General features: G+C 31.2%; 4 protein-coding genes and 1 long non-coding RNA gene across 11 annotated transcripts in view; 1 reads left to right on the top strand and 4 right to left on the bottom strand.

Annotated features, from left to right (window-relative positions):
* Nucleotides 1-10926: 10926 nt before the first annotated feature.
* Nucleotides 10927-15393, bottom strand: LOC114174130 (Dihydropterin pyrophosphokinase / Dihydropteroate synthase). 3 transcript variants are annotated; one of them, XM_028058895.2, is made up of 3 exons: nt 15103-15393; nt 12924-12990; nt 10927-12584 (listed from the first exon to the last, which is right to left on the bottom strand). In XM_028058895.2, exons 2-3 carry the CDS (start codon nt 12988-12990, stop codon nt 11107-11109), a joined length of 1545 nt encoding a protein of 514 aa, XP_027914696.1. In that variant the 5' UTR covers nt 15103-15393; the 3' UTR covers nt 10927-11106. The 3 variants fall into 3 exon arrangements, with proteins under 3 accessions (XP_027914696.1, XP_085526055.1, XP_027914697.1); XM_085669929.1 differs by lacking the exon at nt 15103-15393 and adding an exon at nt 13299-13749; XM_028058896.2 differs by lacking the exon at nt 12924-12990.
* A 9847-nt stretch (nt 15394-25240) lies between these two features.
* On the bottom strand, nt 25241-25940 carry LOC114174363 (uncharacterized). The gene is made up of 2 exons (XR_003602682.2): nt 25776-25940; nt 25241-25483 (listed from the first exon to the last, which is right to left on the bottom strand). It is a non-coding gene; the product is annotated as an uncharacterized LOC114174363 (long non-coding RNA).
* Nucleotides 25941-29098: 3158 nt separating this feature from the next.
* On the top strand, nt 29099-32697 carry FLN2 (fructokinase-like protein). Its single transcript, XM_028052821.2, has 5 exons — nt 29099-29253; nt 29520-29860; nt 29962-30614; nt 31191-31662; nt 32288-32697. The coding sequence occupies exons 1-5, from the start codon at nt 29213-29215 to the stop codon at nt 32515-32517; spliced, it is 1737 nt and encodes a 578-aa protein (XP_027908622.1). The 5' UTR covers nt 29099-29212; the 3' UTR covers nt 32518-32697.
* A 1639-nt stretch (nt 32698-34336) lies between these two features.
* On the bottom strand, nt 34337-41286 carry PGL1 (6-phosphogluconolactonase 1). Of its 3 annotated transcripts, none has more exons than XM_028057246.2 (4): nt 41168-41286; nt 40316-40510; nt 40101-40236; nt 34337-35219 (listed from the first exon to the last, which is right to left on the bottom strand). In XM_028057246.2, the coding sequence occupies exons 2-4, from the start codon at nt 40486-40488 to the stop codon at nt 34728-34730; spliced, it is 801 nt and encodes a 266-aa protein (XP_027913047.1). In that variant the 5' UTR covers nt 40489-40510; nt 41168-41286; the 3' UTR covers nt 34337-34727. The 3 variants fall into 3 exon arrangements, with proteins under 3 accessions (XP_027913047.1, XP_027913046.1, XP_027913048.1); XM_028057245.2 differs by lacking the exon at nt 41168-41286 and adding an exon at nt 40904-41161; XM_028057247.2 differs by lacking the exon at nt 41168-41286 and adding an exon at nt 40901-41145.
* A 24300-nt stretch (nt 41287-65586) lies between these two features.
* LOC114171670 (uncharacterized) overlaps nt 65587-72089 on the bottom strand; it is a 6667-nt gene continuing 164 nt past the window's right edge. Inside the window, exons 1-5 of one of the 3 annotated variants that reach the window (XM_028056554.2) lie at nt 71982-72089; nt 68778-68842; nt 68007-68182; nt 66044-66152; nt 65587-65935 (exon numbers count right to left, since the gene is read on the bottom strand). The exon at nt 71982-72089 is cut by the window's right edge and continues 164 nt beyond it. In XM_028056554.2, the coding sequence (XP_027912355.1) occupies nt 65636-65935; nt 66044-66152; nt 68007-68182; nt 68778-68842; nt 71982-72089 (758 nt within the window). In that variant the 3' untranslated portion in view covers nt 65587-65635. Of the gene's footprint in view, nt 65936-66043; nt 66153-68006; nt 68183-68777; nt 68852-71981 lie in introns of all 3 variants that reach the window. The other 2 variants (XM_028056548.2, XM_085669520.1) reach the window with 2 other exon arrangements.

Genomic DNA, 72089 nt, shown 5'->3' on the forward strand with positions numbered 1-72089 from the left:
CCAAAGCACCTTACATGTCTGGAAGATGTAATGATAAAAAGTTGCAGATGTATATTATCAGTTTTATGTGTAATAAAGTAAAGGTATAAATACACATTTGGTACCCAAATTTTTTCGGAAAGTTCAATGTGGTACCTGAACTTTAGGAATGTTCAATTTGGTACTTCAATTTTTTAAAGAGGTTCAATTTGGTCCTCTCTGTTAAGTTGGAGTTAACACCGTGTCCGTACATGACACGTGTTAAGCCATGAAATTTTTATTTTTTTTAATTTTTTTTCAAAAAATTAATTTTTTTTTTCAAAAAATTTAAAAAACTGTCACGTGTCAGTTTATCATCGTGTCACGTGGCAGCTTACAAGCATGACGCGTGGCAGTGTAATAGTTGTTTTCAATTTAGTACCCCAATTTAAATTTTTGGTTCAATTTAGTACCCAAATTTTTTTAAATGATCCAATTTCGTCCTTTCCTATTTGAGACCAAATTAGTAAATAAGCTTAATTATAATTTATATAAACATGTTAAAATAATTGTTTTGAATTTATACATTAAATCACTACACCTAAATATTCAAATTATTTTATTTTTTACAAGTGTAAAAAATTTCATGTATAAAAAATTACAAAGGTTAAAATGAAAAAAATAAAATAATTTACGTATTTAGTGAAATGATTTGATGTATATATAATATAAAAAGTTATTGTAACATGTATATATAGGTTGTAATTAAGCTTATTTACTAATTTGGTCTCAAATGGAAGATGACGAAATTGAATGATTTTAAAAAATTGGGGTACTAAATTGAACTAAAAATTTAAATTAAGGTACTAAATTGAAAATAACTTCATGCTTGTAAGCTGCCACGTGGTATGATGATAAACTGACACGTGGCAGTTTTTAAAATTTTTTGAAAAAAAAAATTTATTTTTTGAAAAATAATTAAAAATAAAATAAAAATTTCATGGCTTGACACCTGTCCTGTACGGACACGGTGTTAACTCCAACTTAACGGAGAAGACCAAATTGAACCTCTTTAGAAAATTGGGTATCAAACTGAATATTTCTAAAGTTCGGGTACCACATTGAACTTTCCGAAAAAGTTTGGGTACCAAATGTATATTTATACCTAAAGTAAAACATTCGTTCTAAAAATCATCCACTTTTTTTTTTCTTCTAACTTTTTGAAGAAAGTGGTAAATGAGTAGGAGGATAATCAATGATTACGGATAACAAAGTGTCTTAGGATGATAACTGTATAAATGGGAATTATAGAACTCAATTGACCCCACCCCACATTATTTATGTGTGTTTGTGTGTATGATTATGCATCTTCATATTTGTAGTTGTGACTTATATTTGAATAACTTCAATTTATGTTTTTAATTAATATTATGTTTAAATAATTCATTTCTAAAATTTTAAATGATATACTATTTAATTTTTAAATTATGACCAATAGATAATTGTAGATAAATAATCTTTTTTATTTTTATATTTATACATAAATAACATTTATATTACTTTTTACTATATAATATTTACAGGTTTTTTTTTTAACTTTTATGAGTTATAAAATTTGATATATTTGTGTTATTATCTGTAGATATAATTCATTAATATTTTATCTTAAGAAAAACATTTGTGAATGATAGAAAGAGAAGAAACATTCATTTTTTTTTTAAAATGTTAAAAGATTGATTGTATATATCTACACCCTTCTTATAATAAAGATATCGTTGTAAAAATAATTTTAAATTAAATTTTAAAATATAAATAAATGAAATGCAATTTAGAACATATGACAAATATCTTTCGAACATAAATATATATAGGAATAATTAAGTTTTTAATGATGTTTAATAATAACATGTACTTAAAAAACTCAAAATTATGCTTAGCTGTTTTTATTTTACGTTTGGATATGTTTAATTTACTTTAGATTGTTTAAGAGTTAACTTTAATTTTTCTCAAGATAACTAATATTTTATTAAAATAAGATATGATATATAGGTACAAGATGTGATTAAACTTGGACTAGAACAATACTACATAAACAAACATTGAACTAATGATATACTAATAAATAAAGCAATCATATAATATTTAAATAATAAAATAAAATTTAAATAATTAATTGTTAGTATTTTTTATAATGAATTAATTAAGAGTACATTAAGTTAAAATTTTAAATAAAAGTGCATCTAGATATAATGAGTTTAAAAGAAAAATAATATTAAAAGGTATTGATTGACCTTTAGAAAAAATATGAAGTTAAAATTAAATTATTTTAAATAAAATGTGACATGCAAATATAAATAAAGTGAAAAAATATTATGAAATGTAATTTTATTAAAAATTTAACATGAATTTAAGGTTAAAATTAAAAGAAAAAACATAAAATATTGTTATCAATATAAACATTTACTATCCGTTGATTATTTGATGTGTACACAGTTTTTTTTTTTTTGAATTATAAAATTGGAGTGTGAATTTATTTGTATTAAATTATAAAATTTACATAATCATTTATTAGTGATTTGTAGTAAAATAATATTGTTATAGACGAAATTACGATTAGAGTGGTTAGTTATATATTATATTAAAATGAAATTCATATATATATATATCGTTGTTAAAATAAAATATTAAAAGAAGTTAAAGTAGCATGAAATTGATATTAAAATTTTTAAACAAAAATACATGCAAGTGTTGTTATCAATTTAGACATTGAATTTATAATATCTAATTATATATGGGTTGTTTTTTTATAATTTAGATTAAAAGACTAATATTGGTATTGTTATATTTGAACGAATTATTTATTTATATTATTATATTTTATTATTATAATAAAAAATATAATATTTAAATAATAAAATAAAAATTAAATCATTGATTACTATTATTTTTTATAATGAATTAATTAAAAGTACATATAAGTTAATGTTAAAATTTTAAATAGAAGATAGGGAGTTTAATAGAAAAATAATATTGAAAAATATTGACTTATGGAATCAAAAAAAAAAAATGAAGTTAAACTTAAATTATTTTAAATAAAAAGAAACATGCAAATATGAATAAAGTGCAAGTATATTGTGAAATGTAATCTTATTAAAAATTTAATATGAATTCAAGGTTAAAAAAAAACATAAGATATTGTTATCAATGTAGACATTGACTCTGAGTTAATTATTTAATGTGTACGCACATGTATTTTTTTTTTAATTATGAAATAAATAAAATACAGGTATATTGTGAACTTTGGTCCTGTATAAGATTATTGTCCACACATGAACAATGAATTTAAAGAAAAATGAAAAAAAAAATGCACACAGATGGTGAGATATGGTCCATATTAAAACAAATTAGAGTAACATGAATTGATGTTAAAATTTTTAAACAAAAACACATGTGATATGGGTGTTGTTATCCATGTGGATATTTAATTTATAATTGCTAATTTTTTATGCATACACACAATTTATTTTTTTGTTTAAATGGTAATATTAAGATTACCCAATAATATTAGGATATAATTTTGTTTGTATTAAATTATAGAATTGATGTAATAATTTATTAATGATGTTTATATTAAAATAAAATGCGTTGGTAGACTCTCTTTCAAATTAAAATATAGAGATATTATAAGATATGTACAAAATAAAAATAATATTAAAATTTGTAAATAGAAACACATACATATATAAACAGACAAAAATATATTAAAAGTTATGACAGGTGGAATCAGAAATATTATTATTACTTTTTATTGAATCATTAAAATTAAAAAATGCTTATGATTTTGTTTAGATTATAAAATTGATATATAGGAAACATTCGTTTAAGATTAAGTCCACACACATTTAAGTCGTACTCATTTAAGTTCGTATCCTACTTAAATCCGCATTTGAAAAGAAACAATTCTCGGATCAATAATTTTGATAATTTTGTGACTATATATTTTTTATTTAAATTAATTTTTAAAAAATATTGTTGTTTTAAAAAATCTTTCAATGTTAAAAATTAGTTATTATTATAAATTAGAAAATCAAGATTGAAATAGCATAAATATTTTATATTTTGTTATATTTGGTTATAAAATATAGTTTTAATTTGAAACTAAACTTATCACTTTGCTCAATATTTTATATAATATGTTGTAATATGATCTATACAAAATAATACAACATTAAGTTCATGTTAAAAATTTTAAATAGAATCAAAGGTAGATATAGACAACTTAAAAGAAAAATAAATATTTATTAGAACAAATTTTGGTGTATTAAATTAGAGAAAAAAGAAGTTATTTATTCTAAAAAAAATACCACGGAGGCCTTAACAATACACTTGAAAGGAAAATGCTAACATATTGTAGATTGTAATCTGATAAGTAATTTATAATTCCATGAAATTGATATTAAAATTTTTAACAAAAATACATGCAAATATTGTTATTAATTTAGACATTTAGTGTTATAATTTTAATTTTTAGTAATTGAATTGTATTAGTGTACTTTAAATCCATGTTTTCTAAATTTATGTTGAATGTTTATGGTTACTTAAAATTAAAATTATGTTTTGTTTTAAATTTAGATGTTATGAAAAAAATTGTTGCACTTTTATAGGTAGATTAAATGCTGATAGTCTCCTTTGCATCTTTAATAAATAAGTTTGAATGTAAAAAATAATAAATTATTTCTAAATTTAATCATAATTCTTTAAACATAATATATTTTGCAAATATAACTTTAAATATGATTATATACGTGTAACGTGTTATTCTTGTCCATAAGGTAAATAAAGTACGATTTTACAATAAAAAAAAACAACTACGAAATATAAACTTCACATATAAAAACTTTAGTTTTTCTAACTGTATTATTGCTAACATTTGTTGATGTTAGGTCATCATCTTCTATTTCAAAAAAAAATTCTAATCAAATTACAAATATAAATTAATTGACATATTTTTTGTATTTAACAAAGAAAAACAAATCAAATATATCTCTAAATACTTATAATAGGATTTTAAGTATCTACACATAAATTTGACATTATATTTATGATGACAATTTTTAATATCTTCACCTAAATTACAATAAAAATATTGTAAAAAATATACAAACTACAAACCAAAAAAAGGTTAAATGTGTGTATGAGAACTAGTAAAAGGGAAAAATAGTACCCTAAAAAATTATATTTGATTTGATATATGAAATGGTAATATATATATATATATATATATATATATATATATATATATAATATACAATTTAAATAAAATCTCTAAGATTCAATGTAATAAATTATATTTCACTCCATAATAAAAGTTTATAGTACAATAAAGGTTAAAATACTCCGTTGGTCATCGTTTTTGTCGCAGAATCCCAATTTGGTCCTTGTATTTTTATTACTCTCAGTTAGGTCCTCATTTTTGTAAATTAGTATCAATTAGGTCCTTTCCGTTAGTAGAGAACTAACACTGTTAAGTATGTGCCACGTGTCAGCTTCTCATTTTTTTTTGAATTTTTTTATTTTTTTGATTTTTTTTTTGATTTTTTTATTTTTTTTTAAATATTTATGCCACGTGTCACGTTTGGTTTCATATTTGTTAAATTGATTTGATTTGAGTCCCAATTTTTTAAAAATTTTTAATTTCAGGCACTCTAAATTTAGACCAAATTTTACTTTTATGTAATGTTATGATTATTTTTATTAAAATTGATACTTTTATTAAATATTTTAATAATATTAATTATATTTAATATTAAAATTTTAAATATATTTATTTTAATTTGTTATAAAATTATTTTAAAATTTTACATTTGAATTTATAAAATTATTATTTTTAAGCCAACTCTAAAATATTGTTTATATTGAATATTATACAAATATTTCGAATATAAATTTATTAATCTATATATTTATAATTTTAAAATAAAATTTAAATAAAGTTTAATGTAAAATATAAATTTAAATAAATTAAATGTTGTTAAAAATATATAATAGAAATATCACTTATAATAAAAGTATCATCATTAAATCTATAAAAAGGTTAAATTTGTTCTAAATTTGGAACACATGAAATTAACATTCTTTTAAAAAAAATTGGGACTGAAATCAAATCAAATTAACAAATATGAGGACCAAATTAAGATTCATACAATAATTTGACACGTGTCACCATATTAGATTGACACGTGGCACACTACAAACCTGACACGTGGCATAAATATTTTTTAAAAAAAATTCAAAAAATTCAAAAAATTCAAAAATTCAAAAAAATTCAAAAAAACGAGAAGCTGACATGTGACACCTACTTAGCGGTGTTAGCTCTCTACTAACGGAAAAGACCTAATTGATACTAATTTACAAAAATGAGGACCTAATTGAGACTAATAAAAATACGAGGACCAAATTGAGATTTTATTACAGAAACGAGGACCAACATAGTATTTTAACTTACAATAAACTACTCAACTATATAATCTAATTTTGTACGACTAAAAGAATAAAAATAAAACTTATTCACATTTACATAATGTAGTGAAAGATAATTACTGTATTTACTCCTACTTTTTTCTTCAGTGTTACACACATTTAGTTTGGTCTCAAATTCTTGAAATCAAAAAATACCACCACAAAAATTCTAATATAGACAACAATAAAGCTAACATATTATTAAGATATTTCTAAAAAAAAATAAATTTATTTTGAAAGATTGGATTAATCATATATAGTAAAAGTATTTAAAAAATCTACAAAATTTTATATTTCCTTCTCATGTAAAGGACAAAACTTTCTTTGCTATATCTCAAAATTTAAAAGAAATAATACATTTTTTATATTTATAGTTATGATGTATTGGATCAATAAATAAATGTTATTGGACCAATAAATAAATGAGTATACTATTTATTTTAGAAATCACAGAAAGTGAGATATAAATGAATGAGTAAGCTACTGATATTGCTTACACGAGGTCTTTCACTTTCACCGCCAATGTGTCATCATGATAGGCCCTGGTCAGACAATCAATGCCCTTGTCATTACTTATCAAACATCTGGAATATATTACATGGTTGCAGGTGCATATCAAATGATATACAAATGTTATATAAATATAGAGTCAGCCAAGAAAATGATATATAAATATAGCTAGTGGTATTTAAATATTCAGAAAAATGTTCATTCAACAAATTGCATAGAAAAATCAGAAAGCTAATTTGAGTGAAAAAAGAGATTTATCAGCTAAAAAAAACTCAAATTATGTGCTTCAGACCACAGATTATAGTATCCAAAATGACAATTTCATTGTGGCCTCCTAAAGCCATGTATGATTTATCCCCATCTCTAAAAAGTATTGATCAAAGCCACCATTGTAATGACAATGCAAAAAGAACAATATATGAAACTTTCTTTCTCTGGTAACAAATACAAAGATCCCAGTCCTTAATCAATATTTTTAGGGTAATGAAAAGTCAAACTTTACAACCTTCTGCCATGCCTATTCAGTGGCATGGATGAAAAACTCACTTATCAAAAACAGACCTCACGGGATAACAATATGCAGTTTACTCCAACAAAATAGCATAGTATATTTAGAAATCTATTCACATATGTCAATAAAGTACGTGTGTGTTCACTCTAACAGATTTTCATAATCTCAAGAGGCAGAAGACAACCATGACTATCTGTTAAGCATTAGAATAAGGAACCTAACTAAAACAAACTTTTTAATGTTAAAATAGAATGAAAAATAAAATGTAGCAACTTGCAAGGAAGTATGCTTAAGAATAAAAAACATGTTAAAGTGGTTTTGACTAAAGTATAGTTATTGGAGCTGGAGATCCATCACCACTTCAGCAAAGCAAATTTAATTAAAAGCACTTTCCAATATATTGGAAATAAATTAATAAAAATGATAAAAGTCCACCTTTGCAACTCTATGCGATTTCATCCAAGATCTTCTCCTCATCAAGCAACAACTTTTGCAGTTTTGGAATATTGTTCTCAAGTTTTGGTATCAAATCAGTTCATTCCTCACCCTATTTCATAAAGGCTTCAATTTTGGATGAATCTTGACATACAAAGTAGAAACAAAAGAATTAGATGTCTCATGAACACAAAGTTTCAATTGCAATGAACTATGACTTGCCTCTCTACCTTTTCTACTTTATCCTTTACCTTTATGATATTTTGACCTACGTGCTTAAAATCTTCCTGATACTTAACATCTTGCTTTTCAAACTCCTTGAACTCTTCCTTGCACTTCTTCATATCATTGTCTAACTCCTGAAAATGAAAGAAATTAATAATGACAAGATTACCACCTTAAAAGCTTATTATTAAGAATAAATGCACAACAATATAACTATGAAAACTGATCCAATTACAAAACCCATGTCATCCAAACCTCTTGTCTTTTCGCATAGTGGTTGTGCTTAGTTTCAATCTCTTTGAGAGTTTGTTTACTTTCTTAGATTTTATCCCTGGAATATGATATCACGAAGTCATTCATGAGATAAGAATACGAATTCAACAATAAAGAAACAATTAATGTACCCTATGTAATTCAAATTTACCTTTCTTCCTTGAGATTTTCTTCTAGAGTGACGACATTCCCTTGTAACTCGTCCATTTTTCCACATGTATCATCAAGGGCCAACTTTGTAGCTGTCTCTTGCCATTTTAACAGAGACAACTTGTTCAACAACTAAGCTGCATATAGTATCCTGCGATGCCTACAATCATTATGAGAAATCCAAGGTAAAAACTATAATATTTGAAGGAAGTAAAATTATAGTAACTCAACTTAAAAAAGAGTGAATAAAAAAATGAGGACAACCAAATTAACTAAAGAAAAAGGGGTTAGTAGGGAACATGAAGTAGGAAACTAAAGAAAATATCTTTAAAATAGGGGTAATTGACGAAAAAACCTGTAAAATGGATAGATGTCAATGATTGGATATGGGGTATTTTGGTATTTTTCAGAAATGTTTATTTTCATATAGTTTAGATAAAGTGTAGCAGGTTGTTTAGTACAATACCCATTGTGTAAGAGAAAATGTAATTTGATTGATTTTCTCAATTTTCTTTGTTTGCTTTGAATACGATAATACAAGGATTTGATGTCATATTACTCATTATATTAACTAAAAATAAATATGATTAAATAAATTTTATAAAAGATGGGGATCTTTTTATATTTGTAGCTGACTTTCTTCGTATAAAAACTTCTAAAAGGTATATATAAAAAATGAAATTGACCTTTTTCAAAGTTTAAAATTAGTTTATATACAAATTAAAAGTAAAATTTTGAAAAAGTTGTTTAATTATATTATATTAACTTATAAATAAACTAAACTTTAAATACTCATTTCGTTCAAATTTGAGTTAAAAAGTTGTAAGTGGATTTTCATTTTCATTTTTGTTTTAATAAAGTTATAATATTTTAAAAATTGAGTTCAATTAAATCTTTTTTCATTAGTAACATACTAATGATGTTAAAAACATGTTACATGTTTATTTGTATTTTTTTATTTTTTTAATTATTTCTTAAAAATTTATTCAAGTCACATGACATTATCAATACTATGTAACAATGGTGTTTTACGTGACATTATCAGTACTATGTAACAATAACAATGACACGTATCAATATTTGTTCTGTCTTCAATCCACCCGTATGCTCTTTTTTTTATTTAATTAAGTTCAAATTTCCTTTTAAAATGGAACAACGTTCCTCTCCCAATCGGACATATATACAATTATTTTGGACCATGTTTCCCCAACGTGAAATGCCCAAGTGAGTAGCCTAAATTCATTTGCTAGTTTCCAATGACATTTTTATACTAAATTAGGATTGAGTCAATTCTAATTTTGAAAAAATAAAAAATTCTAATTTTGAAAATTTTAAAAACTGTTCACTTTAATGTATGTATTTGCTATATTATTATTCAAAAGACAAAGGTGTAAGTGTAATAACATTGATGTAAAAGTGCAATATTAAACGAGAAATTACAATTACATGATTTTCTTTTATAACAAAAATTATACGAGAGAAGTAAGAAGAAAAGAGAGAAAAGTATAAATTAAGTTTATTAATGTAATTAAACATAGTTTGTTTATATATTCATCTAATACATAAACATCCAGATAAGATAAAAGTATTTTATATATTTACCCTTTTCCTGGCCCTTTTACCTTTTCCCCTGACAGAAAGTTTTTTTTTTTTCTTTTTATCTATTCCTTGTCCTTTACTTCCCCCAAAAGAAGGGTTAAGTTAATTGTCTGCAGCAAAGATTATATTAGAAAACTTAACATCACTTTTTGAGTGTTTGAAATGTAAAAATAGTGAAAACAGATCACTGGACTCTTCAACACACTCTTTTGCATATAGTAAATATATTGTTTGAACTTTTATCCTCCTGCAAACTACTTCAAATCTCTACTACTAAGCCGATTGTAATAGGTTTATATACAGCACTTTTCAATACATTTTCTTATAGGCTAAAATTTATGTGGATCTCACTACTTTGACAATGGGGCCACCAAATGGGAAATGTGATTCATATTTAGTGGGACTAGCATAAATTTCAAGCAATAGGAAATGTTATGCTAGTATTTCTTTGAAATAAAACTACTTTTTGGAGGAATCATAAATTGTTGAATATGACAAAATCTGTGAATCAACAAGTTACAAATGAAGGGTTGAATAAAATCAGTGAATCAAATACTTGTTAAGGAATGAGATAAACTATGTCTGAGTGAGGCTGGGATAGACTTATAACATCAGAGGGTCAAGCATTTTTAGTAGTGTTGTGTCCTTAGCCATAACCTTTATGTTGTTTGGCTTTAAACTTTCATCTTTATTTGGTTTTACCTCTATTAATTTGATGGCCTTTTTGCTGATTAAAGAAAAAGGAATGAGATAAACAGGAGACAAAATTACCATAGAACATGGTTTGCTGATTATCAAATGCTACATTGTACTCGATGCTTCTCTGTGCTGGCTTTAGCAGCATCGTGGTGTTCTACAGAAAACATTGCAGTAGGAAGGACATAGCAAAGAACAACACCAATAGAGTTCTTGCTGCATAAATACTCTCAATGTCGAGATTTCATGTGAGAACTTTTCTGTCTTAGAATTGCATCACATAGCTTCACGGCATCTAGATTAGCTTTCACATTATGCACCCTAACAATATTAGCCCCTCCTAAAACACCAGCCGTGACAGCAGCGATTGTAGCAGGATCCCTTTCTGCCGCCGGACGAGGGCAAATTTCACTTAAAAATCTCTTTCTAGAGGCTCCAATTAGCATGGGAGCATGAGATATGGACAAACTTCTTCTGCCAATCTCTTTTCTGATATCAGGTAGTCCCAACAGGATTTCCAAATTGTCTTCAGTTTTCTTTGAGAACCCAATGCCAGGGTCAATGATAATCCTCCATGCTGGTATTCCTGAGATCTCAGCCTCTCTGACCCTTGAGTATAATTCTGATGATATTTCCTTACAGACATTATCATACTTCAGGTTTTCACTATTCTGCATTGTAGATGGGTCCCCCCTCATGTGCATTGCAACATAAGGAACATCAAGATCTGCCATTACCTTAAACATGTTACTATCTAACTTCCCAGCAGATACATCATTTATAAGATGAGCCCCTTTACTCACTGCTTCTAAAGCAACTTCAGAGTAGAAAGTATCCACTGATATGAGCTTTCCTTCAGCCTCAGGCATTGACACTACAGCTTCTAGGATTGGTAGTAATCTACCTAATTCTTCTTCAACAGAGATCCTACTAGCCATTGGCCGAGTAGACTGTGCCCCAATATCAATCATATCTGCTCCTTCCGAAATCATTAACCGAACCTGAGAAACAGCTGACTCCACAGACAGAAAATTCCCCCCATCACTGAAACTATCTGGAGTCACATTAAGGATCCCCATCACACAAGTTCTCCTAGACCAATCAAGTAACCCATTTGCAACAGGAATTACCCTATACATACCTTCCTCTCCAATAAGGGACTCACTGCCTAAATCCTCCCATAATCCAGAGAGTCCACCAGAATGGCCAGAAAATGAATGCCAGGCAGCAACTGCATCACTGTCAATAGCTGATCCCAATAAATCCATCAAAGGGGCCATAACAAATGGCCTTTCCCAAATTCTTTCATGAGGTATAGTGAGGATATCAGAACTCACTTTATATTTACCATAGAATAAAATGTCTAAGTCAATTGGCCTTGGACCATACCTTATGCCATCTGTTCGGCCCAAGTCCTTCTCAATTCTTTTCAGCGTGGACAATAATTCATGTGGACCAAGTTTAGTGACAGCTCTAACTGCTGAATTGATAAATCGAGGTTGATCCGTGACATATGCCGGGGCTGTCTCATACAGGCCAGCATGTCTTGTGATGTTAATGCCTGAGTTTCTCATCATCTTCAAGGCTTCCTTAAAGTTATGCAGCCTGTCACCTACATTGCTTCCCAAAGCAATCACTACTTCCTCTTCTTGTGAGTGAAGTTCCACAGAGGAATTTGGAGCTGTGTGGAAAGAGGAAAAACCGAGTACTGCAATGAAAAAAAAATATGGTAACTGGGTTTAGTTCACTATCCAAAAATAACGAATTAAATTCCTTCCTTTCACACACAAACAATGGTACTTGGATGCTTCAAAATTCAGTATAAAAGCTTGACCGCATTTTCTTCGAACTACTTAATGTATATTTTTCTCCTTTAAAAAATAAAACGATCATAATCAGAACTTACAATGAACTTTTTTTTATTTAACTTTGATTACACTGAAATGGGCATATAATAGTTTTACTACTACAACAACTTCATTGAGTTGTTTTCAGCATCAGATGATAGGAAATTTAGTTTGCATTAGTTCAATTAGTTTAAATTTACCTTTCAGATACTTTCTTGTAGCAAAAACCTTATGCCTGGACGTCTCCAAATACTTTAAAATACTCATCTGAGGAAAGACAAAGTGTATATTATATGCAGTACCCCAGCCATTGGTCACAAGGGGAAAAAAATACCATAAAGAGTTCACATTCTGCTAGAAAATCAAAATCCACATAAATTTCATACAACAGCAGTTAATAGAAAAAAAAATGGCCATATAGTGAATCAGTAAATGCAACCAAGAAACGTCAGTCATTAAAATAACATGGCTTACTTCCCTTAAGATCCAACATCGGAAAACAAGATCCAAAACTCTTTGAGACATATCATCAAACATCTTTCATAAAATAAGCAAAGAGTGATAAGCATGCCTACCTTGTGAATACCCTAATGAAGCTCTAAGGTATGTTGCAATGAAATATAACCGATGTGATCCCAGACTCCAAAAGCTTTAAATTAATATTGCTGGGTGTGATTTAGAACCGTTAGCATACAAAATTTCTGTAAGATATTGATTAGATGGTTATTTTTTGTGACTCTTGTGTCTATGAATTGGGCTGGTAGAGTTAGAACACTCCAATACACAGGCAGAAGCAGGAAGAGAAACAAGACTAACAACAACGACACTTCTGAATTTGTATAGGTTTGAAACAGTGTGGGGTGTTCTCGTGGATTGGAGGAGAAAGGGGAAATCTTTACTCATATCAAATTCTTTTAAATAATTGTTTTTCTTTAAAAAAAGATACCTATATAATAATGAGCATTGTAACATCCTTTTCAATTAATAAAGAGTTTTTACAATTTAAACGAATAATAAGAAAAAATCATTTTAATTATGATAAAATATTGAGTAATCTTTTTTAAATTATAAAAAATGAACACAAGTCGTTGCTGTAGAAAACGACAGTAAAATCAAAGTCTTGCAATCCACACAGTAAATCGAATTCATAATTGAAGAATACTCATTTCAAAATCATTAACAGTAAAATAGTCACAATGTACATTATCTGTATCAAATAGAGAAAATGGTAAACTGAATGAGCTTTTCAAAAGTTGGAATATGCAGACTAATTACAAACGAGGATTGAAGATCCGGTGAATTTCAAAATCGGATTTCAAAATCCGTAAATTTTAAAATTGGATTTCATAATTCGATGCATTTTAAAATTGGATTTCGAAATCTGAGTTTCTAAACTGGATTTCGAAATCTAATTAGCTTCTAAACTGGATTTTGAATTTCGGTGAGTTCTTAAATGAATAAGTTTCTTGACCAGATTTTCAAATCTAAGTGATTTCCTAAACCAGATTTCCAAATCCGGTGATTCCCTAAATCGGATTTCAAAATTCGGTGATCACTTAATTTTCTTTTGGCAAGAAGAATGCCAACAATAAAAATCCGTAACATGTATATGTAACCTGCCCAAACGATACAAACCAAAATTAAACTCCAAATAAAAAGGACCCAAAACAAACAAGACATGGAGGTGCAAAGATTAAAATGGGGGTACTTGAAGCGAAAATTGGGCCAACCCAAATTTATTTTAGAGGCAAGTCATCTAGGGTTTTGTTTCTTCCACTTGATAGTGAAAATCACCAGCCGTCCCTCCTCCCAGGACCAACCAACGCACGTCCGGCCAACCGGCGCTGCAGCCGCTGCCGCATGTTGCCGCCGGTGGCTTCACCGATCGCCGGGGCTGCTGCTTCCTTCTTCCTCCTTTTTTTTTCGTTTTCTAACACGTACACGTGGGGCTGCCTTTATTGTCGGCGGCTGCTGCGACTTCCACCACCCCCGACAGCCGACCAGCGCACGGTTCCTCTCCGCAGACTTCATCCACCGCCGGCGACTCCGAACACCGTCGTCGGCCAAGCCATCCTCGCCACGCTCTCCCCTTCCTTTTCGAAACTCCGACTCACGTTCCTTCTCTTGGCAAGGTGAAGAAACTGAGAGTGGGTGGAGTATGAAACTGGGATGATAGTGTTTTTTGTTTTGTGTAATGAATGGAGTTGTTTGACGGTGGGACGAAGATGGAGGAATGAGGAAATGGATTCGTGTGTGAAAAATGCAGTTCCATAAAAGTGTGATGCGAGAAAAAGTGGTAACAAGAGTATATTTTCAATATACACAATCAACTAGTAACATGCTGAGAAGCTACTTATTAGTCGCAAATTTCGAACTTACCTGTTGTACCTCCTTTCACTTGCTTTTGTGTGTGTTCAAGGCGCTCGGAAAAAATGGTGTGAATGGATGTGCAGTATCGTCCGTGACGAAGGGCGTGTGTGTTCGAGTGATGAATGCTCTATTTTTTATTAGGATAAGGAAAACGTAATGAAGGGGTGTGATGGGTTTCTTAGGCAGTGTTTGGGAAGAGTGATGAAGTGGATGGGAGGAAGAGTGATTGACAAGATCGGTGGTGTTAGATCAAAGAATCCAGAAGATCGTGAACAATGTAATGGATGTGAGATATTAAAAAGTAAGGCATAATTACTCCTAAACTACTTAGTTTGGGGTTAGCGTTGAAAATAGGCACCAGTTTAAAAAAATATTATTAACTATCTCAATTTTTGAAAATTATTTTAATTAGGTTCATTTCAGATAGAATTGACTAACATCGTTAGTTAATGTCTAGTTTTTTTTATTTTTTATTTTTTAAATTTAAAAAAAAATTTGAAAATAAAAATAAAAATGTTATGTGTCAAGGTTTTGTATATGATACGTGTCATTGTCAGTGCCACGTGGCATTGCAATGTCCCATTTATGTTTTTTCATTTCGATTTAGTACCTCTTGACCTAATATTTTTTAATAATTAAAATATTTTTTTATAAAATTAAAAGTAATTAAATATACAAGTTTTACAAAAATTAAGTATTTGATATTTATATTAAAATTTAGTGGTATAAGTCATTTTATTAAGTCATTTTTAATAAAAAAAAATTAGTATAACATTCATACCAATAGAAATTTTGGTTTAAAATTAGTAAGAGACAATATTGTTCTATTTAAAAAATAAAAATTAACAAAACATGAGTACTTAATAAAAAAGTAATTAATAAAGTCGTTTTTAATAAAAAATATTAGTATAACATTTATACAAATAATAAATTTAGTCTGAAATTGAGAGAAACAATATAAATATTAGTACATAATTTTGTAAAAATGTTTATACTTAATTATTTTTAATCTTATAAAAAATGGATTATAAAAGTATTTTAATTATTAAAAAAAAAATGGGACGAAATTGAATCAGATACACATACTTAGGTACTAAATTGAAACAAAAAGACATATATGGGGACTAAATCGAAATCAACACAATGACATCTGATGGTGACACTGACACGTGACATTATAATGCCACGTGTCACACACATGGACTTGACACGTGACATTTTTATTATTTTTTTTAGAATTTAAAAAAAATTATAAATTTTTAAAAATTTAAAAAAAGAAAAAGAAACCACATATTGACACGTGGCACGTTGACTAACGGCGTTAGTCAACTCTGTCTGAAAGAGACTTAATTGAAGCAATTTTCAAAAGTTGGATACAATTGACACTTTTTTAAAACCTATTTGACACACTAATTCCAAACTGAGTACTATACGAATAATTATACCTAAAAGTAAATGGTTATCGATTACTCGTATAAATTTGATATAATTTTAAATTTAAATAATAAAAATTATATTAAAATAAAATTGAAATTGCTATTAATACTAAAATTATTAAAATTGTGGAAACAAAATTAAATTTTATAAAATGGATTTGGAGGAATAAATTTTAAAACATTTTCTTAAATAATAATTTGTATATTATTTAAATTATTTTTAACCATAAAACATGAGTCCAAACATATTAAACACAATATAAATGTCAATTTATGATCGAAAACCATAAAATATTACATATAATTAATGGATAGAAAAACTAATTTGAAAAACATCACTCAAACTACTATCACTTTTTATCATCATTTTATACAATTTGTTTCATCGATGTTCATAGGACATTTCTATTTAAGAAGGAATGTGTTTACAAAAAAAAGTTAAAGCACTTCTCAATCATTTGATCATATATGGTATGTACATTGTTGTTAACATTTCCCAAATGTCACTCTACATATTGGAATGTCAAGGTACGACGGAGAATGTCATTCCTTTGTTTAACTGTCATCACCTCTATTTGTAGTTATGTTATTCAAATTTAATATGTGTAATGCATACCAAATAATGCACAACATTATCATCATCTTCACTTTGTCCTTGATTGTAATTGTTGTTGTAGGTGTGAAATAATATTAAAATCTACACCTATGACATTGTTTATGAAGTTTTTGTTCATTGAATACGAAAACTCTTATTTTCCTTCTATATCAACCATCTTTGAACAGATATATCGATTTTTTTCACTTTATCAGATCTGACCCAAACCGACCGATGCTCACCCTTACCTGGAAGTACTCTTAATTATAATTATAACCTCATGTCTGTAGTATTAGAATCTAAGGGTGTCAGACACAGGATGTCTGATCCAAGTTGAGGAACTCTTGCATTAAGAACAATACTCTTTAAACCAACTAAAGTCATATGCCAAGCATTAGGAGATTTGATTGGATCTAAACACTAGACCATATGTGATGTCTTTACTATCTAATGCTGATGAAGTATGATAAGTGATCAAGTCATCAAAACAACAAAAGCAAATCAAATAACCAACACGTAAAGACAAAAACATAATATATATATATATATATATATATATATATATATATATGTCAACACCCAATTTCGTCCGGATAAAAAAATAAAAAAAATAAATTTTGACCTAAATAATAATTAGGAAGAAAGTAAAAAAAAAATAATACAAAAAATGAATATTTAATTGAGCATAAATATATATTTCTTTTTCTTATTTCAACTTTATTTTCATCTTGTTTTTGTTTTGTTCGTTGTGTTTTTATTTTATGACTTTTATTTCACTTTATTTTATTTTATTAATGTTATTATTGTTATTATCTTATATTATTTTTATATCCATTTTAACCCTTTTTATTTTATTTTATTTTATTCTTTCTCTTTATTTAGTTTCGTTTTTATTTTGTTGTTTTATTTTATGTTCTTTGAGTTTAATATGTTTTACTGCACTTTTATTTCATATTAGCTTTTTATCTTGTTCCTTTTTATTTAGTCGTTTTCCATTTTTTTATGCATATCCATTTTCATTTTCGTAACAACCTAATTCCTTTTTTATGTACCTGCAGCATTCTTTTTCTTTATTTTTACCTTGTTTTCATTCTGTTAAAAGTGTAACAAGTTTCTATCATGTTCATATCATCTTATTTTTTACCTCCACCTTTATTCTCTTTGCACTCTAAGATTCTTCCAATCACACGTTGCCACATTGCCACGGGTCCCATGTTTTTTCTCTCAACTTATTTTCTAGACATGCAAAAAAGGCTTCTTTTTTTCTCTGCACCAGCACAACCTACCCGCTGCAACTCTCTCTTACATTGTCGCTTCTCCACGTAGATTTCATGCATTAACCCTCGGTTCCATGCATTAATCTTCATACATCTCCTCTGTTTTAATCAAAAAGTTGTCGTTCTTGTGGATTTCCTCAATGATCAACACGCAACCGCCAACAATGAAGAAATCTTTCTCTCCTATAACACGTTTTCCTTTATCTTTTCCGGGAGGTCCAACACTTACTCACAGGGAACAATAACCACCATCATGATTCACCTGCAAAAACCGAAAAAACAACAACCCAAAGTCTACTCTCCTCCACCTACACACACAACTTCCAAGCATCCGAAGAGCACGCACGGTGAGAGCACAAAAAGAGAACAAGGTGAAGGTGAAGAGAAAAAAAGAGTGGAAACAGCTCAGACAAGGGGCAACAGACTTGAACGAGCAGACCCAAGACCACCACCAGCAGGAGCTTCTGAGAAGTAAGCATTGTACCTTCAATATTTATGTGTGAGCATGATGATTAGTTGCATGTGGGGATGGCTGTATTTCATTGTTATTGGTTCATGATTCAAATATGCTTGTATGTGGGAACTGTTGTTGCTTTAACGGTTGAAAATGAAACAACATGACACTCTTCCATCACCAACCTCTCTCACTGTCGTCACACCCTTCCATCCTCACACAACTCGCACACATTCCATCCTTCATCTTCTTCACTAATAATCCTCCAAAAACCACCCTCGTATTGCTTCCTTCATCACTGTCACGCTCCCTTCATCTTAATCATCCATCTGCACAAAAACACGAAACAGAGACTCAAGAAAATACCCATACAAATCCCCCATTCACGTCTTCACCACTTCAACATCACACCATTCCCCTGCCCAAGAATACAAAACAGAATCCATTATCCCTCACCTCACCTTCAATCATCTCCTTCACACCACAAACCAATCCCTCCCACACGGTCACCAACAAACCGGAACCCCATTCCAGTGCCAAGCACTCAAGTCTCATTTTCCCCAATCAGCCGCGTCTAATCATAGCGCATAGATGAACAAAGAAGTAGAAACCATCGCCGGCGGCGAGGCCGGCGGCGAGTCAGAGCTTTGAACGGAGTACAAGCACCAATGGCAGTGGCCCTGGGGTTCGCGCAGAAGCAGTTCGAGTTGCGCATGAGGGGAAGGAGAGTGAAGGTCGCATAGGCTCTCGTCGCCAACGACCGTGGTGGACACTGGTGTCGCCCGCGACGGCTGTGGCCGGTGGTGGCGAGATGACGAGGTGACGATCTTTCGGGTTGGAGTCGATGCATGCGCGAGAACAAGTCGTTGAGCCGCCGGGAACGAGGGCGACGTCTCCGGCGTCAATAGGCGCCGCGGTGGTGTGGTGATGCAACGGTGAAGGTGGTCGTTGATGGTGGTCGGCGTCGTCGCCGGCGTCCCTGGCCTGCCGGAGTAAGTGAGGTGTTGATGATGATTGGTCATGGTTTTGGTTCCAGGCGCAAGAGGGAGAGAGGGAGGTGACTTGCCTCTTGTTTTTTTTTCGGCAGCTAGGGTTTAGGTCAATTGGTTTCACTTGCCACGATTTTTTTTTTTGTTTTTTCGCCTTTGCACCCCCATAGTTTCACCTTGCACCTACCATTATTTCGTTTTGGGCTAGAATACTGTTTACGTTCTGCACCCCCTATTTGGATTGTATTAATTGTTTTTTTACACCCTCTTTGCTTTAGGAACTCCTTCGTGTACCCGCGTTTTTAATTCCTGCACCTCCATCTTGTGTTTGCTTAGCACACCCCTTTATTTACTGCACGCACCCCACCTTTTACTTCATATACCTTCCACATGTGATATTCATGCACCCCATATCTTTGTCTATTGTTTTTGGGCTTGTTGTTGTGTTTACTTTGTGCACCCTCACTAATGACTCATGTACCCCATATTTTATTTTCCACTTTTATTTCTTCTTAAATATTTTCATCCTTTTATTTATTTTATTATTATAAAAAAAAACAAAAAAAAAACAAATATATTTGAAAATTATAAAAATTGCAAAAAATAGAAAAATCAAAAAAATAAAAATGTTTTCTTTCATTTCATTGTGTATGTCCGGTCGCTCGCACCGTGTGACGCTTATTTTCTAAACATACCAAAAATAGTTTTCTTTCTCTTTCAGTGTCTGTCCGACCGCTCGCGTCGTGTGACACATATTTTCAAGTAATTCAAAAATACAAAAAAAAAATATAAAATTCCAAAATATAAAAAACATCAACATTTTCAAACAAATAAGCTTTTAAGAACTATGTGATCCTTGATTCTCCACTGTGAGATACGTAGGAGCAAGGTCAGTCCTTGTCAGGTTCACCTCCCAAAAAATCAAATCTTTTTCTCAACTAAGTTTTCCAAATATCTTTTAAAGAACTACGTAACCCTGATTTCTCATTTTGAATGAGAATACGTAGGACCAAGGTCAATCCTTGTCGGGCCCAAAAAATTAAAAAAATATTTCTATTTCTTTTTAACATCTTTGTCTTGTTATTTTTGGGGAAAATTAACATTTTGAAAATCACATCAACTTTACATTTTTAATTAAAGGTACCGCCCTCGGGCGGGCGCGTAGGGTGCTAACACCTTCCCTACGCGTAACCAACTCCCGGATCCAAAATCTGGTTTTTTCGCAGACTTGTTTTATTTTTATGGTTTTCCATAGTTTTCCAGAATAACTATGGTGGCGACTTCCAAATCTTTTTTAAACTAGTTTTCTTTTTTCTTTCGTCGTCCCGTCGCGATTCCGGTTGCGACAATATATATATATATATATATATATATATATATATATATATATATATATATATATATATATATATATATATATATATATATATATAAAACCAATACAGAGAGTTTAGAAGTTACATTTAACCCTAACTAGGAAGAATTTAACTGCTCATAATGATGTATACAAGAAGAACATGAAGTAGCTTTCCTCCTTCCATAGCTTACATGAGATATACAATATGAACCTAAGCTAACTATCCAGTTTCTCTCTCTAGAATGATTTACAAAGTCAACATATAAATAACATAGATATGCCTTGCATTTATAGAATTATGAGTGCTACTCTAGCTCCATTCCAAGTAGGTCAGCCATGGAGGTTTCCTTCATGAGTGGGTTTTTCCCAAGCTCGGACAGTCATCTTGGAGATTAGCCATAGAGCTTTCCCTCTCATAGAAATTTTCTCTTAATGCTTATTAGTTTTCATTTTGGAGCTCTAGGTTTTCTTGTAGTGAATGTTTCTTAAAATGTGGCTTAACGTCAATATCAATGTTCAGTTGTAGACTCATAATTTGAACTTTCTCATTTAAACTCTTTTGGTTTGAGTTGCAAGGGACTTAACACCAACTTCTTAATTTCCTTTGCCTTTCCTGCAAAAACAACATAAATACATTAGAATAGTCCTGTGGGTAAAATACTATTGGATATAAAATCACCGAAGTCCTTTTCTCCACACGTGCATTTTATTGGGTGGTCTTAAAGGGAGAAACTCAAAGTCCTACCTTTTTAGATTTGCATTAAATTTGTTCCTATTTTATGGTTGTTAGTTTACCAATTTACAAATATCCATTTTGGCAGATGAAGGAAATTCTAATTACTATTATAATATTAAAAAAGTGCAATACCATTCTTGAGCTCTGGATTATTTAATAAGTTGTGTATACTTGAATAAATATCTTTGTTATAATTATAGAAATAATCCTAAAACATTTTTCCTCTGCGTTGAAAGGTCAGATTTATATGAACGTAGAGAAAATTTTAATACTAACAAAAATTGTTATTGTACCTGATCGATACTATTTCGGTGCGGAACCAGACGATCTCAAGAACCCTCTGTGTCGAACCTCCTCCTGTTCCTCCCTGGACTCCTCTTGGATCTCCCTATTGTTTGCACTCCGGGGGTGGGGGTACCTGCAGGCACTCCGACGCTCAAGTTAGAGAATGATTGATATGGGGTGTAGTAGGTTAGTGAGAAAAGCATACCTTTACCTGTTCACTAGGCCTTAATTTATAATAATTTCTTAATGGACCTGTTATTAATATTTGTGGGTCGTTTGTATTTGAGGATCGATTTCTTCCCTTTCCGACTGAGGTTGCACGCATCGGTTCTTTCTTTATTGGCAGGAATTGTTCTTCTGTGCCTTTAATAAAGATCAGTTCTTTCCATTCTAAGGTTTTTCCGTCTGTACTTCTCACATATCAACTCCTTCCTTTTTGGCCGTCTGTACTTCTCAAATATCAACTCCTTCCGTCTGTACTTCTCACATATCAACTCCTTCTTTTTTGGGGTTTGATTGCATGCTGCCCCTCTGTAACACATGTTCCGCCTGTAACACATGTTCATCCATTTTTAAAATTTGAAAACCAAAATATATTAAAATTGAAAAAAAAAACAAATTACAATTTCACAAAGTTCAACAGCTAAAACATATTTAATCCAAATTATGATGATAAAAAGTATATAAATATTATCATTTTAGTCCTAGATATGTCAAATAGGAATGTCTTGTAATACAAATCAAACCAACAATTGGTCTCTGAATAAACAATTCCATTAATTTTATCAAACCAATAAATAAAGAAAATCTATTACTGATTATTATGCGTGTTGTATTATGATATAATCTTAGTTTATAAAAGCATATTACATAAACCTTTTCTTCAAATTTGACACAAAACCTGTGATACCCCTCTCTTTTGCTTCTTTTTCTTTCCTTCTAAAAACAGAAACACTCCCTCTCTTCTTTCTCATTCTCTCAATATTCTCTGCAACCTAACCTTCTCCCTCTCTCATTTCTGTGCTGCCATCTCACTGTTTCAGCCTTTCCATACTCAGACTCTGGAAGGACCAGCCAACAGGACCCTTCGCAGTTCCTCCCTCAGCTACCATCCTCCTAGGTAGGTTATATCTCCAAATTGAGCTCAATTCCAGTTAGAAATTGAGCTCAATTCCAGTTAGAATCCACTAGGCACTCTTTGAATTATGAATCTGATCATGTTATTCTTCGTCTCCCCTGTCTTGATGATGGATTCTCCTAGGTTAAACGGAAGAATTATGCTCTCTTGCTATCCATTGACTCCATCAATCTAGTTCTTGGCCAAAAAGGTAAGGGAAGCTGACTTTAATCTAGATTTCGCATGAATTGTGTTTAGGAGTGATTGAATTGCTTGATTGTATGTTTAATTCGTGTTTGAAACTGCCTTTGCGTGATACTGGGTGTTGGATGATCCTGAGCGAGCTTGCATGTGAAGAACAGAGAGGACTTCCTGGTAGTTTCGCCCAGGCGAACCGCTCTCGCCTGAGCGAAAATACCAGAAGATCACCTCTGTCAATGCGCAAAACCTCGCCTAGGCGAGCTGAAATCGCCTGAGCGAGATAACATCTCATTTAGGCGAGCCAGTTTAGCCTGAGCGAGAGTTTGCCCAGGATTTGTAATTCGCCACTGTATGATGTCTCGCCCAGGCGAGATCAACTCGCCTAAGCGAGATAGACTCTCTAGCTTAGGCGAGACTCTCTAGCCTAAGCGAGATTCCCTGCAGAAGTTAGTTTTCTCACTGTTTGGCTTACATGATGCTATATTGATTGCTTTAAAATGATGATAGTTGGTCTTGTATGTGATCTTTATGCATGTTAGACTGTGATGGAATTGAGTGCGAATTTGATGTGAATGGGAATATGTTGGAGTTAGGATCTCAAGGGAAATTCTAAGGAATGTGGTTTTAGTGAATGTAAGGGCATGAGGACTCAGATTGGTGGCATCCTGACGCTCCTAGTAACCATTAAGACTCAAGTAGAGTATGATGGATTACGTCGGGGGAAGTAGCAGGAGGTCCTGGTCTATGAATTCAATCCATCATAGAGGTGATGGGATTTACCTTGAGAGTGGTTGGGTGAATACCCCTTGTGCCTAAAACTCTGCAGAGTTTAGGAACCATCTCAAGTGCAAGTCACCAGGAGCTCCAATGCCACTTATATAATCCGGATATCGAGTCTAGAATGGTGTGTGTGTTATGGTTGGGATTAATTGGATGATTTTGATAGATTGTGTAATAAATCCTATTTTCCGCCTCAGTATAAATTAAATTGCATGGTTTGCTCTTCGTTCAAGTTAGCTTACCCTTCTAGTTTCTATGGTGTGTCTTCTACTTTTGCAATGATCGTCCCTACCGAATGGCGTGAGCAGATAAAAGTGTAGGTGAGGATACACCCCTCCGGGATGTGAGATGATTATGTTAGACGTACCAGTTGTAGATGTAGCCTTTCCATTTTGCTTAGCTGATCGGGTGTTTTGTAACCCTTTAGAAATGTGTGGGCTGTATATGTTGATCAGTGTATGTATGGTTATTTTTAAGGATGACTGTATTATATATTATACTGGCCTACGTCATCATCTGCTTATGAATTATTAAAATTTAAATGTTTTGTTTAATAGTTTAAAAATTATGAAAACGGATGTTACAAAACCAACCATGAATGATCATCCCTTTCAAAACTCTTATATTGATTTAAATTTACTGAACCCACTATGATCAAGAAAGAAAATTATTGAACTGAAAATGAATTGTTTCCTATCATTTTTTTTTCACAATCAATAAAAAGGAAAATATTCCAAGAGCAAGTTTCTAGCATTTTTATATTAATGTTAGTAATAGATTGCCTTTTTAATCCACATCACATTTAGTTTTTTGACAGACTACTCATTCTAAACCCACGTTACGTTTTTTTGTATAGATGATTACTCTCTAGGAGCATATAGGAAACATAATCATCTTAAGCAAAGTAAGTGGAAACAAAATGAAGGAAGGATTGAGATGCTTATAAGGGTAAATGTAAATTGTTCATTTGCTTCAACTGATCACTTAAAACAGATAAGACAACAAAAAGAAAAGGTTTGAAGTAAATAAATGAAAGGCACAGATCTTCTGGCTTTGGTAATGGAGAAAATGGCCCTGTTGTCTGGTCCAAATCCATTGCAAGAAAACCTGAAAAATGCCCTTGTTGACACCTTAGACATCTGACTATCGAATCATGGTCAATGCTGCAGAAGTAGAAGAATGTTAAAAGTAAGGAACCTTAAACAGTGACTAAAGTAAATACAGACATGTTTGATTTCAGAAAAAATGATTCTAGCACAAATCTTTGAACAGTAATTCTTTGAAAAAACCCGAGAAAAATGTCTCAAACTAAACAGACCCTAAGTTGCTCTCATATACAAGAAATTGCTTGTTTTCTACATTATAAATTGTCAAGAATTAACTACTATAATATGATGGCTTTTCACGCATTCAACAAGCAAATCATGTAAAGTAGACAACTTATTATGCACACACCTCAGGCTCGGTAGGTTTGGCTTCTTCAGCTTTTATGTTGTCCTCACCTGCATAATAGCATTAGCTTTTCAGTAGTTCCAAGTATGTTAGTATAAACAAAATAAAAGGAAACATGATCATGCTGTTAACTAGGAGTGACTCAGCAAAAGACACCACTCTTGAAACAATGACTTACGACCTTCATGATGATCTCTCTCTCCAAGGGCATGCAGTTTTATTTTTCTCTGTTCATCCTAATTTGATTATTTTTTTTCACAAAGTTTGAGAGGGGGACAGAGTGAGTGGAAGATACTGTTGCAATGATATTGTACAAGTGTACATCAACCACTTTTGTCTCTAAGACATCATTATTGAGCAACATATGGTACAACATTTTTTGCTTTCCCTAGGAAAAAGTCAAATGCATCTTATATCAAGTTTTAATCATTTATTGCAGTAATGACATTCAGACAAGAGCTAGCAACAAATGCAATTCAACGGATCCATGCAGAATAAGAGAACCAATAACTTACCTTTCAGGAGAGTTCATTATCTCATAGTAAAAGACAGAGAAATTGAGGGCAAGTCCAAGACGAATTGGATGTGTTGATGGAAGATCTGTGTTTGCAGTGGCTGAAGCAGCCTAATAATTAAAATATTTGTGAAAATCAAATGAAAGTATAATGTATAATATAAATAATAAATAATTTATGAAGTAGTTCAGTGCTGAAATACAGGAAATAAAAAATGACCTCGTATCCTTTCAGTGACTGCTCAGCTGCCTCTTTTCTTTCTTGGTCAGTCTTGAACTCAGCAAGGTACCGGAAATAATCACCTTTCCTGGACCAAAAAAAGAATAAGGAAATCAGGAATATCAAAGAAAAATATGAGGTAAACAAATAAATCCAATGACTCATTCATAGCATTAGACTCCCTACATATCCAATACTGACTCTACCGATTGTGTGGACAAAACAAAAATTATGTCATCAAATTACCATATTCACACATTCCACTTTTTACTACTTTTACTCTCCTTGTCGGTATTTTAATGCAAAAGTGGTTGTTTTTGGTGTTTTTTCACCGTACCACATCTAGTTGGCCCAGACGAAAAACAACAGACACTTGTCACCCTTTATCGACATAACTATATCGACAAAGGCTGGAGAACTGATGTACCACACCTAGTCGGCCTAAGCCGAATAATAGCAAGCACCATATACCTTCTAAGATGCCCGGACTAAACCACTAAAAAGTGACATTGATAAAACAAGCCGAAAACAACAATAGCGGCCTAAGCCGTTAAAGGGTAACTGGCTTAGGCCGACAACTCCATAAAAATAATCAAGGACTTTGCAGTCCAAGCAAAGGCCCAGCTCATGACGTGACCAGATATAATTAATAATCTATAAATACGCATAGACCCCACGAATTAAAAGTACACATTCATTACTCTCCTAATCATCAGATTTAACTTTTCTAAGAGATCTGGCTGACTTGAGCTTCAGAGTCCCTTCTGCAGGTAACCCCTCCCGAGTCCAAGCAGATATGAGCGACATATGTTAACCGGGAAGAGACCTACTAAGGAGATGGCGGACCATGGGTAAGATAATACTTGTGTCTAATTCATCTTATTTGTTCTCTGAAGGAACATTTATATTGAAATTATGCAAGATAAATATTTAAGTGATACGTAATCTTACTAAAACTAGATACTTATCATCAACCTGGTAGAATTAGTTAATTCAATCCTAAAAACAAAGCGGAATCTTATAATATACTTTTATGATTCTTGCTACATATACCATCTGCTACAATGTTGATCATAATGACTAATGTTGATCATGTCTATTCAGAAGTTGTATCAAAGGAAATGGAAGAAGCTTAATCATAACAAATATTCGTGCTTTAATTTGATGGAAGTAACATAAATTTTTAGTGGAGGAGATGACCAATCGAAGAAAGGTTCAACCAATTGGAAAAATCACAGTGAAAACAGATGAAAGGTGGGGTGATGCTTCTTTTAGCATTGAGACTCAACTTTTCATCAATAATTATGTTGTAATTATGTAATCTTTCTTTAACTTTAAATATATCAATTAGTTCTAGTGCACATATTCTTAATTATATATAAATTTAATTTTAATAAACAAAATATATGACAAATTAAAAATTATTAATAATTATAACTAGTACAATAATATTTTTATTAATTTGAACATAATAACATTATTAAGTAAAATAAATTAATAACTTTTTTTTAATTTTAATTTTATTTATTTGGATATGGATTGATTAGTTTATATATATATATATATATATATATATATATATATATATATATATTACTTTCTCAATTCCTGCTTTATTTAACTATATATAAATCATTATTAATATTAAAAACTTTAATTAAACACAAAACTATAAGAGATTTAATTCTTATTTCTTTTATATTTCTGAAAAAAATAATAAATGTTTCTAATAACGAATTTGTTTTTAAAATACTTATTACATAATTATTTATCAAAATGTTTATTTTCATTTTTTTTCTAAAGTAAAATATACCAAACTATACAATTCAATTATTTGGAAATCATACTGTAGTTAATTTTTTTACAAGTGTTGCATACATGGAAGACTTAAATTGGTGTCATTAAAAAAACAAAATATTTTAGTATTAAAGGTACTTTAAATCATAACAATGCAACAAAAATCTATATTAAAGGCTATCAATCTTTTTTATAACTCTAATACACAGATAAAAATTTAATTCATATATAACTTATTAGAGAAAGAGAAGAAAATACAAAAAAAATATATATTGCTTTATCATTTTAAAAAAGATATATTGACTTGTCAAGTGTCTTTTCTAGTAATTTTGATTAGATTTTGTCCATAAAAAATAAGTTTAATATATATATATATATATATATATATATATATATATATATATATATATATATATATATATATAAAAAGTGATTACCGTAAGTTTATATTTAAACAAATTCTACTAAAATACATTAAGGAAAATGATAATTTTAATAAAGTTTTATTTAACAAACTTTAACAAACAATAGTAAAAAAAACTCTAAAATTTTATTATTTTATTTTTGTCACTTTTATAAAAAAATAAAAAATTATTTTATTTAATAACTTTGTTAATTTTATCAAAGAAAATGTTTGTAAAAAAAATCATTTTCGATACATTAAAAATACGATGAATGTAATAGAGAAATAGTTAAGGATTTAAATTACAATTTATTGATATATAAAAATGTAAAAACGACATGATTTTGAAGTGTGACACCACGCACTACCAGTTCTAAAAGCCCTTGTCGTTTCAAGGTGTGTAACTCTTAAACCCTTCCATCCTAATCTTAGTGCTAACTGAACTAAACCTTAGCTACTAGCAGGGTGTCATGCCTGTCGGAAAAACTACGCACTGACTCTTTCAAATGGCGTGTCTTTCTTTTCCCCACTTTCTCTCTCTTCCTAGGTTCTCTCTCCACCATGTCCCCTTTATTTTCAATCTTCAATTTTTTTTTTTGTGGTATTAACAAAAACTGGGTTTCAAGGAAACCTTTGGAATTTAGCAAATTATTTGAAACGAATTGATTCCTCTACTTCCTTGCTCATGATTTGGATAAAGATATAATTTTTTTTCCAGAAAATGATAAACGCTTCTTCAATTTTGCTCTTTTTGTGTGTTGGGTTGTGGTGGCTGAATCTGAGTTTGTAAATGTTGTCTCTGCAATGGTGCAGGTGCCACTTGACTTGGTCCTATTGTTGTACTTCTTTTAACACAGTGCAACTGGGGGAACTCAGGTCTGGGTGTAAATGGGGTCATGTGGCAATGGCTAGGAAAAAGGCTTCTCTAGACTCTGCCATAGAAGAACCCAGTGACAATGAATCCGTGGTTGAAAAGAAGACAACTAGGTCATCAAAAACTAAGAGCCCGGTCGGGAGGACAAGGAAGAAAGCAAAAGATGAGTCTCCTGAAGGGAATGATGGTTTGTTGGTAGATAGAGATGATGCCTCCATTGGAGAAAGTTCATCTGCTTCTAGTGATACTTCCAAGAAAACTCGAAGGACTCGAAAAAAGGGTAATCTCTTGATCTTTGTGCCAAATCTCAATGGTGGGAGTTTTATGCATTGTATAGTGTTTTGCTTGTAATTGCTGGCTAAGTCCTGCTATCGTTTACAGATGCATCTAGTTCTGCTGACTTGGAAGAAAAGAAGGAAGTCAAGGAAGAGAAAAAGGTTAGAAGGCGAAGGAAAACTGAGGAGGTGAACTTAATTGTAGAGGATAAAGTCAGTGAAGCAGAAATCAGAGACCAAGATGAGTCTTCATTTGTTGAAAGTGTGGAGGATGAGAGTGACATTGATTTGGAACTGATAAAAGATGTTGGAGAGGACATTAGCTTTACTTATGGATGGCCTCCTCTTGTTTGTTGTTTTGGAGCTGCTCAGCATGCTTTTGTGCCTTCCGGGAGGCCAGCAAATAGGCTTATAAATCATGAAATTCATGAAAGCATGAAGGATGCATTTTGGAGCCCTGACAAATTTTTTAGGGCTCCAGGCACCTCTGCTGGTAGTGTTGCTATTGCTCTTGCTACCTTGGGTGGCAAAGTGGCATTCATGGGAAAACTTGCCGATGATATTTATGGTGAAGCTATGCTATACTATATGAATGCAAATAAAGTCCAGACCCGGTCAGTTCGAATTGATAATAAAAGGGCAACGGCTGTATCATTGATGAAGATTGGTAAAAGGAATCATCTTAAAATGAGTTGTGTAAAACCTTGTGCTGAAGATAGTTTGATGAAGACAGAGCTAAATATTGATGTGCTGAAAGAGGTATGAAACTTGAAAACTGTTAAAGATATAGATCTGAAGTAAGTGAATAGAATTCTCCGTAGCCTGTAGGTTCAAACCTGATCATTGTTGATATGGCAATACTATTGAGCTTGAATTAGTACATGTTTTTTGTCATTAGCTGAATTCAGTGTTAGTAGCAAATTGAAAGATATGATATTTAATGGAAATATTCATGCCAGTAGAATGTTGATGTGGATGTGCAGTAGTGTGATGTTAACATTTTTGTTAAATATTAGATGTCAATTAGATAGACCAAAATTGCACAACTAATTGTAGGAGGCTATATTTGTGGAAAGAAATGGGGGAGACCCAGTTTGCAAAATTGATAGTAAGAAGATCAAAATTGCATTAGGACAATTAAGCCTAAATTATTTTATCATCCTCTTTTGTTGGTATAATTTGCATTGTTTGTTTCCATATTAGTTACAGCCATGTGCACATTTGAATAAAGCATGTGTTTGCTTTATCCTTCTACTCTATTGGTTTTAGCTTTGGAGGTTAGATTGCTACCAAATGCTATTCAGTACTTTAAGAGTTTAAATACATGTGATGCAGGCAAAACTGTTCTACTTCAATACACATTCTCTGCTTGATCGTAATATGAGGTCAACTACATTGCAAGCCATTAAGATTTCAAAACATTTTGGAGGGGTTGTTTTCTACGATCTAAACCTTCCTATGCCACTATGGCACTCAAGGGAGGAAACTATTTTGTACATTCAGCGATTGTGGAATCTTGCAGACATTATTGAGGTCACTAAGCAAGAACTAGAGTTCTTATGTGGGATAACACCATCTGAAGAATTTGACACCAAAAACAATGACAGTTTGAAGTTTAAACATTATGAACCCGATGTGATTGCTTCACTTTGGCATGAAAATCTTAAGGTTTTATTTGTGACTAATGGAACTTCCAAGATACATTATTACACAAAAGAACACGATGGTGCTGTTCTTGGAATGGAAGATGCCCCAATTACCCCATTCACTTGTGACATGTCAGCAACTGGAGATGGCATCGTTGCAGGTAAATTTACATTTCAATTGAACCCTTCATTTGTGTTTTCATAGGAAGGCATAGTCCACTTGAAAAATAAGAAAGGAAACCTCTTTTCAATGTCTGACACTATCAAGAAAATAATAATTTGGTGGGAGATGATGGATTTTGAAGCAATGCAGTGGAGTCCTGTAATATTTTGTAAAATTTCATAGACTTTGGACAATCCTTCTGTCTTATCGCTCTGAAAATCCAGTAATGACTTTGTTCTTGAGGAATTAATTTTGATCAAACTCATTTATTTAAACAATATGGAGGTAACTAACTGCATACTGTATTCAGAACAGAGCAACAACATATGCAAAAGATAAAACTAAAGTTCCTTTGACCTTGATTTTAGGAGGTAAAAACCACATTTGACTTTACTCAATGAATTCTGTAACAAAAACATGCTAAATGGCTGTTTTTTGTACCTTTGGTGCATAGTGACTTGTACAAATCTAGTTTCAAGCATCAATTCTCATGCTTTTGGAAACATGTTTAGAACCCATTAGACCATGTCTACTTTATAAAATGTTGTGACCAGACATAAGTGAAGATAGGACCAGACATTCTGTGAAACTAAGTCTCACTTCTACTTTTATTGTTTTTGCAGCCCTCTTGAGAAAGTTGTCTGTTCAACTTGATTTGATAACTGATAAAGGATACTTGGAACATTCCATCAAGTATGCAATCAATTGTGGGGTTATAGATCAATGGATACAAGGCCGAGTTAGGGGCTTTCCTCCTCGTGAAGATATGGAGGATGTAATTCCTGATTCAAATGGAATCAAGTCAATTTCAGAAAGAGAATACAGGACAGTAGGAGGACCTTCTGATGAGTAATATCAGTTTTGTAGCCTATGTTTCTCACAGGGACCTTTCACCCTTTGTATAGAAAACTGAGATTTATTTGTTTCTTTCTGTGTTTTCTACTTTCAAAATCATATTACCTAATGTTGTTGTATTTCCCATTCTTTTTTGTTGTATCAGTGGCATTATGATCAAAGCTTAAAATTCCACTTAGTTTTTTTTTTTTTGGCAAAGTTATGTATTTTGCTTTTGTCTCTCTATCTGTGACTTTGAATGTTCTGATGTCTGCAAATTTTCTTCAGCATCTCTCTTGTCATCAACAAATTTGTCCAACTTTGTTCAATGATAAAGGGGTAATTCACTTAGTGTATGAGCAGTTTTAAATACCTTCATGTGTTCAATTAATTTCTATGAATGAAAAAATCATGAAGGATTATAAGATTAACTTTGTAATAAGATTCTTTTTAAGTAACTTGTAATGTTTTCTTGGAACTCTAGTTTCAAACTTTTTTTTATATTTATTAGTGTTTTCTCCTTAAAACATTTATTAGGTTTTCTTTTTTACTTATTTTATATAAAAGAATTCACTTGAGAAAACATAATTATACTTCGATATATTAATTGAAGTTATTGGCATATTATAAAACAAAATTGATTAAAGTTTGTAATTTTTTCCACATAGATTGTTAATAATTTTGTTGGTTGAACAATTCCTTTCCAACTGACTAAGGAACCACCAATATTGATAGCATAACCAATGATATATTGTATTACATTCAGGTCAACATAGTTCTATCAATTTCTTACAATTACATACTTTTATATGTAGAGAAGATGACTAACATGTTTTTATTTCCTTATTAACTCCTTTTTTTCTATTTCATATTTTTTCTAGATCACTAAGTTAAAGACTGATCTCAGATGAAATATTGTGTTTGTCATTGATTCAACAAGTTTCACGAACTTCTTTTAATAAATGAAAACAAACTAAGTAGAATGCATAGTAATTATTAAGAAAAATAATTAAAATTATATCCAAATATCAATACTAATACCTATATTACGGATAACAAAGATGCAAAATTTTGTCCATACCCAATTTTTATAATTCATTTTTTTTCTCAAACTACATAGCATATCGAGATTTTTTAAGATAAAAGCTGGTGGAAAGAAAAATGTGCTTAAAAAGTTATACAGCATTAGATTGATTTCAAAAACCAACTTAAAAATAATTCATTAGAAAACATCTTTTTCAGGATTTAAAAATAATTGCTTTTAAAAAGTTCCAACTGTAAAAGCATTTTTGTTTATAAAGTTTAAGGAAGTGGGTCCTAAAACTGTTCAATAGAATTCCATTAACTTCTATTCATCCATTACCAATGGAAATAAAAAAAATATGATATCAAGATTCTATTAATTGTTTTCCAAAGCTTGAATGCCCTAGCCCTGTATATTTTCCTAGAGTTATCTAAATGATAGAAAAATACAAGTAATCACCTTAGATTTATTAAATTACTACATTCCTTAAAAAGTTACCTTTTCTATTTTCCAACTCTCCAAACTTAATGTTAGTAAATATGAACATAAATGCCCAAAATGGATATATGTTCTTAGTGACAAATATATTCAACTGTCTTTTCCATCATCCCACAATCACTACATTTGCTTCCACATAATCATGTGAATATGTGAATCATTGATGGTGCAGGTTGCATCCATCGATAACCAGAAAAACTCCAAAAGAAGAATAAATAAATAGATAATTGATACCATGTACCATCCTCTCTCAATAGCCAGAGAACTCCTCAAATATAATAACTTTTAACACAATAAATGATGGGGGCATTCAGAGTAAGTAGAAACTATTATATATATTGAAATTGAATTGAAATAGGTAAGTAAGAAACTGGGAGGGTGTGGGAAAGTGAACTCTTAGAATTACATGAACCTGATTTTTCTTTCTAAATTGCAAACAAGTGGCCATCATAATAGCCAATAACCCAAATGAGGAATCAGAAGGAAAGAAGGGTGTTGGAACATGAAATGATGCTCTCCACAACTTTTATTGGCCGCTTACAAAAACTATACCACACTTCCCTCAAAAACCTCCCAAGAGAAAGCAAGAAAAGGAATAAAAAAAGCAAAGACTTTCTATCCAAGAGAAAGGCAGAGAGACAGGATCTTCTGAGGATGATCAACAATTGCCAAATCCCTTAACACTACATACAAACTTACAACAACTCCTACTTGTTCAAATTGGAATCTTCAAGTTTTGAGGCAGCAAGTTTATCCAAAAACCACACCAACTTCCCCATAGCTGGTTGGACCATTCTGGCAGGTATTAATGGGGAGTCAGGTCCAACATCATCTATTGCCAAGTGTACAGATTCTGCTTTGCTGTCACCAGTGACAACTACTGCAACATTTGATGCAGAATTGATGACAGGCATGGTGAATGTGATTCTCTCAGGTGGGGGTTTGGGGGAGTCAGTAATGAAAGTTACCCATTCTTCCCTTTCATTCAGTGCTGAGTGGTTGGGAAACAATGAGGCAATGTGGCCGTCTGGACCCAATCCCAGCAGAATGAGATCAAACTTTGGACAGTCACTGATCTCTGAGACACTCACAACACGGGTTTTCACCAACTGTCGGATCACAAACTCATAATCTTCAGCAGCTTCTTCTGCTGACACAGAATCGTTAATAGAATGCACATGACTGGGGACAATAGGAACCTGGTAATGTAACAATTATATCAGCAGAGGAATATAAAGGGATGTCAAGTAATCTCACGGAATATTAAAGAGATATAGACACAGAGACAGAAGGAGATTATTTTTCACTCTAAGCTAAACATCTATATCAGATATTTGGATTCTCTACTCAGTTTTTGGTGTTGTCCCTCTGATTTGGACTCCTATATTAGAGGTTCACATGCTGCATTTGTTGAACTCAATATTTAAATAGAAAGAAAGCAAGCAATCCTGAATTATCTATTTTCCTGTCAGGAATTTATCAACAAGCTTATCATGTGTTTCACAGAAGAAAAAAAATGCAATTCAGGACCATTTATATTTTCTTAATTAACACCTTGGCACTATAGCAACTACAACACAGGAAAACATTTAAGAACTAAAATGCACTGAAGGACAATAGTGAAGACATAAACCTAAAGCCTGAATATTCAATGTTGTAGATCCTAGAATATAGAAAAATTCCAATTCCCCAACTTAAAAGTATATATCATTAGACCAACAGCTATCCTTAAAACGTAAATCATGGAGAACAACCAAATCATCATCTACCTAAAGAAAAAACAAAAAACCTTTGACAATGGTTGAATCAAACCTCTTTTCTATACTCATTTACAAAACTGTTGGGATAAATACATCAAAAGCAAGTCGTACACCCCTGGGATGTCATAATGCATCTTCTATTTCCATTTAACCTGTAATAGGGGAATAGTTTTCTTGAATGCTGAAAGCATTTTTGACACAGTACATACATACATGTATACATACATAGTCTGCTGAAGGGATAATACGTAATATGCTAAGAACCCCCTCTTCCACACTATCCCTCAGTAATTTATGACCATCAAGGTGGATGTCTCGTATTTCACTAAGATTTCATTAATACTTGGAAACTTCTAACTCAAACTCTACTATGACTCCAAGGAGACAACATACATCTAAATTCATAGGGGATTGCAAAATGCATAGAAGATAAATTAGACCAAGAAATAAATTTCAGCCAATTTAAATCATTCAACAAGCATAAAATTCACATCAATATCACTAAGGTAATCAAGTAGGAGTATAGATAAAAATTCAATCTAATTACACCCTTTTTGTTACATTCTAGTTTTCTATTGTAATTAATCATACTCGGAGACAAAACACTGCAGACATATTATCTTCAAGAATTCATTCCCACATTCCTCATTATTCTTTAATATCCATGTAACTTCCAGAAAATACCAATGAATCATGGTAAATAGACATGTAGACCAAGATTCCCTTTTGCATGGCAATCCTACAGATAGCACCATAAACTTGCTGTACAGGATTTATTTCAAATTCACCCCTACATGTTGCAGTCACTTTAAAACTAATTTGGCTGGCACTAATAAAACTCTCATTAAGAAATCATTACTAAGAACTCATTCTAAGCATAATAATGCCACAACCTTCAAGAATAACTGTTGGTCCTCAGCATTTGAGACCTTTATCCTGAAAAACAAACCTGACAACCAACTTCCCATACATGGAAGGAAAATAGAAAAGTTGGAGACACATTCAACCGACAGGCAATGTTTGTAGAAAGAAAATAACAAACTTTCTGGTGCAATATACTTCCAATTTGAAAGCTTTCTTATGTGTGTTGCTTTGTATTCCTCTTTCTTATAATGATATGATCAATCCTGTTAGGACTGTAGGAATCCCCACCATCATAATTGGTATTTGGTAACACGCATAGTTTAATAACCAAGTACATGAAACATGATCCTCCAAGAAAGAGCTATTTGGTCACATCCACCTTGGAGGTCTAGGATATAGAAAGCACAATTACTAAATGAATGTTACTGTAAAATGTTTCAAAATCATGTGACAACTCTTTTTGAGAACGTGCTGCTTCTACTTCTCATATTGTCAATACAAGAAAAAAGTTCACTTGCAACCAAAAGCTCTTGCTGCAGAACTTATGTGTTTGCTAATGATATTGTCTGATGGAGAATCAATAAAATCTGAAAGCATCACCAATTATGGTTTCTGAGTTAGTATAACAAGCGATTTATTTTCACATATTTGGCATTAGCAAGTTTTATGAAACTGCAACTCCACTTATGCCAATGAACTTTTTTTACACATTGGCTTCATGAGTGTAAACTGACTGGATAAGAGAATGTGCAGAATTTGATTCAGCATCTTCTCCTGAGCCTCACAACATATCCAGAGATTCACTTTGAGCACGTATTAGGGACCCAAAGCTCTCTGTTTCAAAATGTGGATCCATCTTAAAAAATTATCATGGTCATTGGCTCCCCATTTCCGGGAAATCATGAGTCCTTCAAAGCCACCAATGAAGTAATCTCAAAACAAAATTGAGAATGAAACAGAAGGGGTTACTTAATCTCTCCAGGATGCAGATGTCAGGAGGGGAAATATTTTGCTTCACAGACTCGAATGAATCAAATTACACAGCAGTTGCAATTAGAAAATTGGAGGTTGGGAACACCCAGAACATGCCATTAATTGCACATCAAGCAGTTAAAATGCTCAAACATGAGTGTATTATACCCTGAAGGTAACCAAAGAGAATAGGAAAAGAAACCGGATCTCAGAAAGTGCATTAATGAAAAGACGCACTCTAATATTTCAACTTATAGTTTAGATAAAATTATTGAGAAAGTGTCCATCGTAGGACTATTAATTAACTGGAAATATTATTTTCTAGTGATAATTTGAATCTCAGTCAAAACCTTGATAAACCTCTTCTTATGTAGTTTCTACATGCAACCTTACTCAAATGCATGAAGATCCTTTGTGATACTTTGATCATGATTTTCAGCAGACATTTGAGTCATCTATCAATATAGGCCCAATAAATCCTTTGGGTATTGGTAAAACTCCTCATTTACCTCATAAACAAGGATTCAACTTCTGGGGCTAAACATGTAAAAATTTCTGATTTCCAACCTATTATTTTAGACAAACATGTTTTTCAGCAAGCACAGTCCCTGAGACAGATTTTAGTTTTTCAGTCAACCAACACGAAGAGGACAACTCCAGTCACATCTTTCTTGCTTCAACCCGAGGTTGTCCAGAGGAATTCTCCTGGACCAATTGGCGAGTTTGGATTCTTGAGCTTCTTCCTTTAAGTTTAAAGCAATTCAAAAAATTGAAGTGCAGATCTGGTTTGCAATTGATAATTTAATAATGAATCCAAGGATATTCAAGAATGCCAGAGAATCAACAGGGAAAACCAATTACTGCCAAATCAGATTATCAAGATAATATCTAAGATTTATGTTCTCATCAGAATATGTGGAAATCTACCATGCAAAGATGCTTGTTGGCCTTTTTCAGAAGAGAAAAAAAAGGCCTACATAAAACTGAGACGAATACCAAATATAACCCAAGTTGGGGTCTCAGACAGTAAATTTTACACCAGATAACTCAAGATATGGGACTCAATTAATTTATATTTCTGAAACAGCTAAGGCACTAAAATTTTTAGGATCAACAAAGATTGGTGTAGCAAGCAAATGACCTACCTCTTTTCCATCAGGATTTTCCAAAAGATCTAGTCTGACAACTAACTGGCACCCTCAACATTTTGCTGATGTAGTTATGGTTGATATCAACTAATCCATCCTGCTGATGCCACCAGGCATCCTGTTGTTGTAACCATGGTTTATCTCAATGCCTTGAATACTCCAAACCAGGTTAACTACAGTCAACCTAAATTCCATGAAATTTTGGAAACCTTTGCAATGATCTCAATCCCTTGGACATAAAGAGAACTAACTGGTGAATCTTAATTCCATAATGCTCTTAGTTTCCGCTAGGAACCACAAATGTGAAATGTGGAACCTAGTTATCAGACATCCATTCGTCTTGGCAGTTTGCACAACCCATAGCACAATTCACCATTACCAAACTTTGTTGCTGGAGTTTCTATGGCAGATCCAACCATTGACATGACTCAAAAAATCACTGGAGAAGTCATACCCTCAATTCAAACTATCTCAGAGTGGAATACACCAGTACAAACATTTAAACAAAAAAGTGCATGAGCAATCATAGAAACTTCAGATCAAGGATTTAACGTGTAAAGGAAATTCTGAAAACAATAACATTCATCTTATGGACAGAACATTCAGGAAAGACTCCTCTACGATTTTGTAAAAGAATGATTTTTACACTCCTGTCAAATTGCCTAAGTGTATAAACCTTGAATATTCACCATCACAATCTTTCAGAACAAGCACAATCCATTCCTCAACCAAAGACCAGTTTGGATAATAGCCTTTTGAGAATTCAAACTTATGTGGATATATGCCTTCTGTCCCACCCTTCAAAAGAAAGAGAATGCAGAAGAAATTTGTAGTGACTACAATGTATGCCTGTTAATCCAGTCAATTATAAAGGGTAAACTACTACCTTACTAAGGTTCAACTTTCACGCCAGAATAAATGTTAAATCTCATAAATAGTAAAAATCAAATCCAAACTACTCAAAGAAGCACCTCTCTGTGGATTATACACATTCAAAAATAGGCACCTTGAAGCAAAAATATAATGTTTCATGTGACCAAGAGAATTTTGCGAAGCTTTTTTGTGTTCATTCAAATTAAAACAGCTATTAAATTTTCTCAGCAAACTGTCAAGACCAGAAAAGCAGAAGAAACCAAAGCCCTCCTTCTTGTTAGATGATATCACTGCTTTACTTTGTTAGAGTCTCCCTTTTAAGAAGCAATCAGCAGAAGATATCTAAAGGAACAGTTTGATGCTAAAAAGACTATAAGCATATCACTTTCCTCCAAACTATTCTGAGAGTAAACCATTTTGATACTTAAAACTGGATAAAGTAATGAGAAACATGGAGCACAACCTTGGACAAAAGGCCATCTTTAGCAAGTTTATAATTGCTATCAGCATGGTTTTTTGCCACAACACGCTCATCAGCCCAGAAAATATACCACTTGGACCAGTCCACAGTCTTGTTATAAGGAGCTTCGCAGAGTTTTCTGTAAGCAAACTTAAGTTTTAAATCAACAATAAATCATAAAAGCAAAGAAAGATATGAAAAAGATAAGATACAGATACCCCATTAAGCCAATGAGAGAACCACCAGATAAAGCAATGGCAAAGACTCCTCGCTCTTTAACTGATGCCTCTGATAACTCAGCAACATAGTCTGCCAAATCAGTCATTAGCTCATCCAAACTCTCATGAATCCTCAACTCTCCTCTATTCTTCTGACCATCTGAGAGAGCCATGGTTCCAGAGAGCCCAATAGCTCTATTTTATAACCAGAAAAGACAAAGAAAGCATCAAAATCATTTCATGCCGAAATAATAAAGTCAATGAAATTCAAAACACAAACAGCTTTAACATTTAGTCTTCCTAAACCTAAAACAAAAAGGAAATTTCAAAGTTGTTCAAGATCCAGCTTCATATCCAGAAAACAAAACTCTGAACAAACGAAACAGAAAATAAGAACATAGTCAAGCGATAATTTCAATTTTTACTTTTTGTTTGACTACAGGACTTATATGCCTATACATATCATAAAGCTGAATTTTTTTTAAAAATCTATAAGCTACAGCTCACCCCCATGAATTTAATTTGCAAGTGGACTCTCTAATTGTCAAATAAGAAAACAATTGAACAAAAGGGTATCATCACCACAACCTAAGTTTTTAGAGATCGAGACCGAGAAATGAAAAAGGCTCCAAACAAGTGCACACTAGCAGAAAAAGAATATCACAGAAGACGAAACACATGTCCCAGATCATAAAACATGTTAAATTGACACCCTCCACTGCTGCAGAAACTAATAAAAGAACAAAGCATGATGGTCAATCATAGTCTCATGCAGTTAACAATAACCAGGAACAACAGCACACACAGAATCGACACGTTTCACAGCAAAAGAAGGAAAAAGAAATCGCTTACAAAGAAAAAAATAAAATTAGACAGAAGGTGGTACGCCAGAATAAGCTGACGAATGAAGAAGAATGTATATATAAATATATATATATATATATATATATATATATATATATATATATATAATTATTTATTTTTTTATTTACTTGTGTGAAGATTTGGATTGTCTACCATTCCAAGGAATTCAAGCATAAAAATTTCTTATATTATTGTTATTATTACAAAATTGTAAAATACAATAGTAAAACATATACTAAACCAATGAGAATTGATAGATACACAATAAAAGTCGCCTAGTACAGTTAATCTTTTGAACTGCACATGATCATAGTACAGTTAAGAATTCACCTAAGAAAGTTTATATATATATATATTTATTTATTTATTTTGCAAGGAACTATTTTTTTTTTATTTTTGCATACAGAATGACAGAAAATAGAAGTTTTAAAAAATAGATTTATATGGGTGTGAGGTCATTGGTATTAATGTGATCTTTTAATGTAAATGCATGTTCATCGGTATTAATGTAATCTTTTAATGTAAATGGATGTTCAGTTTTGTGAAGGATAGGATAAAGAAATTTAATAATTTGTGTTTCCAAAAATATAATTTAGCACTAACCAACAAAAGGTTTACTCTTAAAAAGTGTTTGCTAAGACTAGTAATTAAGTTAAGTTGTGTATAAATATTTGAAGAAGAAGCACTTATAAAAAATTTGGTAGGAAATGTTAAAAGATAATGGTATCAATGAAGAATTTATACCTTGTTGGGTATTAGTGCATCAAATGATGGTGACAGGACACACAACACTGTTTTTCTGTCCACTGATAGATGAAAATGAAGATCGTGGCAGAACTTTGTTTGCAGAAAAACAACCATCTATGTTAAGAACAGATAATAATGAGAAGGATTTTGATATGTTGAAAAAGCTTTTGTTAACAAATTTTGAAAAAGTTTGTTTTTCTCTTTCCAAATTATTATAAATTATTTTTTAAAAAATATATCGATTTAATTGAGTGATGACATATGGACATTGCTAAAATTTTCTCAAAAAAAAAATATTGTCAAAAATTCTTTTTCCTAATGAGAAAATCTCAGTATCCAAGATCTCCTGCCATAAACAGAAGGTAAAAGTGAAATAAAAATATAACTATGAATTGCTCAAGTGAATTTCATTGGATGGTTCTAACAAAAAAGTTGTTTCTAATATTTGTTAGCAAATAATTTTTCTTTTGAACTATTTCTCTTTATCAAAGAAATATTTGCAGTGGATAAAATATATTTATAGCAATTACTAATAGATTTAAATTATTATAAATTCTTTATTTTTTTAATCTTTAGACTTTTGTATGTTTTTTAGTTTTATATTTAAAAATTACTATTTATTTATGTGTATTATTATTATTATTATTATAAAGAATGCACACATGGTGCACAGGTGCTATGTATGTCCATTAGTCATTATAAAAATTGTTGTTTTAAAAACATAATTTATTAGTTTCTTTAAAGCTCAATAAATACATAAAATTTTAATACCATAAATTAAAAGTGCATTAAATAAGTTTTTCTTTTAAAAGATGTTATATAAAATTACCTTGATGGAAATACAACCAAACTAATGTTAAATTTAAATTCCTCACTTATGATTAGGGATGGCAACGGGGCGGGACGGGGACGGGTTTCGCTATCCCATACCCATCCCCGCATAAAAAATTCATCCCCATCCCCATACCCAAACCCAACGGGTATCAAACTTTTTTCCCATCTCCATCCCCATCGGGTAACGGGTATAATCTCGTACCCATACCCGTACCCGTGTTCTAACTACTTTAATATTAATTTTTATAAAAGAAAAAAAATTACTGTAAAGAAAACATAATATTATGAAATATTAATATTATGAGGATTTTCTTCGATGCCAAATACCTTAAAATAAATTATAATTGTTTACATTTTATATTAGAATACCAAATAAAATTTCATGTGAACCAAAACATTTATTAAATTTGCAAACTACAACATTGATGAACTTAGTTGATAAAATTAAAAAATATTTCAAAAAAATATAAAAGGAAAACAAATATTCAAATTAAAATATATTTTAAATGTTTGTTTACTTCAATTTTTTAAATTCTAATGAATCTCTTTTTTATACACTAATAAAAGTTATAATATATCACTTGATCAAAATGACACAAAGAACAAATAATAAACATAATAATAAAAGGAAAACAAATATTCAAATTAAAATATATTTTAAATGTTTGTTTACTTCAATTTTTTAAATTATAATGAATCTCTTTTTTATACACTAATAAAATTTATAATACATCACTTGATCAAAATGACACAAAGAACAAATAATAAACATAATAATAAAATTTTGACATAGATTTTGTATCTTTTGAACTTCAATATATGTTGGATAGTGACAAAAAAATATTCATAGCAATTACATTAAATTTTTATATTGTAGTAAATAAAAGTTATTTATACAATTAAAGTGAAAAAAATTACAGTATGATTAATAGTGAGTTATAAAATAACAAATAATTAGATAGAATATATCGAAATATTATTCTACATGATGAAAATAAACAATAAATAAAAATATTAAAAAACTAACAAATGTGTGTTTTAGAAATAATTTGAGAGATTATCGAAAGAAATCGTACAAAGGAAATCAAATGTATAATTAAGGTATGATAAGATGAAAAATACCTTAGAGAACTAATTATTAAATTATGTTTGAAGTGGTTAAAATTAAATAGAAATATAATTAGTGACCAAAAAATTTGTCATTAAATTACAAATAAATTAGTAATTAAATTGGTCACTAAATTAAGTACCGATTCGATCATTGAATCGGTCACTAATTTAGTCATTGATTCAGACAATAAATCAACTACTACCACCCACCAATGACGAAAAATCAGTCACCATTTTATGTTTTTCTTGTAGTGAATTATCATATACTATTCCTAAATATCATTATATATATATATATATATATTCCTAAAGTTATTTATACAATTAAAGTGAAAAAATTACATTATGATTAATAATGAGTTATAAAACAAAAAATAATTAGATAGAATATATCGAAATATTATTCTACATGATGAAAATAAAAACAATAAATAAAAATATTAAAAAACTAACAAATGTATGTTTTAGAAATAATTTGAGAGACTATCGAAAAAAAATAAATCAAATGCATAACTAAGGTATGATAAGACGAAAAATATCTTAGAGAATTAAGAAAACTTTTCAAATATCAATAACGAAAATTATTTTAATGAAAAAAAAGAGTTCTTCAAATTAAACAAAAATTAATAATAATAATAAGTAAATAATTATTTTTATATTACCCTAAATTGAGAGTATAAACATTCTCATGTGAAAGAAAAATTTATAATAAATAAAAATATTAAAAAATAATATAAATATTCAAATGTGAGGCATAATTTTTTTTAATTAACATACATCATTTTAACATAATTACATAAAGGTTATGATAAGATAAAAAATATATTGGAGATGAAAATGAGTTTCATGACAAATGAAATAATTAAAAGAAATAAAAAATAGAATATATATATATATATATATATATATATATATATATATATATATATATATATATATATATATATATATATATATATATATAGGGGTTACTTGATTAATTGTGAATATTTTAATAATTTAAACGAGAATGGAGATATGGCGGGGACGGGTATTATGGCGGGTATATGTACATCCCCATACCCATCCCCATACCCAACTGAAAAAGTCGGGGATTCCCCATACCCGTACCCATACCCAGTCAATGCGGGGATTCCCCGTCAAAACGGGGACGGTTTCGAGCAATACCCACGGGGACGGGTTTATTTGCCATCTCTACTTATGATGTTTAATATAATGTTTTATTTTGTTACCTACTACAACAAGAACCTATCCATATGTATACGTATAAAAGAAACATCTACTTCTCTCAAGCAAAATAAAATGTAATAAATTAACATTTTTAGTTCATATTTATCTATATAAACATTTATTTTTAAAAAAAAATAATTTATTTATTTATTATTTATTTAAAAACATTGTGTGAGATTAGTTCATTAAAACATACTCCTAAAATTTTTAATCAAAAATTAAATTTGACAATTATGAAAATAAATAAAAATAAAAAATTAAATTTGACAATTTATGGAAAGGAATAAAAAAAAGTAAGAATAAGGAAGGCTATATCATAAAAGACAAACCAAACAGCTGTCGAAATCACTTAATCACTTACTGACAAATATACAAATGAGTACTTGTGTCTTGCAAGAATTAAACACAATATTCTACTTTACTTCACATCACAGCCAACACTGCTAATAAAATTTATAATAAAATCGAAAATTATAATATTTTGATCTATTTTTTATTTATTTTTTAATTATTTATTTTGATTTTTTTAACATAATATAATAGTTAAAAGATAATTAAAATAATAAATTAAAAAAGTGAATTAAAATATTATCATGTTAAAATTTGTGTAACCTGTGCATTCACCCATGGATTCATTATTTAATTTGAAATATTAAATAAAGAGATATTAAATAACTTTATAATTTACATCCTGAAGTTAAAACATATATTCTTTTATAGAACATTTATCTTCACTGGTTGGATGATAATTTATCTATATACATGAGTTATTTAAAAACATAACTATGTCTTAAATCTAGTTGTATAAGAAAAGATTATCTCAATTCAAATGTAGAATTATAGTATAAAAGCATGAAATTATATTGTGCAATGTAAACTGTAAACTCTGTAAAGCCTTCCTATTTCAGCTCCAATCTTTAAGGGCTGCTCCAAGGTCTAATGGGTCTAAGGATTGGTCCATAGGGAGATAAATGACTCAAGACCTGTCCTAACCCATTCATTCGTATCATTTCAGAAAAATAGTTCTCCCTTACTTTCCCTTTGAGGAGCTGTGAAGCTCTGCTAGGGTTCAGGCATTGTTTCTCATCAAGTGAACTCAGACCAGTTCTCTACTCTTCGTAAGTTAGCTTCCAACTCATGCTCTTACTCTATTCTGTTCATTCTTCGTAGTTCCAACTAGGGTTGTCTTAATGAACTCGTTTTAAGCTTGTTTCACTGTTTTCCAGTCCTCGAAGCTATTGCTTGAGCTACTGTTGGTCACGGTCAGTGGCGGATCTTGACCAAAAACGTAGGAGGGGCCAAAATAATATAATTTTGAGATCATTAGATTCAATCATTAGTATAATGCTTCAAAAGATAACTTCTTTAACTGAACATTTTTTATCATTAGTATAATGCTTTAAAATATGTAAAGTTGAATATATCTTGTTTTAGTCAATAATTAATTTTCTTTTCATCACTCTTTAACGATTAATTTATTCTTTCATTCTTTATCAATATACCTTTCTTGTAAATAATACCAAAAAATAATTGATCATAATCTAATAAAAAATTAAGACACATAATTATTAAAAATATATATATTCATTATTATTAATACATAATACACTATTATTTTTTTCTATATTCATAAAAAAAAGAATATACAAAAAGCTCATGAGAGTAAAAAAAATAACGTTTTCATTATCAAGTAAGACAAGAGACGGAAAAAAAAGAGGATAAATGAGAAATATAATGAGTTTATCTCTAACTTTTTTTTCTTTAAAAACAAAAAGAAGACATATGAGAGTGAGAGATTATTACAATTTGTGAAAAACTAAAAAGACAATGAAAAGGAAAATAAAAATTATGTTAATAAATATTTGGTTTAATTACTCTTTTTATTCATGTTTTCGTTTAAAAATGTTAAGTTGGTCCTCCAATTCTTTTTAGTCTCAATTTGGTCTCGATTTTTGAAAAACGGATGTAATTCGATCTTTTACGATAAGTTTTGTTAAATTTCTCGAAACAGATCAATGATCTTTTTATTAAAATTGAGATTCTTAATAGGAATGATTTGCTTTGTTTGTGTAATTAACCTAATCCTAGTGTCAATTTTTAAATAAAAACAGGAACCAAAAGAAAAATTAAACCTAAATATTTTTATTTTTTATTATATTTAATTTTATATTTTATTATATATTTACATTAAATGTTATATTTAAATAAAAGAATTAAAAAATTTAATTTTTATTAATTTTAAATATATATTATCTTTAATTTAAAATTTTTAATAAATTTTAAATATATTTTTATATTATATATATATATATATATATATATATATATATATATATATATATATATAAATAAAAAAAATCAAAATTTTGGGGGGGTCGGGGCCCTTCCCTGCCCCCACAGAGCTCCACCTCTGGTCACGGTTCGGGTGTCGAAGTCCTCTGCTAACCCCTTTCCAGACAAGGGAAGTTAGGGTTTATGTTTTTAAAGTTATTTTGTCAATTTTTGGTCTGTTGTATGGTTGTGATGCTTGAATGAGGTTGTTGGTCGAATAAAAATATATGGTGTGCAAGTATGTTTATTGATGTGGCGCTCTCTTTTTTTACATTGCACACTTTTCGTAAAATGAAGATTTCTACTACGTTAACTGTTGGATCGAGCTGAAATTTTAACAGCTGATCCTTAACACATAATTCTTGACTTTGACTGGTCGGATCTTTAATCAGAGCTCTGTAGTGAGAGTCGTTTTTATTGCAAGGTCACTGAATTTGTGTTGTTGACAACACTACACACTTTTCGTAAAATGAAAGTTACTACTTCGTTAACCGTTGGATCGAGTTGATATTTTAACAGCTGATCCTTAACACATAGATTTTGACTTTGACCGGTCCGATCTTGAATCAGAGCTTTTTAGTGAGAGCAGTTTTTATCGCAAGATCGTTGTAGTTTGGTTGTTTTTCTAATCTTGAATGGTTATTACTGGCTTGAATCTAATTGTTAATTAAAAGCATGTGATAAATGATTAAACATGAGTGATGTGATTCATGGATTGTGGATGATGGGTTTGGTATGAACTTGGCATGTGATTTAAATGAGATGGTTGGTATCAAGGAGACATGGTATTGATATGAAATACAAATATATATTCACTGTTTGGGAAGGATGAGTTGGTATGGATTCAACATTTGGTTATGAATGAGAATGGGGTGTAAAGGTTGGCATGAGATATTGTGTATGGTAAACATTACTTGATTGATTGAACATGGTTGGTCTGTGGTCAGTGCGTAATTCCTTGAAATCTCTAGGTGGGATTTCAGGGTCGTGCTTCAGTGGTCGGGACGTAATTTCATGACCCCTGTTAGTGGGTGTCCATGGTGGTGCCTCATCTATATAATTTGGTAAGGATTCAAGGTAAGGATTGCATCCTAACACCCTAAGAAGTCAGTTAGTCTCACTTAGAGCGGACTGACTCCTGTGGTGAGAGTAGCCGGAGGCCTAAAATCTATTAAGGGTTAACCTTGTGTGTGAGGGAATTGATTCATTGTAACACTTGTAACACTTGTAACACATAGCTCGAGGGTGAGCAAAGGTATCCACCACAAGTGCGAGCAACCGCTGAATCTGACCAGATTATATGTATCCGGATGAGTCAAGTCGAGTCCTAGTGTATTGATTGGAAGGTCATAACATGCTTGGATGATGTATGTATATTGGACTGTGAAAGTATATCTGATTGCAAGATAAAATCTTTTTGACTCTAGCTTACCCTTCTGCTTGTTTGATTGCCTTGTGTGTTGTTCTTCCACCGTTGCGATGATGATCAATGAATTGATGGGAGCAGATGCGATAGGCACTCGAGGTCAACAGAGAAAGGATGGTTCCGCTACACAGTCTACCCGTGCTGGACTTCATGTCTCTTTGGGTTTTTCTTTAGGGCGAAGTCCCATGTTTGTATTGCCCCTAAGGCTTTATTTCGAATATTGACTATCTCTTCCTCCTTTTGGTTATAGGCATTGTAGTGAGCTTTAGTATTTCCTTTTAAGTACCTTGAATATCTGTAAGGAGTGACTTTATACTCCGCAACTTGACTTTTTATATCATCCGGTGTAAGATTTCATTTAATTATGTTATTATTTAGATGGGATGTTACAAACTCTGTACATATATAATAATATTCATTATTCATCAAAATAAAGATTTTATACATAAATAATTTTAAAGCAGGGATCCATGTGACTTCTTTTGCTGTTAAACCACTATTAGGATATTGTTTTCTCAAATTAGACCCTCTTATAATATAATCTCCATTACCGAAAGAATATATCTTCATAATTTTTCTATTTTTACATGTACGTTGTTTGTTGGAATCTACATTTTAAGGAACAAATTTTTAACAATTTTTTTAATTTTATAAATTTGTATATTTATTTGTAATAAATTATTTTATTAAAAATTTATAATTTTTTTATAAATACATGTGAATATAAATTTAAAAATTTATATTTAGTTTATAATTTATAAATTAATCAGGAATAAAAAGTTTGAAGAGTAATTATAATAAATAAAATAATTTAAATATAATTTAATTATAGAAATAGAAAAAATATCATAATAAAATATTGTAATTATAATTTTTGTAAAATTAATTTTGATAAATGTATATTTGTTTGGTTAAAATAATTTATGTAATATTTTTGTTGGGTGTAATTGTGACCTCCCATTTAATAGTTAAATCTAATTAAATAAAATATTGCATAATTTATAATAGTTAAAAGAGTATATGACAAGGAGTATATATGTATCCATCATTACGACCAGTACAGTTATCCATAAATATACTTAAAAAGAAAGACTAAGGTGGCACCACAATACCATGAACAAAACAAAATTTAAAAGGTTAATAGTTGGCCAGAGGACCTGCTCATAGAGCACGAAATTACAAAATAACAAAATTTCTTCAAACATGAGCTCAATGGTGAGTCAAACTCCAACTCATGACCAACTAAGCTGTAGTGTTCCCATCGTCACTATGATCACCAGGAGTTTCCATATCTGCTCACACCAAGGAATTGGTGATCATCGCAAAAAGGAATAGCCACACAAGAAAACGAGCACAAGCAAAAGGGTAAGTTAGAGTAAAAATAATTTTCAACATAGCATCTGAGCAAGCAATATTAAACAGATTTCCAAACAGGCAAAATAATAGGCATATAAACATGTGATAACAAACGAACAATAGGACTCTAAGACTCAATTTATTCGTATACATATAATAAGATATGATTCACTGGATGCCCACACTTATGGTGGCCTTTACTACTCTGCAGAGCCATTGCCAATGAGTTTCACCCTACCACACACAAGGTTAGCCTTCAATCATCTAAGACCATTCCTGCCAAAGACTAGGGTCTCCCCGCTACTCTCACCACTTGAATCAGTTTGCTCTACATGAGACTAACTGACTAACTGATTCTTTAGAGCTTCGGGATGCAACTCTTACTTGAATCCTTATCTGATTATATACACTACAATACCACCATGAAATCTTGCCAAGAGTTTCATGGAATTACGTCTATCTCACACCACAACCATGTTTCTCATACCAACCACATTGTATCTCACGCATTATGATTTCATACCAATGCCCATCCAACCAACCAAAACCATGTTTCATTCATGCCAACACAACATGTAACGATCTCATTTCATCATCTTAAGCATTTGCACATCATACTTCATACTTTTAAAATTAGTAAACCAAACAAAATCATGGAAGCATACAAGTATTCAAGCAACTATGTCAATCTCGCTTAAGTTAAGGAGCCCTCGCTCAGGTGAGAGGAACCCCTCGCTCAAGCTAATAGCTCTCACCTGGGCGAGATTGTAAATAGAGAGCACCTCGAGTTCTCACTCAAGCTAGTCCATCTCGCTCAAGTGAGGTTACTCTCGCTCAAGCGAGAGGCCTTCGCTAGGGCGACAACTCAAGACAGAAAGGGGGGTGAGTTACTGCTATTCTCGTTTAGGCGAGAGCTCCTCGCTTAGGCGAGAGCTTTTCGTTTGGGCAAAAAACAACTCGTTTAGGCGAGCATTGTAAGATCCAAGAAATTTAAATAATTAAATAAATAATTATTTAATAAATATGGGTAGTATGAGCCTTTAAGATATTTAATGCGAATTGTTATGATGTGAAAAAGTACTAGCTCAAATAGTTGAGAGTACTTTATTGTGTGAGAGGACTTGGGTTCAAATTTCAAATTTTATGTATGTCAATTGTATGTATCTTATTTAAATAAGTATATTATTTTATTGTTAGGCTTGAATGTGATTGGTGATAATTTAATTCTAAAATTATAGAAATTATCATGAAACATGAATTGGTTGATTTGGTTATGCAGTTCAAACCTTGTTAAGAACAAAATTAACTTCTTTCTTTTTTCCAAAATTTCTTTTGGCATGAAGATGAAAGGGTAGAAAAACCCTAGCTGCAAAAGTGGCAGCCAAGAGAGATAGAAAATAGCCATAATGGACCTTGAATAGCCATTAAGCTCATGATTAAATTCAAAATTCGTTTTGGACCATTAACCCTCATTACGAGACCATTATGAGGTATTGAATTAGAGAGAAAAGGGTGAAATTGATACTGCATTCTCGTGAGGACTGGGAAGAGAGGTTTACATAACCATTTTGTGTGCTTTGGAAGTGTGAGAGCTAAATTTTTGGAGTGCCAAAGGAAGGCTTTTGGGACATCATAAAGAAAAGGGCTAAAAGACCATTAGGAGCAAAGATTTACCGGGTAAGGGGAGCTATCCTTGCATGTTTTATTCGTATTTGATAGATTGTATGATAATTTGATCAATTGCATGAAATTTCCTTATGAATTACATTGATTTTCGTGGTTTCCGGGTTTCTACCCAGAAATTGCCTGGCGGTCGTGAGTGTGCCGCCAAGCGATGCATTATTTTCTGCCCATTTTTCTGGGTTCTGCTATGAACCGCCTGGCGACGAAGGTGGACCCATTAGGCGACGCATGATGTTTGTCCCTATTTTGTGTGTTTCGCGAAGTTGCTTGATACTGGGACTCCCTAGTGGGGTTACTAACTCTGTGAAAGGTGTGATGTCATTGTATTGTTATAATTATGATGAGTGAAAACTAAATTTGGGAATATAATCATGAAGCAATTGTGTTAAAGTGATGAATGAATCAGGAATAGAGAAATAGAGACCAATTATGAATGTGGTTGGTTGATATAATGTGATTGGTTGAGTACGTAGCTAGAAATAAAAGGATTGTGAACCATTGGCTCGTGCGCAAATTTCTGGACTTGGAATGATAAAACAGAATGGACCCATGGGATAGAGGAACCTGGAATTTTCCAAGAACTGATAGCGGGGAACAATGAGTGGTTCTGGAAGTTTATGGGGTGGCTGAGAGATGGAGTTATTAAGGAAATTGAGTCGAAAGGAAATTAGGTACAACAAAGAGATTACGATACTTGAATGGGAGTCATGATAAACAAGGTAATGCATGGAGTGAGGTGATGTCCTTACGGCAAAGTGAAGTAGAGTTAGGTAAGGAATTCTTAGTGAGGGTCTAAAAAGCTGGAATAGGGAAATGAGAAAAAAGAAGGATAACTGAGCTGGAAATATGGATTCTGGTGCATTGGGAGTAGGTGAAATTAGGCATAACAAAGGAGTGATGAAAGGGGGTATAAACAATTGGTTAAGTATAGGATTGCTCGCTAATTAGCTGAATTGGGTACAAGAATTGAGTAAGAGTTGTTTCTGTTATAAGTTGATTAAAACATGGTATAACTATAAAGTGGTGGGTGAATTACATAGATTGGAATGTTTGAATGGTGAATAAATAAGTTATAGAAAATCAAATAAGGTTGAGGTGAATGGATAATTAGAGTCAGCTTCTGATATAAGAGGGTGCCTTTTATTTTGGAGATAATTACGGGTTGGAGAACAAACCATTTTGGGTGCCAAAATCAGCAGAAACACGGTACTGGTGTGGCACTTGGTGGCACGGGTATGTGCGTCAGGCGATAGACTATCAGGGATGTGCACTGCAACGTGTGGCGCATGGTGGCAAGGTGGCAAGGTGTGCTCCGCCAGACGGTCTGCGCAGGTTTCGCCTGGCGGCGCTTAGGCTGTGCCAAGCGATAATGTTATAGGTATTTGACTTGCGTGTGTTGTGTATACGCATTAATGCAAACTTGGATTAGGGGATGATGTGCCATGAGCGGGTAGCTTCATGGATGATGGTGAACACGTGATGATATGAGCGGGGAGGTTCATATCCAGTTATTCTCGTGTGGGGATACGAGCGAGGTAGGTTCGTATGTTCTGTGCTCACACTTGAGAGAGGTTACGTGCGGGGAGGTGCGTAGCTGGTGGATCACGTGTGTTGGACTATGGGCGGGTAGGTCCGTAGAGCAGGACTACGAGCGGGGAGGTTCGTAGAGGCTGGACCACGAGCGGACAGGTTCGTGTGAGCATCATAAATCTTGAGTCTAAGGCTAACTACTTGTGTGATTTGAAGGTTGAAAAGCCTTAGGGTATTAAGGTCTTGGCCAAGAAATATTTTAGAATCAAATAGCTGGGTGTTTTAAGAGTTTATTAAAGTATATGTTATTTTTATTTATAAGCTCACCATTTCTATTTGTGGCTGGCGATGATCGTGTAATTCGTTACATGGGAGCAGATGATAATACATGTGATGTTGTGGATGCATAAACGATAGAGAGCGGGCTAGCTTGGGGACTTGAGTTAGGGATTTTTTTATGTTTTCATTTACTTTATCGGATTTTGAATTTTGTAATAAGATTATTACTTTGCCTTTAATTGAATGTTGGCGTATTAAACGATGTTTTAAATTTTCTCACGTTTGGGAATAATAATATTGCGACGTTTGAATTTCAACTTTTATTTATTTTATTTAATTAAGTAATTTCCAGTAGGAACGTTACAAGCATAACAGATCCTTACCTGCACTCAACATGCAAACCAGAAATCCAGGGCCAAAAACAAACATGCAATACAATCCATTTCATACAATAACCAGACCAGTACATTTCAACATTCAAACTCAAGTAACAAAATCAGAAAATAAAACACCACTGTAAAAGCTTTTAAGTTCTAGCTTCCCTTACCTGGAAAGTTGCAAAACAAACAACACACATGGGAGAGCACCACAGTTCCACTGTAACTTACAAAGCTGGCACGGAGGAACAAGAAAGCGAAACTGAGACCCTATCAGAGATTAAAGTGGAACCAAAGATTTCAAATGGGAAAGAAACATAGGACAGGGGTTTAGAGCTCTACTTACACAGAAGGAGAACGTTCTACAAGCTTGGAGGAAGGAAGGAACTTACTGAAACCCTAGCAGAGCTCTCTGTTGTAGGTGGGGAGGAAAAGTGACTACTGTGAGTTGAAGAGACAGAAACATAATGGGAAGGCAACATGAAGTGGGAAGAATACTCAAGAGTCTTTTTTTGGAAAAAACTTATGTACTAATTGGAGCCTTACCACTTGGCTTGGTCCAATTCATAAAATAACATAGGGTATCTAAGTTAGAATAATAAAAATATGATTGTAAGTGAAAATATTTCAAAAAAAAAATACTGTAAAGTTAAAAATTACTGATATGGATGTAAAATATTTAAGTTTAATTATGAAACAGTTATTTAAAGAAAATATTAAATTAAAGTATAGAATTTTTTAAGAATAATTTATTTAGAAAAAATATATAAATTTAAATTATATCAAAAATATAAAATTTCTTAATAGAATTTAAAAAAAATACAAAAGGTACAAAATAAAAAAAAAATCAAATTCAAATTACATAATTATTTGTTGAAGTTATTAGTTATTTAAATTAAAATAAATTACATAGCACTAGCATTTTTAGTTTTGAAAAAATATTAATAATAGATGTCTAGTAAACGAAATAATAAAAGATAAGATGAATTAAGAAAATTTACTTGAATTTGAATTAAATATGCGAAATGTATATTTATATAGCTAAAATTTTATTTTATTTTTCTAATTTATTGTACATAAAATAACACATTATATAAATTATTTTAACCAAATAAATATACATTTATCAAAACTAATTAAAAAAACAATCAGATAATATTTTATTAGAATAACTTTTCTATTAACATATTTATGTATAGTAAAATTATCTTATTTATTATAATCACTTTTCAATTATTTTTAATTAATTTATAAATATTAAATTAAATATAAATTTTATATTTTATATTTACACGAGTTCATAAATAATTATAACTTTTTAGTAAAATAATTTATTATAAATAAATATAAAAATTTATAAAACTTGAAAAATAATTGCTAAGAATTCCTTCCTAAAATACATAAAAAGTATTTTCTGATACTTGAATTATAAAAAGTACGATGAAATTTTTTTTTTTTAAAAGAAATGGTAATTGAATTGTAAAAGGGTCTAGTTTGAAAAAAATATTTTCTAATAGTCTACTCTGGTTAATAAAATTCAAAAGTGGTCCATAATACTAAAATAGTTTATCCATCTCTATCTTCACTTCCATTCTCATCTTCTTCCACTTCCACCCTAAAAAACATGCACCAATATCCATTAAAACAAATTGAAATATCATAATAATAGGAAGAGTAGAAGAATATGAGAATCAATAATCTGTGAGCATTCTGGATTGTACAATCTGTAATGCAAAATTATATTTTGAATTATTCAATCCGAAATTTAATTATACATTATAGATTGTGCAATTCAAAATGTAAATTTGTATTATGAATTGTACAATTTAGTAGGATTGGATAAAATAAATCTGATTGCACTAAACTATAGATTATCTATACTACATTGTACAAAAAAACTAAACTATTTCTAACAAAAATTGCATTGTACTATTTGAAAGTTCTGTTAAAGAAAATTGAACCCTTGTATTTGCATTACAGTTATCTGTTTGAACCTCTTGTACTGTATTAAATTTAAGTTTGGGGTTGTCAATTTTTTTTATACTGTGTAAGTTACTATAGTAATATAAAATGTTATATTATAAGCGCCCCATCAATTACAATAAAAAAAAGTTGGTAGAGTAATTCATAGTCCAATCTTACGCGACACTCTTTTCTTATTCAAATCAGTAAAGGTTTCAGTCTTTTAACTCAAATATAAAATTTACGACAACTTTTATTTAATACCTGAGATATTTTTACTGAGAATTAGAAATTATTGTTATAAAATATTAAAATCAATTTCAGAAGATAATTTCGTAATAGATATTTTTCACATATACAAATATCAAAATACTTATTAAGGAATACAAAAATTTACCAATATTTAATTTTTGAAATATTTATTTATGCAAGAATATTTATAATAACAATAAATATTTTTAATTTATGTTTAATAATTTTATTTGTGATAAATTTGCTTATTACCTGGTAAATAGTATCTTTCAAAAATGTTAAAATTTAATTTTAAAATAAATGTAAAAGATAAAGTGAATAATATAAACTTTTAAGAAAATAAAATGCAGAAATAAATAAATAAGAGAGGTTTAAAATAATCAAAAAATAAACTTTTGGGACTAATGGTGTCTCTTACTTTTTAGGCCAATAATATTTCAAGAAAGTTGGACAACACTTAGACCAATTTAATTCATTTTAAGCTAAAACGTAATAATTAAATTTTTGTATAACCTAGCTATGGACAAACTATTAATTTTCTTTATGAACATTTTTTTCTCTCTCTTCATTCTATTTTTTTTTTACAAATTTAATTCTTAGGAACTGGAGAGAGGATTAATCGGAGATGTAATTTAATGTACATAGACAAAATATGTCTTACATTTTTTAAATTTTTTTAAAACAAAACAAATTCCAAAACACTTCATGGTAGTAAGAAAAGGAGTAACTCGGAAAAAACAAAGTTGAAATTTTTTCTCAAGACGAAGTGGGATCTTCAAATGTAATTAATTTAGATGATTAAAGATGTATTAAGATGTATTAACATTTTTATGTTATTTATGGGAGAACCTACGAGAGAACCTATGTATTAAGATGTATTAATATTTTGATTTTGGTGTATTGAAGTTTGATGCATATTCAAGTATTATTTTCTAAGCACTTTCAAATTATAAAAATTATATTATTATTGTGTAGTACAATCATATATAATTAGTGCAATTCGATTCAAAATAGTGTAATTCATTTCAAAAATAGTGCAGTTTGGTTCAAAATCAATGCAATCTGATTCAAAAATAGTATAATTTGGTTCAAAAATAGTATAGTTGATTCAAAATCAGTGCAATTCGGTTCAAAAATAGTACGATTCAGTTCAAAATTATTACAATTTGGTTCAAAATCAATGCAATTCGATTCAAAAACGATTCAAAAACAATGTAGTTAAATTCAAAAGTAGTGCAATTCAATTCAAAAATAGTGCAATTCAGTTAAAGCTTAGTGCAATTCAGTTGAAATATAGTGCAGTTCATAAAACAATTCAGTTCATATTATAGTGCAGTGTAGTTCAATGCAGTGCAGTGCAGTTCAATGTAGTACAGTTCAGTTCAGTTTATTAGACAGAAAAACAGATCAGTTCAGTGACTGAACTGTTTTTCAGTTTAGTTCATGCTATTTTTGTAGTTCAGTACAATTTTTGGTAGTGCAGTGCAGTTTGGTATATTTTGGTCAGCCCTACAATTTAGATTGTAAATGTGCATTGTGAATAGTACAATTTAGAATATAATTTTATATTAGAAATTATACAATTCAAAATGTAAATTTGTATTACGAATTGTATAATTCAAAATACCTATAGATTAGATCATCCAAAATTATAATTACAGAAGGGATATAATAAAAATTAAAAAAAAAATTATGGGAGTCTAGACAATATATTGGGGTGCAAAAAGAAGATACGAGGATGCAGAAAGAGAAATTTCATACAAATAAATACGTAAAAAATAACATAATTAAGGGACTATGTTTCTCTAATTAACATAAAACGCAATGATGTCTAAAAAAGATAAGCACATTAGAATAAGAAATATTATTATAAACTTGAAGAAGATGCAATGAAGAATGGATGAAAGAGTTTTCGGACTATAAAGAGTTTTGTGAATGAGAAAAGTTAGAATCAAAGTAGAAAATAAGTTTAAAATTAGAAAATAAACAAATTACTTTTTTTGTGTATAAGTTACAAAAAATATCAAACTAATAAAAACCAATCAAATTTTAAAAAATTGTTATTACTAGGTAAAAAAAAATTCTATTAATTTATAGATAACTTATTAAAAATTCTTAAATTTACCGTCCTGTTTTTTTAACATAAATAAATATTAAAGTATTAAAGTAATAAAAAAAGGTTAAATATGTTATTGATCTCTTTAGTGAAATTTGGAATTAGTTCATTTTCAAAAATTTTAACCAATTTAGTCATTCATCTTTAAAAGTACGTAAATTTAGTCATTTTAACCAATTTTTATTAAGTTTATCTGACGTTTCAAGCACATTTCATGATAGTATTTGAATTATTTACATTGTTTGACACATTTTTGTTTCAATGTTAACTCAAATATTATCATAAAATGCATTTAAAATGTCAAATAAGCTTAACAAAATTTGGTAAGAAGAAAGACTAAATCCACGCATTTTTAAATATGAAGGACTAAATTAATATAAAGTTTCGAAAATAAACTAATTCCAAAATTCAATTTCATGATAGTATTTGAATTATTTACATCGTTTGACATATTTTTATTTCAATGTTAACTCAAATATTATCATAAAATGCATTTAAAATGTCAAATAAACTTAACAAAATTTGGTAAGAAGAAAGACTAAATCCACACATTTTTAAATATGAAGAACTAAATTAATATAAAGTTTCAAAAATAAACTAATTTCAAAATTCACTTAAAAAAACGTATTTAACCCTAAAAAAATCAAGTTACAACTAATGTTCGGAATTTTGAAGTATTTCAAAAGCTTTTCAGAAGATCAAGCCAAGCTTAAAAAGGAAAATCTTGTACAACTGACTCAATACTGGTTTACAAAAAAGTTTCTTAGATTTTAATACTTTATTTTTTTAAACGTTAGAAAAGTATGTTTTGACGAATTTTTCTGTCATTATTAAGATGAATGTTTCCTTGCTTTAATATTTTTAATCTTGAAATTTAAGATGAACCAACTTCTAATCTCTGAGGTTAAAATGATAATAACTTTAGTCTCTCAAATTAAAAACAAATTCATTTGAAGAATTAAAATATTTGTTAGTTCCTAAATAATAAATTTGAGAGACTTATTTTCTTTAATTTAGAAAATCATATTTATGATAAACAAATAAAAATATAATTAAACTAATTTTTTACTTATTATCCTTTTGTTTTCTTTTGATCTCCTTCTCTTTTAGTTTTTCTGTGTTTACGATTAAAAATAAAGTTTAAATCTGAGGACACTATTTGCCTAAATTATAATATGCAAGGAATAGTTTTACGTGGACAGTATTATATCACACGTCTCAAGCAATACTTCTAGCGATTAATTATTCATTAAAATATACATGAAAAAAATATTGTTAAAAATTAAGTTAACCTTGTGTATAAAAAACTTAACATTTTATATAAAAATTGGATTCAGATTTCACCAACATTATATATATAGATTAAATATGTTTTTAATAAATTAATTATAACGCGTAAAATTAAAATTTATCTTTATATACAACTTTAATATATTTTTATTTTTAAATTAAAAAAATAAATAAATAAAATTATTCTAATTCAAGTAAGTTAAATAGTTTTGATGTGTTAAGTGTATTTATGCTAATATTTGAGTTATTTACCCATTTAACACGATCTCTCTTTAATATTAAATAAAAGACATGTTTAACACATAAAAAATTAAGGGTTAAATATGTTATTTACCCATTTAACACGATCTCTCTTTAATATCAAATAAAAGACATGTTTAACACATAAAAAAATTAAGGGTTAAATATGTTTTTGGTCCCTCACGTTTAAGTGAATTTTGAAATTAGTCCTTCTTCGAAACTTGATACCAATTTAGTCCTTCATCTTTAGAAATGTGTGAATTTAGTCCTTCTTATCAAATTTTTTTAAGTTTATTTGACATTTTAAATGTATTTTAAAATAATATTTAAGTTAATATTGAAACAAAAGTGTGTCAAACTTTGTAAACAATTCAAATATTATCATAAAATGCGTTTGAAACGTCAGATAAACTTAACAAAATTTGGTAAGAATGACTAAATTTATACATTTCTAAATATGAAGGACTAAATCGGTATCAAGTTTCGAAAAGGGACTAATTCCAAAATTCACTGAAACTTAAGGGACCAAAAACATATTTAACCCAAAAATTAACTACTTGAATTAAAATAATTATATTCATTATTTTTAAAGTTTAATGAGAATTTTTTTTTTTTAAAGTTAAATACTAGAAACAAAATGTAAAAGTGCTTGAATGAAAAAAAATATATTGAAAGTGAATGTATCTGGGAGAAGGTACTGTCCAAAAACACGATAACCTTTCACATCGTTCCAAAAAATTCAAGTGGTCATACTTATGCTATTTGCAACTCAACCATGCGTTTTGGGAGAGCTTGTGTATAAGTGTTTTAAATATCAAAATCAATACTATAAATATAATACCTGGAACTTTTTCTTAATATGCCTCCATTTTCTCTTTCATTCCCATCTTCACCTCATTTTCTTCTGATATTTTTCTTCATTTCTTATTCCATTATTTATCATCTCTTCTATTTATTTTTTCCTTTTCATTATTTATCATCTCTTCCATCTAACTTCCACTATATATCACGATTCTTTTTTCGAAAATTAATGTGTCAATCACAAAAGTCTCAGGCTTAAATATATATTTGGTCTTTATTTTTGTCAAAATTATTCAATTTGGTCCCTATTTTCGTTATTTGTTCAATTTGGTAATCATTTATGTAAAATCGTATTCAATCGAGTCCTTTTGACAAACGGTGTTAAAATTGTTAACGGCACAGTGACACGGTGTAACTGTTTGGGTTACGTGTCAAATTTTGGAATATATGATGGCACACATTGGCACAATTAAAAAGAAATTGGAGAAAAAAGTTTGAATTACGTAAAAAGATAAAACATGGTAAAGTGAAAAAAAATTAAAAAGTTTGAATTGAGGGTTTACTGCAGCAAGAGTTCAAGAGGAAATTGGGCATTAGAGTTAGAGAGTTCGTTGAGTAAAAATTTGAAATTGGGCATTCGAGAGGACGAGAGTTCAAGAGGAAATTGGGCATTAGAGTTAGAGAGTTTCTTGTTCATCAATTAGGGTTCGCGAAGAGGAGAATTTGCGCTTGGAGAGTGATTTGCGATTGAAGCTTCGAGATTGCACTTGGAACCACGAATATGAGACCCACCGCAACTTGGTTGCCTCCAACTATTACAGCAAGAGGAGGAAGACAAATGGTGACGAGACATACCTCTCAAACACGAATTCCGAATCACCAACTGGATTGTACACAAGTTTCTTGCTGGGCACAATTTTGCTTGAAACCTCTCAAACCCTAATTTCTTCCCCAAATCAATTTCACTAACTTTTAAACCTACAACGGCCGTAAAATTTCACTATGCCAACGTCACTACCAAAAATTTGACATGTAACCCAAACAGTTTCACCGTGTCATTGTTCCGTTAACAATTTTAACACTGTTTGCTAAAAGGACTCGATTGAATGCGATTTTACAAAAATGAGGACTAAATTGAACAAACAACGAAAATAGAGACTAAATTGAATAATTTTGACAAAAATAGAAACCAAATGTATATTTAAGCCAAAGTCTTAATATTGATTGACCTTTTTTAAGACTAATGGTTTTCCTGAGAAATAAGACATGAATAAGTGATTTTATGTTGGTTATTGTATCTTTCGTTAATTCAAATATTATTTCTTGATGCTAGGAAAATAAAATTGTTGTTTAGTTATGAGTGAGTATTTGAATTTAAAAATCTCTCATATTTTTAGAGAAGTTAATAAATTTAGAGATGAATTTGAAACGAAATATATTTATTTGTCCAAGAGATATATTTTATTTTAAAAATAAATTTGGTTTACTCGAATATAGATTTATTTGTATTTTTACATTTTTCTTTTGCATTTTTTAACAATATTATCATCAGGAGGAAACATATGATTGTTGAGATATGAGATATTAATCTAACAAGAAATATTATATTCTTGTAATAATATTATCTTGATTGATATATTTACTTCAAAAAAAGTGTCTCCATGACATATCAAAAGTCTATGATGGGTCAAAAGTAACCTGTTATAATAATCTTTCAATCTTTAATATAAGGTGGGAAAAGTGTCTATAAGATAAGTTTGTATAAAGTTTCTACAATGTAATGTGTTGTACAAATTCCAATAGAGATACAATCCTAATGCAAGATAAGGTGTGATCCAAGCAAATGTGAAAATCTCTCTATAAAAAGTGGAAACTTATATTAGAAACACAAACTAAACTGAATTAAGAGTTCAATGTAAAGAAAATTTTTCCCCTAATTTTGTGAGTAAAACTTTTCATATATTTATACAAATCATAATAAGGATTTATCATAGCATTTGTCACTCTTTTTTGTTTTCTACTTTTTTTCTCTTTTCTCTTTCTCTTCTTTTCATTCCAATCCACCCAAAATGGGGTCACATTGATCATTGCTAAATACACAATGCGTTATGACCCTTTCATTTATGATGTCCTTTGTTAACTGCTATGGAACTTTACCAAGTCTTGTACCTAATACCATTCTTGTCTTTAAGTGTTAAACATCATTACTGAGATTTTCAAACTACAGATAATGTGAAGTATTTGAGGAATGAAACCCTCAATCTATATTCTCATTATCAATTATTCACAACAGCATCCATGATTGATTCCCATGGAGTAATATAATATTTTTCACTGCTATAATCCTATGATATAACTAACCCATTGATGGAAACCCTAATGTTGTTAATAAATGGTTGTCCCTCTCACCATTTCCCTCACATGCACCTGTTTTTCTTGTCCTATGATTGGTATACAGATGTTAGTTTAAACCAAACAGAAAATAAATCAACCATTGATGTGACATGCTATAATCTAAGAAAAAGAAAACAAGTAGTAGTCAAGTACTGGGCAAAAGAACAAACGGCATAAATTGACTACAACTTCTCAATTTACATTCATTGTCTACAACTTTGCCTTCGCATTCATGAAAAATTACTCTCAAGTTTAACGTTGTCCTCACATTTCAACGTTGTGGGGTGCATGAACTTCCATCTCTTGGCCAATTATAGATATCCTGTTTTTTCCTCAATGTTGACAAGTTTTTGGCCCTGAGAGATGTACATCATGTTGGTGCATCTGTGGTATCATGAAACTTAGTGCTTTGATAATGTTGTTTTTTTAATTGTTTCTTTTTCAAAAGATACTTAGAAAGTTATATAAAATATAGAGACATGAATAATGAGAAAGAAAGGTGCATGTCACATGGCCAAATAAGGGAAGAATGGATAGAATCCAAAAACTAAACACTGCATGCCGGTATACTCCAAATATGCTTATATTTGGAAAATATCAACTTCTCTCAAGACTAAGTGCGTGTTTGAGTATAGTTTCTATGTGATGTTTTCAACATTGTGACATGGAAAGTTTGGTGAAAACACATTGAAAACGTGAAATCAGACATGCACTAAAAGGTTAAGGAATGGTTTATTTATAGCTTTTGCAGAGAAATGATAGGAAGCCAGAAGTCATACAAATCAACAACAAAATACATTGAAGATGCTACCGTGGTCAATCATTGATGAACAATCACTTTTCAGATGCAAGAAATAACTTAAGAAACTGATAGAAAGGTTGCCACTGAGTGATGAAGGGCTGTGAAACCAACAAGTGCATATAACCTCTGTAACATGCACTTATTCATCTAGTGACTGACTGATGATACGATACCTAAATCATTAAAATTCATTATAACAATGTTATGCCTTCCCATAAACAAGGTAATAAGCTAGTTCCCCAGGCTCCATACAAATTTGAAGAGTTGAAATATGAAATCAAACAATATTCAGTTTTATCATAAAGTCCATAATCATCTGGATATTGCTCTGTTTGAATAGTAAAATTTAAATGAAGGGTTTCATTTGAAACATTAAATTATACAAGCACATCATGTAAATAACTGACATGGATCTTCTGAAAGTGTTTCTAAAGCTTTGATTTTTAATTTTCCTGAATGAAGGACTTCACCTGGTGGATAAGACTTTCTTGTTGTTCTAGGAGTTGAAATTACACATGTAATGAAAATCTAAACCAAACCTTCAAACAAGCTTCATTCTTTACAAATGTCCACTTCAAGTTTACAAATACTCATTACACGGGTCACAATCATAGTTCCACACTCAAGAATTCAAAATAATGACATTACAATGGTGAAAAGAAAAAGAAAAGACAGCAAGCACTAGGAATGTGGTCCTGCAGCTTGCACCCCATTACTTATAATCTATTCATTACTATCCAAAACGAAGGACCACTATGCCAAGGGAAATAACACAAACAACAAACTCCTCCATGGAGAATGATGGTATCATGACACAATTAAAATATGCACTCCATCATGCAGAAGAAATAAAAACATTGTTTGATTACTTTACAATGATCAAGACGTAATTCACTGACTTATTTTTAAGTGACGACAGAGTAGCCATAAAATGGTAACAAAACCGAGGAAAATGAAAAGTTGCGAGTAATCATGGTAAGCATTAAGAATTATACAACTTAGTATCAAGCAGAACTTTTGTTTCTTCCCATGGAATGTATCTTCCCTACAATGTTGGGAGTTGAGACGGTTATAATAGTTGGTAGAAGGGGTTAGAACTCTTCTAAGCCAGTATACTTAACACAATTCAACTAACTATCATGCCCCAGCTAACCCCTTCTGCTAAGTATCATACATAACTGACCCAATTAATAGTCCTAAAGTTGTGGGCCTTTCCACATAAAGAGATAAGAAGAGAGGAATCCTAGTCAAGCCTCAGCAGAGAAAGCCACAATTGTGAACATTATTAGAAATGCTGGAGCTACTGATGCAAAAAAGGATGCACTGTTGTTTTAGACTACACGTAATCCCAGTCCCAGACTTCAAACCAAGCAAAAACTTTATTTTAAGAACAGAATGATATAATGAAAAATTAAAATGAAAAGCCATTTTTGGACAACAAAGTGAAAGAGTATCAACATAATGAAGAAGTAAACATCTAAACAAAGCCAGATAACGGAAGTGGGTTGCACTACGCCTTCAGCAGCAAACATAAAACTCCTCGATATTGCACTACTAAAACTAAAAAGAACTTATCTTTTGTCAAACTACTTCTGCATACCATATGTAAGGAAAATATGGATAGACAAAAGGGGAATGGAGGAGGGATAGAAAACAATTCCATGTTTTTGAATCAGAACAAAATTATACTTTATAATTATACAAGGTACAGAATAACCATTCTATGCAAGTTGAATGGAAGTTTCAATCTCCAATCCTTCTGTTTACGATTTAAAGGTTTGCCTTTTCTAAGGGGGTCTCTATTCTCTTTAACGTCTGCCAACTTCCACACACACATCTCTGAGTCTTTTTCTATAAAATCTAACAAGAAAACTCCCTCCCTTTCTGGGCAATTGGACTCTAGATTTTCTGTGTAATACACTCTCATAGGCATGTCTTTGAATCTACCAATATCATCTGGTACTTTCAGTAGCCTCTCAGCACCTGGGGATGAAACCTTCAAAGCAAAATTATGATTTAAGTACCAAATACACTTCAAAGGAACAGTCGTTTACTAAATAAAATCCTACTGGAACAAGAGTATAGGACATGGCTCCATGATTACCTCTAAAGCCAAATCATCGGGTATTTCTCCAAGTGCTCCAACTTCATCTAATCTTTCTTTGTATTTTTTATTGTAGCATTCAAGCTCTTCCATGCTTGGACACCCATATCTGAAAAGAAAGTTGGAAAAGTGAATACAATTAAGGTACTCCTATCTTTAGCAACCAAATCTGAATTGGTCAAATGAACAGTTTGACATTAAGAAAGAATCCTTGGATGGAGAAATTGAAGTGTCTATGACAATACCAGAAGAATGAAAAAGACGCAATAACCAAACACAAGAAATCTCCATAAGGTTTCAAACAGTCACCAAGAGCATGGTATGATAGATTTGCAAATGTTTTCAAGAGTCTAGGGTATTACTAACAAGGTCGGCGAGTTACCATGTTCTTCAACAATCATCGACACTGACATGGTCCTCACTGCAAATAATACAGTCAAGATAGAAAGATTGAAAAAGGTTCCTTGCAGCTAAATTTGAATTGAAAGACATTGGACAGATTTGATAATTTTGGGGATAGAAGTTGCTACATCAAAAAGAGAGACAAGTGTTTCTCAATGGAAGAACATGATTGATATCCTATAATCCTAATCTAATCAAGACAGGTAGTTTGACATGCTTGCACGTAAACCAAACGACATACTGAGAAATTAGTTAAGATAGTTAGAATATTACAGAAACTGGATCATAAAACTCTAAAGGGAAGGAACTGTAAGATGGAAAAATAAGAATCCTGTATAGAACTAGCAGTTTACAAAAGTTTACAGATACAATCACTGACACTTCAAGGGTCCAGAAATCTCCCACTAATAATACTATTTTCTGTGTTCCCTCACACACACACACACATTCTGAATGGAAGAACATGATTGATATCCTATAATCCTAATCTAATCAAGACAGGTAGTTTGACATGCTTGCACGTAAACCAAACAACATACTGAGAACATACTGAGAAATTAGTTAAGATAGTTAGAGTATTACAGAAACTGGATCATAAAACTCTAAAGGGAAGGAACTCTAAGATGGAAAAATAAGAATCCTGTATAGAACTAGCAGTGTACAAAAGTTTACAGATACAATCACTGACACTTCAAGGGTCCAGAAATCTCCCACTAATAATACTATTTTCTGTGTTCATACACACACACACACACACATATATATATATACACACACATAGCTTCCCCACACAACAACTATATAACCACTAACAGATTTCTCAGCTGCTTGAATTAAATCAATTAGCTGTATTTCTTTCTCCCTTATTTCTTCTTTCATAGACCTTCGTAATAGGAGGTTGTATCCTACCAGAATATCAATGAGTTAGTTACTTGAGTGTTAGTTAAACATAAATATGACAAGGAGAGGAGAGAGAAGGATGCCAATTTTGTAATTTAAGCATTAGGCCTTTGTGAAGGGGAAAGCCTCAGAGGAGAGAGTGCTCTCCTATTTCTTGTTCTTTTCATTCTATTCAATAAAAATCTTTCTTTTCTTTCACTTTTCAATTCTTGGTTCATAACAAAGTTGCCCAAGCAACAAGTCTTCAAGGGAGAGCAAGTGTTGGAAATGGAGGAAGCACAAATTTGGGCCATGGGGAAGCTGCCAGTGCTGGTGAGGGCAGATCCAATTGATTGGATTGCAAAGGCTGAAAATTGTTGAGGTCCAAGAAATTCATTCATTAAATCCTAAATCACATTTTATACTAGATTCACTGTTGGACCACCTGCATTGTCATGATGAAGGCGCATTGCCCTTAATATGAGGAAATCACTGGAAATATGCCTTAATTGTGATCTTCTAGCCCACCTTAATCATATTCTACATATACCAATTAGAACTTATAGTCTTGGACAGTTTCACAGGGTTGAAATACCTATAACTCAAATTGTAAAGACAGCCTAATTAAAAGAGTGCAAACATGTTCTATAGATTTTGTATATGATACAAGTTGAAGCCTTACTCATCAGTTAATTTGTCCAATCTCACATAAACATATCCACGAGGAGTTGTCTTGAAAGCAAATAGTTTGATGTCCTCACTGAACTGCATAAGCACCTCCTCAGCAATAGAGAGAGTTCGCTGGCCCCAAGGGACATTTTGCAAGGCAACTCCACCACCATCACCTCCATCACCAATCTACACAAATAGGCAACACCAAATTTAAGAAAGGGTTTAATTAATTATTTCCATTTTATACTTGAACTGGAGATCTTTAATTGAAACCTCTGGACTAGAACCTAGACAAAATTGGTCAAAAGATCAAAGAAATCACAACTGATCAGAAGAAGATCCAGTCAAAACTGGAATAAACTAGTTCAATTAAAAAAAATTAATAATAAGCTATTTTAAATTTTTTCTTAAAAAGTAAATATTTTTCATCTTTTTAATTCTCTCTCTCTCTGTATATATATATATATATATATATATATATATATATATATATATATATATATATATATATATACTTATTATTATTAATAAATATTGATGAATGTTGTTCAAATTTTAATTTAAACATGATAATACATTTTATTTTAATTTTTATACATACTTTAAATGTTAAAATAATGAGGCTATTTTTTTAATATTATTTTATGTATTAATCAATTATTATAATAGTTTCATTGATACTGACTCGAGCACAGTTGAACCATTGAACCTTAAATCAGTTTCTTGATCAGTTTAGTTTTGAAAACATAGATTGAAACCCTAAGAGTTGAACACACAGTACCTTAGGTTCAGTCTCATCTTCCTCTTCCCATCCGTCAGTGGTAGCACCTTCATCACTTGTCTCTTCTGAAAATCCTACATACTTCAATCTATCAAGATAATAGCTATAAAAGACTCCTAAAAATGAGAACTATAACTTCACATAGCCTCTTTTGATAAGGGAATCTATCAATGCACTAGAGGAAAAAAATAATACACCTTGTAAAGATATCAGATTTTGGGAAACAAAAAGCAATCAACAATGCAAAAAAATAATTATAACAATGATGTGTTTACTACTACCTTAATCAACTACTACCTAGTAAATATCAACGAGAACATATTTTACTTCAGAGAAAAAAGTGGAATACAAAACTCTCTGGAACTATTAGGAAAAAACAAAGTCTCACATCAACTAGAGAGTGTCAAAATATAATATATAAATAAAAATCCTCCTAATACAAATCATTTTTATAGGGTTGAGTTCAACCTGAAACATTAAGATGGTATCAGAGCTTAAGGGGGCATTGACAAAATAACCAAGTCCTACATTGAATAAAATGCGTGCCAAAATATGATATATAATTAGGAGTAGGAAATGTGTATTTGACTTTCAAGTCAAGGTCTATGTCGGGACCATTATTGCTTTGACCAATTTTTTAGGATGTGGAGTTGGCATGGTTGCTGACTTGCTAGGAAAATCACGTAACGAGAAGCATTTACCTTGAGAGTGTCCAGTTCTCTTACAATGGTAACATTGAGGACGTTTGTATCCACTTTGAGAAAAGGAAGACATATGGAAGGACGAATTCACCAACAATCAGAATTGCATCAACAATCTACACTCCACAACCAATGCCAACTATCAAAGATGGAATAGAATGGTGGAGGAAGAGTATGAAAGAGAGAGAGGAGAGAGGAGCCTCTCAATCAAAGTTGAAACCAAAGAAACAAGCGCAAGGAGGTCTAACAAGCCTTGTGGAGAAGATGCAAAGTTATTCCGGTGACAAAAAGGTTGAGGGTGGTGGGTGACGGTGGCAAGCAAACAATGGCTAGTGGCTGACAATGGCTAACAACGAAGGATAATGGTGGACAATAATGGACAACCACTAATAGCAGAGTGGGATTGACCTGCTTTGATACCAACTTAAGACTAAAAATATGAGAAAAAGAGCTTAAAAGATTGATTATCACAGCATATAGCAAAAATTGCCAACTACCGATATTTAATACTTATTCTAACAACTACCTATATTTAATACTTATTCTAACAATGTGGAATAAGTCTCTTGCCTCATGGGGCTTGACCTTATTCAGGAAAACAGAGCCATGAGCAAACAGGAAAAATCTTCAAAGGACGGATTAAACTATTAGGCAAGTCGTTGAACCAATTGAGTGTAGTATCGGGTAGTGTACCAACAAACATCTTGCATCACACAATGTCCCACAACCCAATGCCTTTAGATATCAACCATGGTAGTTAAATCGCAATGCAAATTATGTACCGGAGAACTTATATTTTGAATCGTGAAGAGAATAAGAAGGAAAGAGACAACATTAGGGTTGTTTTCTCTCATGGGCATTGCTACCTCCTTCATTTTCTGTGGGAGGGTTGCCTCTTCGTTTTTGCATGGGCGCTGCTGCACTTCTTCACAACTTTCACCATCTCTGTGCCACATCATGACACCCAAAGAGGCAGCCATGAAAAACTCACATTGCCACCACCATTTTCTGGTGGCAAGCTATATATAAATCCACCATTGATTTCAGCCATAGTGCTGCCATAGCAGATATTTGATAACATTGAATAGAGGTAGACTTTGCTTTCATAGAAGATCCTCCATTGCGGCTATAGAGAAACCATTCATGGCAATTGGAGTAAGAGCAAGAACTGGTATACATCTCTTCCCACTCAGTTCATGCAATAAAAGGAAGCAGATTGGGGTTTTTTCAAATCAAGTCATGTGACCTCACCAGTTTTGAAGCGACACTTAAATTTTGTTTCACCCATGATTTAGGCTTCGATTCTTGTTAGAATTGCAATTCATGTGATTCCATGTGCGATACAAACGATACAACACCAATTCGGAAGCATGAACGAGTTTTCCAATGATTTGTATTGTGGAGGTTGCAAATCATATTGTAACGTGCAATACTTACTACCATGATATCAACAGTGGGGCACGAAATGCCTTTAGATTTCATGTTGCTTCAAAACCATGTGGTGGGGAAGGACTGGTTCATTTATTATGTCCTGCTGCGTACAAGGTTGAAATTGTCACTGGCTTGGAGTCATTTCAGACCCCAACCTCCTGCAATGTGAAATCTAGGTTTTGAGAACTTGTTGCAAACCTAATTTTTGCATTGAAGTTGGTCATGGGCCCTCAAAGCTTGACTTGACCGCTTCCTTGAAGAGCACATCTTGTGCTTGTTGAGCTGCCTCCACCCTTTGTTTTGCTTCTTCATTCTATTGTCTCATGTTATTTGTCACACACATGACCTGCTACAAGGTGGGAGTCTCGCCCTCATCCACCAATTGAGTTGCATTTCATTGACTCCTCTTTGTTTGAATTAGTGAAATTGTGGGTTTCAAAATGTTCTAAATCAAAGTCATTAGAGGACTCTAAACCAGAGCATTCAGACTGCATCACATTAAGATTCTCATTATACTCAACGGAGGACTCTAAACATTGTGACCTATTTTTAAAATCCAACATCCACGACGATTTCACCCAATCAATGTGGGCCTGATGGCAGCCACCCTTACATTGACATCTTCACTACAATGCACCTTGGTCCACAGTCCAGTGGCCCAGTGATAGCCCTTTCCATGACATGACTGACCCAACAGTCAATTAGACCACAAACGCAAATGACTTAAGCACAAGAGCAAAGGTTAACTTAGAAAACTAATCTACAATGTCGGAGACCCTCATGCCTTAAATGTCAGATTAAGTTTCTCATTCTAACTAGGACTCGTAATAGAAGCCATATCAAACGAACTTCTATTCCACATAAGATCTAAAAGCACCTAAGAAAAAAAATCTATTGAAATCACTAGCATTAAACTCCAGCAGGCAATAGAAAGCACAAAAGATCATATCAAAGTATTCCTTCCAAGCTTCAAAATCAACTACTTCACTGAAACCAACCCATCATTAATAGGCCAATAAAGATATTTACTTTACGGTAAATAGATGAAGGAAGAGAGAGAGAAAGGAAGAACCTGGAAAATGGTGGGAGAAGGATCGAAGGAAAGTAGAGGAGAAGGAAGAAAGGCGGAATTTGGATAGAGGGAGAGAATCGTTTGAAAAATGGAATAAGAGTGAATGAG

This window comes from Vigna unguiculata, chromosome 2 (assembly GCF_037176805.1).
Source record: "Vigna unguiculata cultivar grain cowpea cultivar isolate G323 ecotype 2 chromosome 2, ASM3717680v1, whole genome shotgun sequence".
In the NCBI taxonomy this organism is placed as follows: Eukaryota; Viridiplantae; Streptophyta; class Magnoliopsida; order Fabales; family Fabaceae; genus Vigna; species Vigna unguiculata.

What these genes read in the sequence shown, in the direction of transcription:
- LOC114174130 (XM_028058895.2), bottom strand. Translation starts at nt 12,990, where the DNA reads ATGAGTATTTTAAAGTATTTGGAGACGTCCAGGCATAAGGTTTTTGCT. An exon ending in TACAAGAAAGTATCTGAAAG is followed by an intron (nt 12,585 to 12,923) that starts GTAAATTTAAAC and finishes TTTTCATTGCAG; the next exon opens with TACTCGGTTTTTCCTCTTTC.
- FLN2 (XM_028052821.2), top strand. Translation starts at nt 29,213, where the DNA reads ATGGCGTGTCTTTCTTTTCCCCACTTTCTCTCTCTTCCTAG. An exon ending in CACTTTCTCTCTCTTCCTAG is followed by an intron (nt 29,254 to 29,519) that starts GTTCTCTCTCCA and finishes GCAATGGTGCAG; the next exon opens with GTGCCACTTGACTTGGTCCT. An exon ending in TCGAAGGACTCGAAAAAAGG is followed by an intron (nt 29,861 to 29,961) that starts GTAATCTCTTGA and finishes TATCGTTTACAG; the next exon opens with ATGCATCTAGTTCTGCTGAC.
- PGL1 (XM_028057246.2), bottom strand. Translation starts at nt 40,488, where the DNA reads ATGGCTCTCTCAGATGGTCAGAAGAATAGAGGAGAGTTGAGGATTCAT. An exon ending in TCTCTCATTGGCTTAATGGG is followed by an intron (nt 40,237 to 40,315) that starts GTATCTGTATCT and finishes GTTTGCTTACAG; the next exon opens with AAAACTCTGCGAAGCTCCTT. An exon ending in AAGATGGCCTTTTGTCCAAG is followed by an intron (nt 35,220 to 40,100) that starts GTTGTGCTCCAT and finishes TTACATTACCAG; the next exon opens with GTTCCTATTGTCCCCAGTCA.